This window comes from Stegostoma tigrinum, chromosome 16 (assembly GCF_030684315.1).
Source record: "Stegostoma tigrinum isolate sSteTig4 chromosome 16, sSteTig4.hap1, whole genome shotgun sequence".
Classification (NCBI taxonomy): domain Eukaryota; kingdom Metazoa; phylum Chordata; class Chondrichthyes; order Orectolobiformes; family Stegostomatidae; genus Stegostoma; species Stegostoma tigrinum.
In genome coordinates this window covers 1,134,876-1,206,964 of record NC_081369.1, presented here as the reverse complement: position 1 = coordinate 1,206,964, position 72,089 = coordinate 1,134,876, and positions in this window count along the sequence as shown.

The following is a 72,089-nucleotide window of genomic DNA, read 5'->3' as shown; positions in this document are numbered from 1 at the left end:
TTGGAACGGTTAGGCAGAATTTTTTGAAGATTTTCTAAGCCAAAAAACCCTAGTAGATCCTGTAAAATATTATCCCTGAACCAATAGTTGCTATCACTGTGACATACATGCTGCTTTACCTCTTTGATGAGAACAAGACATTGGTTTGAAGCAGAAGTCCCTTCTGAATCAACTTTAATGTCTTACTGTCATCCCGGCTGAAGTGAATATCATTCTCAAAATCAGAATTATGTGGAGTTGCTGAAAAGATCAGCACAAATTTCTTTCACCAGCAGTCGATACCTCTGCTGCTGATTTCATAACTTCCTGCTCATTAACTGCTTCCATGAGATCTTTCAGACTGAGTGTATTTTGCTCCAGATTGTTCCTGTAGATGGTTTCTGGACACATGGTTTGTTTAAGTTATTGCAGACAAATTGACCTTTGAAATTATTTGCAGGAAAATATATTGAATTAAGAGATTGTGAATTTGTCAATGTCTCTGCCATGGATTAAATGTTCATTTGACCAATATTTATTTGGAGGCCCTGACGTTTTGAGCATTAATGGTTTGGATACGTTAAATGAATGGACAAAATGGTGCGAGTACTTTATATGTTGATCCTGGAAACTTATCCAAGCTATCAACCCACTCCTTTGTTCAGGATAAAACAATGGAATAAAATGAATTGAAATCAGAAAAGTGTCTGATGCTGCCTGACCTGCTGTGCACTTCCAGCTCCACATTTTATCGACTCTGACTTCGGACATCTGCAGCCCGTATTATCACCTGGACTGAACTTGCTCTGTGCAGTGACGATCGCCCATATTCTTCTCCCTGTAAAGTCACCTGGGTCTTCCTTTAGTGAGAGGATGATCAGGTTAATTCCACTATCATAAGGTTTATACAATCATTCAACTTCAAATTGTCACCTCAGCACAGTATCCAGGACCTAAACTGAGATGCAGTTAGTGATTTAAATTGTTTCTTATGCAGGATCCCAGTATTTAAATTTTTAGATAAACAGCATATGATTTCTAAGTAGATTTGTAGCTCAGGTTTTGGATGTTGTAGTTGGTCAACTCACCGAGCTGGTTGGTTGTTTCACAGGCGTTTCATGACCCTGCTTGGTAACATTATCAGTGCAGCCTCTGAATTCTCCAAAAGGTACACAGGAAAGCCACACACACTGACCCAGTACTGAATTTCAACAGAAACCACCCTAACACATACAAATGAAGTTGTGTGAGAACGTTACTTAAACAGGCAACAACACACTGTAGCAGTACAGAGCTACACCAAAATGAAGAAGAGTACAAGTATTCAAAGACAATGGATACTCAAAAAACTGGGTCAGAAGATGCTGATTACATGAACGATACCAGGAAGATACTATACGCCCCGACACACTCGTCTCGCAATCTTTATTCAGGAACAAACCTGAACTGACCACAAGACTCTGTCGACCACTACGCATCAGAGTAGCACACAAACCCACATGACCACTGCAACAACTGATCACTCGAATCAAAGACCCACTCCGTCCGATGGAAGGACCAATTTCATCAACAAGATTTCTTGCAGAAACTGTTACAAAGACTACTTTGGACAAAAGTAAGGAAATTAACAACAAGGGCACATAAACATCAAATGGCTACAAAAAAAAGCACGATCAATACTCACACATCTCTATCTACATGGATTAGGAGAACCACCAATTCAACTGGGATAACACCAAGATCCGAGGACAACCAAAGGAGAAACAAGCACAGGAATTCCTAGAAACCTGGTACTCCACGAAGAAAGCCATCAACAAACACATTGAGCTCGACTCCTGACACACTCCACTGCGAAGTAAAACCGGAAGTGAGATAATCCAGCTCAATGGACTCCAGAATTTAAATAACTAGCAGGAAAACACAACAGCGCTTCATGGGAGGCTGCACTGAAACATCTGCGGAAAAACAACAAACCAGCTCAGCGAGCCAATCAACTACAAGTATATGGGTTTTTTTTTCAAACGTGCCTAAACTTCCATCAGGTCACCTCTCAGCCTCCAATGTTCAACTGAAAACAAATCAAGTTTTTGTCAAATCTCTCCTCATAGCTAATATCCTCAAAACTACACAAAATCCTGGTAAATGTTTTCTGTCATGTCTCCAAAGATGGGTTGGGGCTTTTCCAGCTAAGGAGGTTGTGGTGTGTCCTGAAACACATGTTTAAAACCATGAGTTGCAGAGGTAGGATGAACAGCAAAGTTCTTTTCTTTGTGGTCGGGGGATTCAAAGGTAGAGGTCATATTTTTCGATGTGAGAGAAGAAAGATATAAGAGGTACTTCAGAGGCAACTACATTTTTCACAAATGTGGTGCTTCATATGCGGAATGAACTACCAGATGAGGTTGTCGATGCAGGCACAGTTACAACTTTTAAAAACAATTGAACAGGTCCATGAATGAGAAAAGTTGTTTGGCATAGGAAAGTTGGACCAAAGGGTCTGTTTCCGTGACCTATGATCTATCCTTCTGCTCGTGTCGTGACCAAAACTGTCTCAAATGTTCCACCTGTGGCCAAATGAAGGTTTCCTACAGCTCCAACATGGCTTGTCAATTTTTATATTCCATGCTCTGACCGATGAAAGCAAGCAAGCTATCTGTCTTCTCAACGACCTTATCCACTTCTGTTGCCGATTTCAGGGAAGTGTGCATTTGTATGTCTTAATCCCTCTGTATGTTAATGCTTCTCAGTAATGTTCCATTTACTGTAGACTTTCTTCATGCATTAAAGTTTCCAAAATACATTATCTTGCTTTTGTCCAATTAAATTCATTTCTCTTCTCCAGTCTCCAGCAGATCTGTATCTGTTGCATCTTCTGGCAATCTTCCTCACTATCTGCAGTATTTTCCTCACTATCTTTGCGTCAGCCACAAAATTACGATCAGAACATTTATAATTGCCTCGCCTACTGATCATCTTATCAGCTCATGGATCCTATGTGCCTTTTGTTTCAGCCTGCCATGGGAGACCTTGAAAAATGCCTTCCTAAAGTCTATGTAAACAAAATCTATTGCCCTGACCTTAGCAATCGTCTTTGTCACTTCCACAAAAAATTAAAGCAAATTTGTGAAATATGCCCTCCCACCCACTAAAAGTCATGCTGCCTCTCACTAACAAGTCCATAATGACAGGATCATAGAATCCCTACAGTGTGGAAACAGGCCCTTCAGCTCAACAAGTCCACATCGAACCTCAGAGCATCCCATGCAGGCCCATACCTCTGTTAACCACCTAATCTACACATCCCTGAACACGATGGCAATTTAGCACAGCCAATTCACATAACCTTCACATCTTTGGACTGTGGGCGGAAACCCATGCAGACATGGGGAGAATGTGTAATCCCCACACAGACAGACGCCTGAGGGTGGAATCAAACCCAGGTCCCTAAGGCTGTGAGGTAGCAGTGCTAACCACTGAGCCACCATGCCTTCCCATTCTTCCAAATTGGAAAGAATCTTTCAATCTGTTCTGAAAGTATAATCGCTGATTTGAAAATATTAAATTTGAAATTGACATACTATTTTTATCCACAATTATTTACTCATATGGCACAAATGCTCATGTATGCTCATTCAAGATCCTTAAAGGGGAGGGTGAGCAACCAGTAGTCATGGTACACATCGGTACCAATGACATTGGTAGAAGGAGGGCTGAGAATGTGAAAAACAAGTACAGGGAGTTAGGTTGGAAGCTGAAGTCAAGGACAAACAGGGTAGTTATCTCTGAATAACTACCAGTGCCACATGATTACGAGATAAGAAACAGGGAGAGAGTGCAGCCAAACACTTGGCTACAGGGCTGGTGTAGGAGGGAGGGCTCCCATTATGTGGATAAGTGGAGCACATTCTGGGGAAAGTGGGACCTGTACAGTAAGTAGGGGTTGGACCTGAACCAGAAGGCCACAGATATCCTGGGAGGGAGGTTTGCACGAGCTGGGCCTGATAGTTTAAACTAGATTGGCAGGGGGTGGAGAACTGGATGTGTAATTCAGAGGATGATGTATTCAGCCTTCCAATGGACACAACAAAGAGTGAAGTTGTTAATAAAGAAATGCAGTCGATGGAGAGTGATTGTGCACAAAGGGGTGGTGTGAGGTGTGTATACTTCAATGCTAGAAGTATCAGAAATAAGGCAGATTAACTTGGAGCATGGGTCAGTACTTAGAACTACAATGTTGTGGCCGTTACAAAAACTTTGGTGATTCAGGAACAGGAATGGTTGTTGGAAATTCCGGGATTTAGATGCTTTAAAAGAAATAGGGAGAGTGGTAAAAGAGGTGGGGGGGTGGCATTGCTTGTCAGGGCTCGTACTGCAGCAACTGAAAGGCAGTTTGAGAATGATATGTCTACAGAGTCAGTTTGGGTTGAGGTCAGGAACAAGAAAGGAGCAGTCACTTTGTTGGGGTTTTTTGACAGGCCCCCTGATAGTTGCAGAGAAGTGGAGGAGAGGAGTAGGAGGCAGATACTGGAAAGGTGCAGAAGTCACAGGGCTGTCATCATGGGTGACTTCAACTTTCCAAGTATTGATTGGAAACCTTTTAGTTGTAATAGTTTAGGTGGAGCAGATTTTGTCCAGTGTGTTCAGGAAGGGTTCCTTATACAGTACATAGCTAGAAAAACATGAAGAGAGGCCACTTTGGATTTGGTGCTTAGCAAAGAACCAGGCCAAGTGTTAGACCTGTTGGTAGGAGAGCATTTTGCCAGTAGTGATCATAATTGCTACTTTTACAATTGTCATGGAAAAGGATAGGTACATGCAGCAGGGTAAGGTTTCTAATTGGAGGAAGGGTAGTTACAATTCTGTTAGGCAAGAACTGGGTAACATAAAATGGGAACAGATGCTGTCAGGGAAGAGCACACTAGAAATGTGGAGATTGTTTAAGGAATGCATACTATGTGTGCTCGACATGTTTGTCCCTACAGGCAGGGAAGATGCGGAAGGTGAGGGAGCTATGGTTCTGAAGAGGTTGAACGGCTGGTTGAGAAGAAGAAGGATGCTTCTGTCAGGTTTAGGAAACAATGAATGGAAAAGGCTCTAGAGGAATACAAGTTATCCGGTGAAGAGCTGAAGAAAGAGCTCAGGAGAGCTTGAAGGGGGTATGAGAAAGCCTGGGCAGATTGGAGAAAGGAAAACTCCAAGGCTTTTTACACGGCGTGAGGAATAAGAGAATGGCCTGAGAAAGGGTAGGACCAATCAAGGATTGCAAAGGGAACTTGTGCACGGAGGCTGAAGAGATAGGAGAGTTCCTTAATGAATACTTTTCTTCGGTATTCACAACATTGTGGAGAAGGACAGTGTGAAACAGGCTGGAAGGCGAGAGGAGGCCAATGTTAGTAAGGAAGATGTACAAGGAATTTTCAGGAACTTAGAGATACATAAGTCCCCCGGGCCTGATGGGATTTATCCAAGGATTCTATGGGAAGTGAGTGAAGAGATCGCAGGACATCTGGCACTGATCATTTACGGGTCCACGGGTACGGTGCCAGAAAATTGGAAAGAGGCAGATATCATTCCATTGTTCAAAAAAGGGAATACAGATAATCCGGAAATTACAGAACAGTTAGCCTTACATCAGTGGATGAAGGTAAAGCAGTGTATGTGGTCTGTATGGATTTAAGTAAGGTGTTTGATAAGGTACCCACAGTAGGCTCATGCAGTTGGTAAGGGAGCATGGGATAGGGGGAAATGTGGCAGATTGGTTTCAGAATTGGCTAACCCTGAGAAGACAAAGGGTGGTAGTGGACAGAAAATATTCAACATGGTACTCAGTTGTGAGTGGCGTATCACAAGGATCTATTCTAGGTCCTCCTCTGTTTGTGATTTTTGTAAATGATTTGGATAAAGGAGTAGAAGGGTGGATTAGTAAGTTTGTGGACAATACAAAGGTGGGTCGAGTTGTGGACAGTTTGGAGGGCTGCTCTAGCTTACAAAGGGACATTGGTAGGATGCAGAGCTGGGCTGAGAAGTGGCAGATAGAGTTTAAACCTGAAAAGTGAGGTGATTCATTTTGGAAGGACAAACTTGAAAGCAGAATACAGGATGAATGGAAAGATTCTTGGCAGTATGGAGGACCAGAGCGATCTTGGGGTTCATGTCCACTGTTCCCTGAAAGCTGCCACCCAGGTGGATAGAGTTGTTATGAAGGCATATGGTGTGTTAGCTTTCATTAATAGAGGGATTGAGTTCAAGAGCCATGAAGTTATGCTCCAGCTATACTGAACCCGGGTTCATCTGTTTCTGGAGGATCGTGTCCAGTTCTTGTCATGTCATTGCAGGAAAGATGTGGAAGCGTTGGAAAAGGTGCAGAGGAGATTTCCCAGAACGTTCCCTGGAACGGAGGGAAGGACATACGAGGACAGGTTGAAAGAGCTAGGGTTTTTCTCTTTAGAATGACAAAGGATAAGAGTTGACTTGATAGAAGTGTCCTAAATGATCAGAGGTATAGATAGAGAGGACAGCCACAGGCTTTACCCTTGGGTGGAGTAGCTATTACGAGGGGGCATAGTTTTGAAGTGTGTCGAAGTAGACAGAGGGGAAATATCAGAGGTACGTTCTTTACTCAGAGAGTGGTCGGGGCGTGGAATGCATTGCCGGAGAGGGTAGTGGAGTTGACCTCATTAGGAGTGTTTAAGTGGCTATTAGAAAGGCATACGGATGATAGTATAAGATAGGGCTGGAGGTTAGATAGGCCTTCGGATTGGGGTAAAAGTTCAGCACAAGATAGTGGGCCAAAGGGCCTGTACTGTGCTGTACTGTTCCATTTTCTATGTTCTATCTGCACCTGGTCAGAGTTCACACATGACGGCAGACGACTTAAATAATAACGAATTGTGAGAAATTGGACTTTCAGGAATAAATAGGAAGAACCATGAAAATGGATGGTAAAAATAGCTACAGGTTTATACAAGTGAAAATAGCAGCTAAACAGAACATCAGTCCACAGATTGTGTGACAGTGGAATCAATAATATCTCTATAATTGATGGTACAAATGATATCCGAAGAATAGCAGAAAGAAGGATGTAATATGGGGCTGAGATCACAATGTGTCGAGCTGGATGAACACAGCAGGCCAAGAAGCATCAGAGGAGCAGGAAAGCTGACGTTTCAGGCCTAGACCCTTCTTCGGAAATATGGGGCTGAATAATCCTGATGTTTGAAAAGTTCGAAAGGACTGGAAAAGTACAAGCCGAACAATTTTGCACAAGACAGAAGAGGGAATGTCGGGAACTATCGGCTAGTTAGTCTAACATCACAAAATACTTCAATCCATTATTTAGGAGGCAGTAGCAGGACATTTAGAAAAATCATAATTGTCAACTCTACCATTTACATCTTCATTGAATTCCAGCAGATTTGTCAAGCATGATTTCCCCTTCATTAATCCATGCTGACTCTGTCTGATCCTGCCACCGGTTTCAACCTTGATGGTGGATTCAAAAATTTTCCCCACTTCCGATATTAGGTTCACTGGTCTATAATTCCCTGTTTTCTCTCTACCTTCCATTTTGAATACTGGATTGTCTTTAGCTACCCTCCAATCTGCAGGAACTGTTCCAGAATCTATAGAATCCTGGAAGATGACTATCAATGCATTCTTTATTTCTAATACCACTTCCTTCGGTACTCTGGGATGTCAATGACCAGGGCCTGGCAAGTCATCTATCTTCAATCCCATCAATTTTCCTAGCACAGCTTCTCTCATAATATTGACTGCCCTCAATTCTTCCCTCTTTCTAAATCATGCGTTCTCCAACCATTTCTGGCATCTGATTGGGTCCTCTTTTGTAAAGACTGAAGCAAAGTGTGTTTTCTGTTGCTTAGCCATTTTTTTGTCTCCTATTATATATTCCCCTGTTTCTGTCTGTAGGGGGCGTCAATTTGTCTTCGCTAATCTCCTTCTCTTCACATACTGATAGAAAATCATTGTGTCAGTCTTTATGTTCCCTGCGAGCTTACTTCTGTACTGTATTTTCCCCTCTTAATTAATCCCTTGGTCCTTCTTTTCTGAATGCTAAACTGCTCCCAATTCTTACACATGTGTTATTTTTCTTGCAAACAATCTGTTTGCATCTTCCTTGGATCAGATGCTGTCTTTAATTTCCTTTGTAAGTCATGGTTGGCCCTCTTACTCATTTTGCTTTTGTGACAGATAGGAATAAACAGATATTGCGGTTCCCCCATGTGTTCCTTGAATGTTTGCCATTGCCTATTCACTGTCATCCCTTTCAGTAATTCTCCCCAAACTATTAAGGCCAATTGATGCTTCACATCTTCATAGATTCCTCAATTAAGATTCAGTATCCGAGTCTCTGAATCACACCTTGAATCTTTCTGCAGATTTGGACTCCTTTTCCGAGGAAGGATGTTGTTGCTGCCATGGGAGTGCAGCGAAGGTTTACCAGGCTGATTCTGGAGATAGTGGGACTGACGCTGGAGGAGAAATTGATGAGGTTGGGATTATTTTTGCCAGGGTTCACATGAATGAGGGGGTGATCGCATAGGGACTGATGAGAAAAGGACTTGTATGGGTAAATGCATGGGAGGATGTTACAGATGGTGGGTATGTCCGATACTCGGGGTCACAGACTGGGGACTTGGGGTAGGCCATTTAGGATGGAGATAAGACATTTCTTCAACTAAACAGCGGTGAGCCTGTGGAATTTATTACCACAGGAAGTAGTTGATGCCAAAACATTGAACGTATTCTAAAGGCAGCTAGATATAGCACTTGCGGCGAACGAGATCAAAGGTTATGGGAAGAAAGTAGGTTTGGGGTATTGAGTTGGATGATTGGCCACGAACAAGATGAACGGTGGAACAAATTCAAGAATTTTCCCCACGACCGATGTTAGGTTCACTGGCCTATAATTCCCTGTTTTGTCTCTACCTTCCATTTTGAATACTGGAGTGAATGGCCTCCTCCTCTCCTATCTTCTATGTTTATCTGTTAACAAGCCAGATTGATAAAAGGATATCGGTAATTGTAGAATATGTGGATTTCACAAAGACTTTTTTTTTAAATTCAGTTGCAGGAAAAGAACATCACTGATTGGCCAGCATTTATTGCCTCTTCCTCTTTACCCTTGAGAAATGGTTGTGAGAATTCTTTTTGAGCCATTGCAGTCCATGTGCTATAGGTTGCCACATCATGACCTTACGGAGGAAATTCCACAATTTTGACTCAGAAACAATCGAAACACATTTCCAAGTTAGAATGGTGATGGGCTCAGAGAAGAACTTGCAAGTTGTGGTTTTCCCATGTATATGCTTCCCTTGTCCTTCTAGATGGAAGTGGTCATGGGTTTCAAAGATGTAGTCTCAGGTTGTTTGGTGAATTTCTGCTGTACATCTGACACATAGTACACCCTGTGGCTACTGAGCATTGTTGGTGGAGGGAGTTAATGCTTGTCAATTAATCTGTTTACTATGTCCTGTCAAGCCTCTCTTGTAATGTTGGAGCTGCACTCTTCGAGGTTAGTGGAGAACATTCTATTAGATTCATGACTTGTACCTGTAGGTACTAGACAGGGTTTGGAGAGTCAGGATGTGAATTATTTAGCACAGTATTCCTAGCCTCTCGTCTGTTTCTGCAGCCACTGTAATTTATGCAGTGATTTGCTTTTGGTTTCTCGTCAGTGATAACCCTCGGATGTTAATAGTGGGGAATACAGTCATGGTAACATCATTGAATGTCAAGGTTTTGATGGCTACATTGTCTCTTATTGCAAATGAATATTGTTTGGCAATTGTGTAGCATGATTCTTCTTTTGCACTTGTCAACCTAAGCCTGGCGATTGGCCAGATCTTGTTGCATTTCGTAATCAACTGCTTCAGTATCGGAGGTGTGGCAACTGTGCTGCACTGTATACATTCATTGGCAATCAACTGAACTTCTGAAAGAGAAAAGGTCCTTGTGAAAGATGACTACAGAACATACAAATTTGTGAGTGATAGTTCGCATGGAGAGAGGATGCCGAATGAACAGTCAGTACACTTGCGACAAATGAATCATTTTCAAGTTGACAAGGCTGGAACAATGTCAGGGTCTGATGATTTGAAACCGAGTTCAATAATTTAAGGTCTATATTATTGACTGAGATGCAGTGACCAAGTGCTTTGTTGCCAAGTTTGCTGAAGATAAAAGTTGGTCAGAAAACATGTTCTGAAGATACAAAGATACCTCAGTGAAGATTCAGAATTTCTGAAGGTTCCTGGCCTGAATTGTCAGCTTTCCAGCATTTGCAATCATTTCTATCTCTACAGTCAAAGTTTTCTTTTCAAGTCACCTTCAATTTCTAAGTAAAGATGTTTTCTAAGCACTTTTCCAATCCTCCACAACTTTTCACACATCTAAGGATTCTTGGAAGATTAATACCAACACATCTACTATCACCGTGGTTACATCTCTAAATATCATAGGATGCAGCATTCACTTCTAATCTGGGTATCAGTTAAAGGATGTTTTGAATTTGCACAGGGGATGCGCTGCTAGGGATGAGGAACTTTAATTAAAGTGGTCTGTTTGTCATTTTTATAAATGACCTGGATGAGGGCGTAGAAGGATGGGTTAGTAAATTTGCAGACGACACTAAGGTCGGTGGAGTTGTGGATAGTGACGAAGGATGCTGTAGGTTGCAGAGAGACTTAGATAAGCTGCAGAGTTAGGCTGAGAGGTGGCAAATGGAGTTTAATGCAGACAAGTGTGAGGTGATACACTTTGGTAGGAGTAACCAGAAGGCAAAGTACAGGGCTAATGGTAAGATTCTTAGTAGTGTAGATGAGCAGAGAGATCTCGGTGTCCGTGTACACAGATCCTGGAAAGTTGCCACCTAGGTTGACAGGGCTGTTAAGAAGGCATACAGTGTTTTAGCTTAGATTAATAGAGGGATCGAGTTCCGGAAGCAAGAGGTTATGGTGAAGCTGTACAAAACTCTGGTGCAGCCGCACTTGGAGTATTGAGTACAGTTCTGGTCACCGCATTATAAGAAGGATGTGGAAGCTTTGGAAAGGGTGCAGAGAAGACGTACTGGGATGTTGCCTGGTATGGAGGGAAGGTCTTACGAGGAAAGGCTGAGGGACTTGAGGCTGTTTTCATTAGAGAGAAGAAGGTTGAGAGGTGACTTAATTGAAACATATAAAATAATCAGAGGGTTAGATAGGGTGGATAGAGAGAGCCTTTTTCCAAGGATGGTGACGGCAAGCACGAGGGGTCATAGCTTTAAATTGAGGGGTGAAAGATATAGGACAGATGTCAGAGGTAGTTTCTTTACTCAGAGAGTAGTAAGGGAATGGAACGTTTTGCCTGCAACGGTAGTAGATTCGCCAACTTAAGGTACATTTAAGTTGTCATTGGATAAGCATATGGACGTACATGGAATAGTGTAGGTAAGATGGGCTTGAGATCGGTATGACAGGTCAGTGCAACATCGAGGGCCAAAGGCCCTGTACTGTGCTGTAATGTTCTATGTTATCTATGTCTACGTTATGGTGAGAGTGCACAAAATAGGGTCTGTTCTTCACAGAATCATTCAAAAGGAATTCCAAAGAAGTAGCCAAGACTGTGACATAATCAATGAGAAGAAAACGTTCATACTGACATAATTGGAGTAGCCAGAAAACAAAACAGGAGAAAGAAACTGAAGTAAAGGGAAAATAAAAATCAAAAAAGTTTACTCAGTGAGTTTGTTACAATGTAGACTGACAGGATTCTGGAAGTTGATACAAGGGTACATTCCACAGGGGACATGAAAATGAACTGAGATTTTCTCTGATCTCTGTGCTGTGGGGAAAACTGTCTCTCACTGTGTTGTGGGCTCAGAAATGCTCAGGACAGATATAAGATTATTTATGAGAGGGAATTGAATTTTAATACATGCAAATAGTTACATTTACTGTTTGATTGATCTGAGAATCAGAGTGAAAGGCAGTTTCACAAGTGCTTTCAGCTGCTCTCGGAATTGACTCTGGGTCACAGTGTATATATAAGTGTTTGTACATGTACTGAGGAGCTGGAGCATGTATCCAATGGTACCTGCAGTTGGTGAAAGTGGAGAATAATCATGCATCAATGAAATTCTTCGATATAGGTAGCACACTACATAAGGTGTCCACAAAATAATGAAGCTGCCTGAGACAGCAAAGAGTAAAATGATGGATTTCCTGCGTTTGTCCATCTCAAGGTCACTGGGCCTCTGCCTGTCACTGTCCATCTGGAGTCTCCTGCGCGCTTTGCTTGCTACCAAAATATGTCTGACAGTGAGAGTGTTCAAACCAAAAATAATAACGAATGGCAGTAAAGGGGCGAGAAGGCGATGGAGTATTTCATAAACTGCCCAGAAAATTGAAGTGTAATAATCTGGGTTTGTAATGCAAAACCATTGCAGGTTATTGAAAATGTATTTGGATTTGAATTTGAAAAACCAGGGAATGCATTCCAAATAACTCAGCACACTCACTATTCCAATAATCACAGATGCAGTTTTTTCAGTGCAGTATTTGAATTTCAGTTTTGGACAGCAAATAGCCACAAATCGATCAATGGTGAAAGCAACAGTCATCCAGACAGAATGTATTGTGGTTGCAGGAATGAGCACCATAACAAAACTACAGACGTGAGTAATATCCAGGAAAGATACTGGGAAATACATAATAAGCCACCTCAACATCACATCAGCGATGACAACGAGGAAATCTGCTGTCGCCATTGCTACCAGGTACAGCGTAATACACTTCGTGAGACCGCATTCTCTCCAAGAAAGGATCACAATCGCCAGTCCATTAACTGCAATGAATAAATAAAACTAGGTGGATAGGGTTAATACATGAGTTTGACTAGACCTTCTGTTGAATTTGTTGTATCAAATATTTGATAATTCCATCTGATTCACAGATATTTTTCACAGGAAATGTTTTGTGAAAAGACCTTTCCTTTTACCTGATTTCAACAAGTTGAAGTAATATCAATTTTAAAGGCATGTATGAATAATCCCCAAATAGTTCATTGTAGAGAATGTTGCAGACACAACTATCACTGTCCCTGGATATGTCCTGTCGTATGGCAGGAGAGACCCAGCAGAGGTGGTGACACACTGGTATATAGGCAGGAGGGAGTTTCCCTGGAATTCCTCAACATTTACATTGGATCTCATGAAATCTCACGAAATCAGATTTAAAACAGGTAAGCAAATCTCCTGTTGTTTAACATATATTGTTCTGACTCTGCTGATGAATTACTCTTCTTGAATAACACTGAGAGTAGCAAGTGCACAAATTCTACTCTGGCTGGGAAGTTAAATGTTCACCACCAGGAGTGGCTCAGCACCTGTGATTGAGCTGTTCGCGTCCTGAAGGTTACTGCTGCTCGACGGTATCGGTGCTGGGTAGAGAATGAATCAATTGGAGTGAAAAACATACTTGATCGCATCCTGACCAATCTGCTGGCGGCAGGTACATCGGTGCATGACCTTATCTGTGAGAATGCCCTCTGCATGGTCGTTGTGGAGACAAAGACCCACCTTGACATTGAGAATACCTTCCATTGTTTTGCATAGCACTATCACTGTGGTAAATGGGTCAGATTTTGAAAAGATCCAGCAACTCAAGATGGGTATCCATTAGCTGTTTTTGGCAATTAGCAGCATCAGAATCATATACAAATCTGCAACCTCATGGCTGAGAAAGTCCACTTTTCAACTATTACCATCAAGCCAGAGTTTCAACCCAAGTCCAGTCGAGGGGGCAGGAGCAGCACAAGGCTCATCAAAAAATGAGTTGTCAACCTGGCAAAGCTACCAAGCAGGATTCATTGCATGCCAAACAACATAAGCAGCAAGTGATAAAAAGACCTAAGTGATCCCACAATTGCTCAATTCTAACAAATCCAGTAATGCATTGTGATGGGCAATTTTAAAAAAAAACTGACTTGAGAAGTTGAAGCCACAGCAATATCTCTATGTACAGTTGTGGAATATCGCAGCTCATCATTGCAAAAGAAAAGTCTGAAGCATTCGCAACAATCTTTGCCCAAATATTCCAAGTGGATGATCAATCTTGGCCTGCTCCAGTGGCCCCAGCATCACAGACCACAGTCTTCAGCCAATTTGCTTCACTCCACATGATATTAAAAAAAACAGTGGGAGACAGTGGATACTGCAAAAGATATGGGTCTAGACAATATTCCAGCAGTAGTACTAAAGCCAAGCCGTTCTCGTTTGGTTTCAACACTGGCATCACCCTGACAATGTGGAAAATTAGTCAAGTGTGTCCTGTACATAAAAAGCAGGGCAAATCATCCTGGCCAATCACAGGCCCAGCAGTCTACTCTTGATCATCAGTAGAATGATAGAAGCTATCATCAACAGTGCCACTAAGCATCACATGCTCAGCATCTTCAGTTTCTTCATCAATGAACTTCCCTCCACCACAAGGCCAAATGTGTGGTTGTACACTACTGCAAAATGGTCGTCACCATTCATGGCACCTCAGATACTGAAGCAGTTTACGTTCCAAAGCAACAAGACAATATCTAGGCTTGTGCTGAGAAGTGAAAATTATTCTTTGTACCACACCGTATCCATCTCTAATCAGAGACAAATTAACCACTGACCCTTAACATTCAATCACTGAATTCTCTATTATCAATTTGCTTGGAGTTACTGTTGACCAGAAACTCAACTGGACTCACCATATAACTACAATGGCTATAGGAGCAAATAAGAGGCTTGGAATACTGCTGCAAGTATATCACTCCCTGACTTCTGAAGCCAGGCCCAATGTACACTCAACAAATTCAGGAAGGTGATGGAATGCCCTCCACATGCCTTGAAGCTCCAACAACACTCAAGAAGATTGACACCATCCACGACAAAGCAGTCTCCCTGTTTGGCACCAAATCCGTAAGCATTCACTCCTCCCACTGCCGATGCTCAGTAGCTATAATGTATACTATCCACAAGATGCGCTGCAAAATTTGTCCAAGATTCTTAGACAGTACAGAAAAAAATCAGACCTACTTACATCCAGAACCATGAGGGCAACAGATACATAGGAAAGCCAACACCTGCAATTTCCACACCAAGCCACGAACCATCTTGACTTGGGAATATATCATCATTCCTTCACTGTTAATCCGTCAAAATCTTGGATTTCACAATTGTGGGTTTACCTACAGTACAGGGACTGCAGTGGTTCAAGAATGCAATTCGCCAGCACCTTCTCAAGGGCAGCAAGGGATAGGCAACAAATGCTGTCCAGCCAGCAACACCTATATCCCATGTACTATGTCTCAGAGCAAAGCACAAAGGCAAATGAGTGGTCCAGTCAGCACTCGAGTCTGGAGATCATGGCTGAGTAGGTTGTGGTATTATTTTCACCGTGTGATCCAAAAGCAGGAATTTTCTAATTAGTGGAAGTGGTTTTCCAGCAAACATTGAAACAGCTGGCAATGATCATTGAATTATAAGCTTAAGTTATGTTCCTTTATCATTCAAGTTCATTAATCTTTTGTCTTCAATCAGTAAAGAAATACATTATATGTTGGCTTTGTTCTCAAAGTCTGATGTCTCCATGTCTCATCAATCACCATTAAGTGTTTACATGATTTGAACATTTTAGTAAATTATCTAAAATAGGATTACACATTGCAAGCACATGAAGTAATTTGACATTAACAGGTTTGGTTTTGTTAAACTAATCAATGTGCAAGCAATTACCACTCCCAAAGATGTGAAAGAAAATCATCAAGTTATTTTATTTAAAGTACCATTCCATTTGACAGTGTTCCCAATTGGTTCATTAACTGATTTTGAAAAGATAGTGAAGTAACGTTGAATGAACAGTTTAGGAAGAGAAACACTTGTCATAAGTGGCTTCATTTTGAGTGCCATTCTGATCTAGATTATGCACCATGTTCAAAGCAAAAACAATTAATCAATTACACAGATGTGGTCAGATCTTACTTACCAGACACTCCAATAACTATAAGCACAGGGCAGTAAATGAACTCAACATCAGCAAGTGTTGGTATCGGATTGAAAGCATACTTCATTTTCTGTGCCAAATGATCTAGCCTTTACTTGAAACTGTCACTGACTCAAGGGATATATACATCGCAACCAAATCCTCCGAAGATGTAATTAGGTTGCTGTTACTTCCAGTCCTTTGAACAAACAGATCTGAAATGAAAATTATTAGAGTACAGAAATACCTAATGTGGACTGGGATCACAGAAATAAGAACATACATAAGAATTGGAGCAGGAATAGGCCATCTGGACCCTCGAACCTGCCCCACCATTTAATAAGATCATGGCTGATCTTTTTGAGACTCAGCTCCACTTAGCCACCTGCTCCCCATAACCCTTAATTCCCTTACTGTTCAAAAATTTGTCGAGCCTTGCCTTAAAAACATTCAGCGAGGTAGCTTCAACTGCTTCACTGGGCAGGGAATTACACAGATTCACAACCCTTTGGGTGAAGAAGTTCCTCCTGACCTCAGTCCGACATCTGCTTCCCCTTATTTTGAGGCTATGCCCCTTGTCCTGGTTTCACCTGCTCGCGGAAACAACCTCCCTGCCTCCACCTTATCTATTCCCTTCATAATCTTACATGTTTCGAGAAGATCTCCCCTCATACTTCTCAATTCCAATGAGTATAATCTCAGTCTACTCAGTATCTCCTCATAATCCAACCCTCTCAACTCCGGAATCAACCGACTGAATCTCCTCTGCGCCCCCTCCAGTGCAAGTATATCCCTTCTCAAGTAAGGAGACCAAAACTGCACACAGTACTCCAGGTGTGGCCTCACCAGGACCCTATACAGCTGCAGCATAGCCTCCCTGTTTCCAGACTCCATCCTCGAGCAATGGCAGATAAAATTCTATTTGCCTTTTTAACTACCTGCTGCACCTACAATCCTACTTTTAGTGATTCATGCACAAGGACACTCAAGTACGTCTGCACAGCCATGAGCTGCAATTTTTTTACCATTTAAAACATTGTGCATTTTTCTGTTATTCCTACCAAAATGGATGATCTCACACTTTTCAACATTGTACTCCATCTGCCAGACCTTTGCTCACTCACTTAGACGAACTATATCCCTCTGCAGACTTTCAGTGTCTTCTGCACACTTTGCTTTACCACTCATCTCAATGTTACATGGAAATTTTGAGACACCACACTTCGCCCCAACTCCAAATCATCTATGTAAATTATAAACAATTGCGGTCCCAACACCGATCCCTGAGGCACACCAATTACCCGACACATTACCCGTAATACCATGCAACTTTATCTTATGTAGCAGCCATTCGTGTGACACCTTGTCAAATGCCTTCTGGAAATCCAGATGCACCGCATCCACAGGTTCCCCATTGTCCACCATGCAAGTAATGTCCTCAAAGAATTCCACCAAACTAGTTAAGCATGACCTACTCCTCATGAACCCATGCTGGGAGTTCCCATTTGCACAATTTATATCCAGATGTCTTGCTATTTCTTCCTTAATGATAGATTCAAGCGTTTTCTCCACTCCCCAATTTAAGCTAACTGGCCTACAGTTACCTGCTTTTTGTCTGCTTCCCTATCAGAGGCAGACAGTAAAATGTTCTGCCCAGCGTGTGTGCAAACGCCTGGAGAACATTCCAGAATGATGCTGGGCTGATTTCTCAAGTAGCCATAGTATATTTGTTTCACTCTTTCCTGTGATTTGGGCACCCATGGCAAAGCCAGGATTTGCTGCCCACTCCACGTATCCTTGTCAGGTGGTGGTGTGTGGTCATCTTGTACCACTGCCATCCAGATGGAAAGTGGGATATTGATTCTGAGAGTAGGGTCCTGAATCTTATTAAGGGAAACTACAACGGAATGAGGCAAAAGGTAAATACAATGAATTGGGAAAGGATACTGAAAGAAATGACAGTCAATAGGCAATGGTAAACCTTCAAAGAGCGAATGGGTGAACTACAAATATTGTTTATTCCTGTTTGACACAAAAATGCAAAGAGAACAGTGGCAAAACTCTGGCTTTTGTGGTAAGTTAGAGTCTGAAATGCAAAAGAGAAGCATCCCAATTGACAAGAGAACTGAGGATTTGGAACAGCTTAGAAGTAATCCAAGGCTGATCAGGGGTTTGTGGGGAATATGAGAACTGGCTGTAAAAGTTTATTTGGATACTTAAAGGGAAAAAGATTGATGAATACTTTTGCCAATACCTTACAGTCACAAACAGGGGTGAATTTCTAATTTGGAACAATGACATGACTGATGAAGTAAAGTCAGACTTTGATTCTATCATCGGAAAGGAGGACACAAATAATGCGCCAGAGATGAGAGGGAAGGCAGGGTTTGGTGAAAGGAAGGACCTGAAACAAATATGTATTCACAGAGAAATTGTGAGAGAAATTGATGGGACTCAAGGCTGAGAAGAGGCAGGTCTGATAATCTACATCCCGAGGATTTGAGGAAGTAACCTGAAAAATATGAGGTGCATTGATGGTCATTTTCCACGATTTCTTTTGAATCAGGAACAGTTTTTACACTTTGGACTTTAATCCCATTTACGTGCATTATCAGCCTGGTAGCTCAGCGGTTAGCACTGCTGCCTTCACAGTGCTGGGCACCTGGGTTCGATTTCACCTTTGGGTGGCTGTCTGTGTGGAGTTTGCACATTCTCCCTGTATCTGCATGGAGTTCCTCCAGGTGTTCTGGTTTCCGCCCACAGTCCAAATGGCCATGCTATATTGCCCATAGTGTTCAGGGATATGTAGATCAGATGAGTTAGAGCGGGATGGGTCTAGGTGGGCTGCTCTGAGGGTCGATGTGGACTTGTTGGGCTGAAGGGCCTGTTTCCACACTGTAGGGGTTCTATGAAATTCTATGAAATCTATAAATACCACATTCATGTATGTGGAATTTCCGCTGTCCAAATAATTAATTCTGAAGTCTAGATGTGTTTTGCAGATTTGGACCTTGTGAAGTCCCAGTATAGCAGACACAGAAATTGAAGATTCCGGTGGAAATTTCCATGTGCCATGAACCTTCTAAATGTGCTAGTTTTATTTGACAAATATAAGGGGTTCTGCTGCAGTTAAGTAAATTGTAATTATGGAAATATTTGACTATTAAATACATAATCCAACTCTGAGCAAACAAGTCACCACATTCACAAGTTAGAACTAACAGAACGGTTCCATCTTCATGCACCCCCACACTGTTCACCTGCACGTGCACACATACACACAGAGAAACCCAAGAACCTGTGTCTACACCTATCATCTTATCTCTACAATCTAGCACTCGAAACACATCAAGACACAGCCCCTACATCCCTTGAGATCCAACACCCTCCTCAGCTGCCCTTTTTGACATCTCCCTTACTTTTCCTTGACCTGACCCGCATTGCCACCCTGTTGCCAACATACTTGAGGCTTAAAAAACTCCTACCACTCGAGTCAACAAGCCCTTGCTCCACACCTGACACCATCTCACCACTCTCGCAGCACTTGACACCTCCTTCCTATTCATTTGAAACAACCATTCCCAGCTATCAGTCATTGGCCTCTCCACCTAAGCTCAAGCCACCTGATATGCCTCGCACATTATCTACCTGGCACCCTGCTCTGTACACATCTTGTGCTCTACTCATTTGGCACTTTATCCCTGTACCTAACTCACAATTACCTACCTGCACGCGAACTCATACTCACACGACCCCTCTTTTCCTGGCCACCCAAATCTGTGCTCCAGGCTCTTTACCTATCAGGCACCCTGCCTTGTGCGTAAATCACCCCCTAATTACTTGACACCCTAGCCCCATGACATAGAACATAGAACAGTACAGTATAGTACAAGCCCTTCAGCCCACAAAGTTGTACTGACCTACTCTCCCACTAAAAACAACCTACTCTGCATATCTGACATTTTACTATCCTCCATGTGCCTATCCAAGAATTGTTTAAAAGTCTCTAAATTATCTGACTCCACTATAACTGCCGGCAGCGCATTCCACATGCTCACCACTCTCTGTGTGAAGAAACTACCTCTGACATCTCCCTGATACCTTCCACCAATCACCTTAAATTACTGACCGAAATCTTTGACCGACCTGGAAACCACCTGACATATGTCGTTTTCCAGTCCACATTTGTGATTTTTTTGTAATCCAGTTTGGTTTGGTTGGAAGCAGTATCGAGTACGTACATTGTTATTTTATGTTACAATATTATATACATGGTTAAAAGAAAATCATGCACCAGTGATTTTTCATTTCCCCCACTCAAAGCTGTCAAACACTAGTTGCTGTTTCCAGTTTTCCTGCAGAATATCAGGCAATACTCTGGAGGAGTTTCTATGAGGACTACGCTGAACACTGAGTTTGATAGCTATGACCTGTCATTTTGATTTGGCGATACACGCTTCAGTATTTCAATATGTTGTGATGTGCACTGCAGAACAGTAATGGATTTCTAACTACTGTGTTCTTTATATATATGCAAGTATTCATGACAATTTCACCACCATTTTTGATTGCCTGATAAACTAACCGCATGGGTCGTAATTTCTTGGATTAAAATCACAATCTATTGAATGAGGATGGAACATATCCAACTCTTAGGTGGACAGTCAGGGAGCTGAGTTGGTTTGAGCGCTGGTTTTCAATCCATTGGAACACCAATGGCAATGGATCAATTCCCAGACCTATCCACCCTCTGGTGCTAACAGAATGTTTAAGGAAGATTGTGAATGTTTGACCATTTACTCAGCAGTTACCATCCTCATTTCTCTGACATTTCCTAATCCATTTGAACTGATCATGGCGACTAATAAACTGTAGGTAAACTGTCACATCTGAATTCATTCGTTATCACTGCTTTTCATTTGGAGTTGTTAATTAGTAAACCTTCCTCACTTATTCACTCTATTCTGCTATCACCAAGCCAAGGAAACCAAGTGCCTTCTTCACATTTGTTTTAATTTGTTTCCCATCTTCAAAGTATAATTTTGATTTATGTTCAGTTCTAACTTCCAGGGGTGATTCTAACATTCTACAATTTGCTTCCAATTAGCCAATCCTACATTTTCCACCTCAGACCATTTAAATTGAATTTATTCATTGAGAACATTAATCTCAATGCTGATCACAAGCAGTTCTACACCATTTCAGAAGAAGGGTCTAGGCCTGAAACGTCAGCCTTCCTGCTCCTCTGATGCTGCTTGACCTGCTGTGTTCATCCAGCTCTGCACCTTGTTATCTCGGTTCGATACCTAGCCCGGTCTTGAACTGAACCAATCAGAAATCAAAACATTCCGTTTCCTTTGTGTTCACACAGTCACTGATGCACTGCTCTGAAGAGCTTGAAAAGTGAATTTCAGCTGAACTGGTAGATTGTTTTTTAATACCATTTTAAATCATATTCAATGTTGAAACAAAACATTCTGATCTTCTAGCCTTAAATATCACAAGATGGTCAACCATTAAAATACAAGGGGCAGTACATTCTGAAAATGAACAGAATACTGGCACATGACAGATTTTGTGTTCAAGAGAGAAACAAGACATTTTTCATGAAAGCACAGTTTTATCTGCAATCACAGGTTTGAACACAATTTGTAGCTGAGTTGTGCATTGTTCTGAAAGCAGAAACATTTGGCAATTGCACAATGCTTAAGAGCTATTTGTAACCTACCGGGGTCTCCAATTAACTCTCTAACTCCAAGTAAATGATAATAAATGAATTCAACATCAATGAGTACGGGAAGCAGATTGAATGGTACTTCATACTCAGAGGAAAGTGATTAGTCCAAGCCGATCTAGAAACGTGATCACCATTTACACAAATGAAGAACATCCTGCAGGGGTGTAAATTCGTGAGACAATCATTGACATTAAAGAACAAAGAACAAAGAAAATTACAGTGCAGGAACAAGCCCTTCAGCACTCCAAGCCTGCGCCAATCGAGATCCTCTGTGTGTCATCTATTTTCTAAGGGTCTGTATCCCTTTGCTCCCTGCCCATCCATGTACCTGTTCAGATATATCTTAAAAGACGTTAACGTGTCTGCGTCTAACACTTCCGCTGGCAACGCGTTCCAGGCACCCACCACCCTCTGCGTAAAGAACTTTCCACACATATCTCCCTTAAACTTTCCTCCTCTCACTTTGAACTCATGACCCCTAGTAATTGAGTCCCCCTCTATGGAAAAAAGCTTCTTGCTATCCACCTTGTCGTTACTCCTCATGATTTTGTCGACCTCAATCAGGTCCTCCCTCAAGCTCCGTATTTCTAATGAACATAATCCGAATCTACTCAACCTTTCTTCATACCTAGTGCCCTTCGTACCAGGCAACATCCTGGTGAACCTCCTCTGCACCCTCTCCAAAGCATCCACATCCTTTTGGTAATGTGACAACCAGAACTGTACGCAGTACAACAAATGTGGCCAAACCAAAGTCTGATACAACAGTAACATGACCTGCCAACTCTTGTATTCAATACTCCAACCAATGAAGGAAAGCATGGCGTATGCTTTCTTGACCACTCTATTGACCTGCGTTGCTACCTTCAGGGAACAATGGACCTGAACCCCAGATCTCTCCGTAAATCAATTTTCCCCAGGACTTTTTCATTTACTGTATACTTCGCTCTTGAATTAGATCTTCCAAAATGCATCACCTTGCATTTTCCCAGATTGAACTCCATCTGCCATTTATCTGCCCAACTCTCCAATCTATTGATATTCTACTCTTATCTCTGACAGTTCCCTTCACTATCTGCTATTCTACCAATCTTCGTGTCATTAGGAACACTTCTTTTTGAAAACATATCTGAAAGACACAGAGCATCAGAATACACATTAATGTTGAAATGAAAGGACTGAATATTGGAGAGAAACAAACAAAGATACTCGAGGATTGCGCACACTGAGGTCATGAGTAACAGCATGGTGGTATGAAAGATTTTTTTTTGTTTAACCACTACAACCCTAACAGCATCTCATATCAAGTGATTCATTTGTTTCATCTTGTCATTATCATAGCCACCAAAGTGAACAATTTAACCATTAAAGAATAAGTGAACAATTCAACTCATTCAAAGGAGAGACAGTGACAGAACAAAGTGGCGTTATTCCATAAAGCAGAATACAAGTTAACTGGAAGATGGAGTTCTTGGCATGAACAGACATTTCGAGATTATTATGAAAAAGATGGCATTCACATGAAAGAAATTCAAATCTAAATATGTTACAGAACCAAGTCTAACAAAGGATGTATAAAAGAAACATTAAACTGAGAACAAAAGAAACGAGTATCAATCAAGAGAAATGATGGTAAGAACACTTTAATTTTACATGCTTGATTTAAGAGTTCAGGAGTAATGGAGTAACTGGTAGTTTACAAGTTTAGATACCTTGTTATTGATAGGGCATTCACGCCATAGTGTGTTTTCATGAAATTTTTTTAACACACCTTGTTTCATTAATCTGCTTATCAGCTGTAACTTAGCAGTTTAGACGAACACTGGGAATGGCTTTAATTCCAGAACTTCGTTCATCCAATTAATTCTTGGATATTTGGTCAAAATCCCAAAGCAAAAACCTCTGAGCCTACCACAAAAGTAGAATACAGGAGATGCTGGAAATCTGAAGCTAAAGAACAGACACTACTCAAAATCACTCCTGAGGAAAGTTATATCTGTGGAGGGCGAAGCAGTTTAGATTTCAGCTTAATGGCTTTTCAAAGCTTTTCCAGTATTTTCTACTCTTTCGGCCCTGACCCAAATTATTTGCAAAGCTAAGACATAATTTTTGACAATTTTCGAAGACAACGGAGCCTTGGTAGATACTGTAAAATATTATCCTTCAACCAATAGCTGTTATCACTGTGGCATAAATGCAAAATTCACTTTTTGATGAGAACTAGACATTGGTTTGAAGCAGAAGGCCCTTCTGAATCAACTTTACTGTCTTAGTGTCATCCCGGCAGAAGTGAATATCATTCTCAGAATCAGAATTATGTTGAGTTGCTGAAAAGATCAGCACAAATTTCTTTTAACAGCAGTCGATACCTCTGCTGCTGATTTCACAGCTTCCTGCTCGTTATCTGCTTCCACTACATCTTTCAGATTGAATGTATTTTTCCCAGATTATTCCTGTAAATGGTTGATGGATACATTGTTTCAGTTATTGTACTTGAATAGACCCTTGAATTTCTGTGCAGGAAAACATATTGAATTGTGAGTGTGAACATGTGAATGCCCTTGCTCTGGTTTAATTATTCATTTTACTGCTACTTTTTTGGAGGGCCTGCTGTGCTGAACATGTGTGATTTTGATACATTACATTAACGGTAGAAACTGTGTGAGGAGGTTATATATTGATACGAGAAACTTATCTGAGTTGTCAATCCACTCCTTTATTCAGGACAGAGATGATGATGGTAGAAATATCATTTGAAGCAAGATGTAAATATTATAATCATTACATTTTAAAATCACAAAATCTGGATTGACAAAAAAGTGTTCACTGAAATTTCTGCATTTCCTTCCAATTCCTTATTACATTAAGAATTTTACCCAGGTACGGTCTGTCATGGTGGGCAGTCTTCTTTCTGGTTTTGTACCGTAGTGGTCAGTAGATGGGGTCTATTTCAACATGTTTGTTAATTGCATTGGTGGTTTAAAACCGTGCCTCTACGAATTCTCATACTTTCTTTGTCTTGCTTGTCCTCGTACGAGAACATGGTCCCAGTCAAATTGATACCACTCGAAGTCGCAGTGTATTGAAACGAGGGAGATTTGGTTGTGCCGTTTTGCTGCGAGTTCGTGTTCATGTATCCTGGCGGCAAGTTTCTGCCTGTCTGTCCTATGGAGTGTTTCTCACCCTCTCTACTTTCCTAATGATGTGGCTCAAGGCAGCACTAGTCCCACCATTTTTCAGTTGTAGATCATCCCTGTGGCTTGGCCCCTTTTATCCCCAATACCGGTTCCAGTGCTCCATGAAACATATTACACAGGAGTTGGGCCCTGCATTCACTTTGTCAATCCTATTTGCCTTGTTCCAATTTTTATGTGACTGAAGTAACATTCCAGAAATTTTACTTGGTGCCCAGCTTCTCGTTATTACAACGCAGAACCTTTTTCTTTCTTCTATCTTCTTGTTCTCTGCACAGACCACTGTTGTGAAGTTGGGTGGAGTACTTGTGTATTAGGAGGCAGTAAGTTTGAATTTGATGTTTGCAAAATGCGAGCTGTGGGGGAGTGGGAAGCATTGTGGGCAGACAGTGCCCAAATGGAAACATTTGTATTGAAAGGCTGTAAAGTTAGCAGGCCATGCAGCAGCTTTTTTTTTTAACCAAGACAACAGGATTTTCAATTTAGTCAATCAATTTGAACCAGGTACTCAGCTACCAAAGAGCTCCTATATTTAAGACTGACAGGATTAAGTCTCATGTTGTCAAAACTATTATAAGAAATATCGATATGTCCTCAAGGGTGTAAAAAGATGGCAGTTGGATACTGAGAACAGAGCCACCTGTCATTGGCCAGAGGGAATGACCCTCAGCTCTCAAGAGAGAATCACTGGCTCTCTCAGCCTCCATTATATATATCACTTCTACCTGTGATCCAGTCATATCGATTCCATGAATAAACTATATTTCTGGAATAGCCAATTTTTCCATTTCTCCCACTATCACTTCCCCAGTCTTGAATGGACTTTCTAGCCTTATCTTGCACAGGGCAAGACTAGTCCTCTCTCCATTTGTTGCACAGATTACCACTCTGTCCAGTAATATTTCAGAAGGAGCACAAGTATTTTCATCTGTTACTATTAGCAACAGACCAGCTCCCCATATTCCATAATATTTTCATTTTTTCCTATTCCCCCTATTCGACCAATATAAATCTTACCCACACAGGTGAAGCCATTGAAAGGATCAGGTGCTATTTTAGATTCCGAACAGTGTGGAAACAGGCTCTTCAGACCACCAAGTCCACACTGATCCACAGAGCATCCTATCCCGCTATAACCCACACACCCCTGAGCACTATGGGCAATTTAACATGGCCAATCCACTTAACCTGCAAATCTTTGGACTGTGGGACGAAACCGGACCAGCCGGAGGAAACGCACACAGACATGGGGAGAACGTGCAAACACCACACGGAGAGTTACCCGAGGCTGGGATCGAAACTGGGTCCCTGGCACTGTGAGGCTGCAGTGCTAACCACTGAGCCACTGTGCCACCCAGATCAGTGGCAGCTTTGTCGTCCAACTCAGTTTGTTTGGAAGCAGTGTCCAGTATTTACATTGTTATTTTGTGTTAGAATATTATAAACGTGGTGATGAGCTTTTGGCATCAGTGGTTTTTTTTTCATTTATATCACTCAAAGCTGTTAAACACAAGTTACTTGTTCAAGTTTTTCTTCAGAATACCAGACCATACTCTGAAAGAATTCCTGTGCAAACTATAACAAATACTCAGCTTGATGTCTGTGGCCTCTCTTTTTGATTTGGCCATACATGCTTCAGCATTTCAGTTTGTTGAAGTTTGCTTTGCTCATTCGCGATGGACAACTAACTATTGGGTCTTTTCAATATATGCAATTATTCATGACAGTTTCACGACCATTTCTGATTACACTATAAACTAACAGCACAGATTGTAGTTTCTTGGATTAATATCAACAGCTATTCATTGGAGAAAAGGAGGAGGAGAGGGGACCTAATTGAGGTATACAAGATAATGAGAGGCATAGATAGAGTTGATAGCCAGAGACTATTTCCCAGGGCAGAAATGGCTAGCACGAGGGGTCATAGTTTTAAGCTGGTTGGTGGAAAGTATAGAAGGGATGTCAGAGGCAGGTTCTTTACGCAGAGAGTTGTGAGAGCATGGAATGCGTTGCCAGCAGCAGTTGTGGAAGCAAGGTCATTGGGGTCATTTAAGAGACTGCTGGACATGTATATGGTCACAGGAATTTGAGGGTGCATACATGAGGATAAATGGTCGGCACAACATTGTGGGCTGAAGGGCCTGTTCTGTGCTGTACTGTTCTATGTTCTATGTTCTGTGTTCTATTGAACGAGGGTTGAGCGGACTTAACCCATCTCCTAGGTTCAGAGTCAGTTAGCCACAGGAGCTGGAGGGCTGGTTTTCAATGCAGTGTGATGCAAACTGTACCCATCAGCCCTCTGGTGCTAAATGTATATTTAAGGAAGATTGGAAACATTTGGCCATTTACTCAACAGTCACAATCCTTATTTCTCTGACATACCTGGATGTGTTTGAAATGATCCCAGTGATTCATAAACTTTAAGTAAAGCAGCTTGTCTGACAGCAGTTCTTGATCAGTGTTTTTCTCTTATTTTTGTAAATCATAAATCTTTCTCAATTCTTCACTTTAATCTGCTATAACCAAGCCAAGAAAACCAAATGCCTTACGAACAGAGATAATGGGAACTGCAGATGCTGGAGAATCCGGGATAACAACGTGTGGAGCTGGATGAACACAGCAGGCCAAGCAGCATCTTCGGAGCACAAAAAGCTGATGTTTCGGGCCTTGACCCTTCATCAGAAAAGTGGGAGGAACAGGGGGTTCTGAAATAAATAGGGAAGGAGGGGGAGGCGGATCGAAGATGGATCGACGAGAAGATAGGTGGAGAGGAGACAGAGAAGTTAAAGAGGCAGGGATGGAGCCAGTAAAGGTGAGTGTAGGTGGGGAGGTAGGGAGGGCAGATGTCAGACGGGGAGGACGGACAGGTCAAGGGGCAGAATGAGGTTAGTAGGTAGGAAATGGAGGCGCAGCTTGAGGTGGGAGGTGGGGTAGATGAGAGGAAGAACAGGTTAGGGAGGAAGGGATGAGATGGGCTGGTTTTGGGATGCAGTAGGGGAGGGGAGATTTTGAAGCTTGTGGAATCCACATTGATACCATTGGGCTGCAGGGTTCCCAAGCAGAATATGAGTTGCTGTTGCTGCACCCTTCAGGTGGCATCACTATGGCACTGCAGGAGGCCCAGGACGGACGTGTCATCTGTGGAATTTGAGGGGGAGTTGAAATGGATTGCGACTGGGAGGTGCAGTTGTTTATTGTGAACTGAGCACAGGTGTTCTGCAAAGCGGTCCCCAAGCCTCCACTTGGTCATGTCCCACCTTGGCCTGTCTGTCCTCCCTGTCTAACCTATCCCCTCCCTACCTCCCCACCTACACTCACCTTTCCTGGCTCCATCCCCGCCTCTTGAACTTGTCTGTCTCCTCTCCACCTATCTTCTCATCTATCCATCTTCGGTCCGCCTCCCCCTCTCTCCCTATTTATTTCAGAACCCCCTACCCTTTCCCCTTTTCTGATGAAGGGTCAAGGACCAAAACATCAGCTTTTGTGCTCCTGAGAAGTTCCTTGGCCTGCTGTGTTCATGCAGCTCCACACTTGGCTATCTCTGCCTTATTACCAGTCTGCTCAATTTGTTTCCTAACTTCAAAATATGCTTGAGATTTATGTTGCGATTTCACTTCCAGGGGTGGTTCTAACATTCTACAATTTGCTTCCATTTAGCTGATCCCATATTGTCTGTCTTTGACCATTTGAATTATATTTATTCAGGGGGTGCATTAGTCACAACACTAACCGCAAGCAGTTTTGTATGCACCCTAGTCTGAAATGCAAATAATCAAACTTCAGTGCATTCATCAGTCTTTGGCAATAAATTAGCCAAGTAGCTTTCCAATAACTACACATTGTGATAAACGCAACGTTAACTTAATTAAAAATATGCAATCTTGATGTTTATTCGAACAATCTCAAGATGGTCAACAATTAATTTAGCAAGGGCAGTACTTTCTTAAAATCAACACACTGCTGGCTCATGACAGATTTTATGCCAAGAGAGCTGCAAACAAGCATAATGAAACACAGGTTTATATTCGAAGAAAGCTTTGAGTACAACAGCAGCTGAGTTATGCATTTCAGTTAAAGAAACAATTGGCTAATTGCACAATGCCGAACAGGTACTCGTAACTTACTGGGCACTCCAATGGCCTAGGGTATGGGCTAATAAATGAATTCAACATCAGTTGGAAACAGATTGAACGGATATTTCATACTCAGAGAAAAGCAATTAGTTCAAGTTTATATGGGACTGCGATCATCATTTATATACAATCTTCCAGGGGTTCAATTTGGCTGGGCGAGCACTGATATTAGTTACAGTTCTTTCCACAAACACGAAAGAAATAGAGCATCAGAATAAACATGAATTCTGAAATAGAAAGGTTGAATGATGAAGGCAAAGAAGGATAACTTGAGGATTGGGTACACTGAGGTCATGTGGTAACACAATGTGGTGGTGTGAAAAATACTAGTCCCATTTTGCTTTTGGTTCAACCTCTGCAACCCCAACACCAGCTCAAATATCAAATGGTTCATTTATTTCTTATTGTCATTACCAAAATGAACAAGTGAGCCAGTTAAGAAAACGAGAATAATTAAAAACTCTTTCAAAGTGCCAGTTGCAGAACAAGCAGGTAATATTCAACGAAGCAGAAAACAGGGACACGAAAAGGTGGAGCTCTTCGAAAAACATTTAGAGATTATCATGAAAAAGTTCAGATTCATGTGAAAAAAAACCAGTCTGAATATGCTCCAGAACTAAGTTTAACACAGGAAGTACAAAAAAAAGTTAAACTGAGAGCCAATGACACAAATATAGATCAAGAGAAATGATCAGAAGAACACTTTTGATTTGTAGATTCGATTTAAGTTTTCAGGAGTCACGCAGAAGCTGCTGGTTTGCAATTTTATTTGCCTCATTGTGGACAAGGTTTTCAAGCCTTAGTAAGAATTCATCACAACTTCCAAACAAACTTTGTTTAGTTCATGGCCTTACAGCCTTCACTTGCCAGTTTACACAAACATTAGGAATGGCAGAACTTTATCCATCCAGTTAACTCTCAGGCATTTTCTTGACCTCCCAAAGCAACAAGCCTTGCAAGAGCTGAAAAGCTGAAGTACGAACAAAAGCTCCTCAAAATCACTTTTGAAGCTAGTTCTGATCTGTGGAAGGAGAAACAGTTAAGATTTCAGCTTAGTGACTTTACAAAATGTTTCCAACATCCTCTGTTTACTCCATTAGCCCTGACCCGAATCAATTGGACAGAATTTTTGAAGGTTTTCTAAACAAATGGAGCCCGAGTAGAAGCTGGAACATATTATCCTTTAACCAATAATTATCACTGTGGCATAACTGATCCTTTCCCTTTTTGATGAGAACAAGACACTGGGTTGAAGCAGAATGCCCTGAACCAACTTTACTGTTTCATTGTCACCCCGCCCAGAGTGAAGAGCATTATCAAAATCAGAATCACATTGGCTTGCTGGAAAGATCAGTACAATTTTTTTACACCATCAATCTGTACCTCTGCTGCTGAATTCTCAGCTTCTGGACCATTAAGTGCTTCCATTAGATCTTTCAGATTGGCTGTATTTTGCTCCAGATTGTTGCTGGAAATAGTTTATGTGCATACTATTTATTTCAATTACTGCACTCTGATGAACCTTTGAACTTAGTTGCAGGGAAGTGTCTTGAGTTATGTCAATGTGAATGCCCCTGGCATGTTAAGCATGTATTTTGCCACAATAGTGAATGAGCCCCCAATCTGTTATGAAGGGGAGTTGAACCCCCTTCTGAGAACTGAGACTGAAACACCCAAAGGGGAGCACTTTGCTCTATAGACTGTAAAAGGAATGTGAAAAGTGGTGCAGAGATAGTGGGAAATGTTGGAAAATCTGTGATAACGAGGTGTAGAGCAGGATAAACACAGCAGGCCAAGCAGCTTCGGAGGAGCATGAAAGCTGACGTTTTGGGCCTGGTCCAACTTTTAAAGAGCAACACGATGGTTCCCTCTCCCTCACCCCTAGCATTTTGCAAACATCAAATTCGAACTTACTGCCTCCTCATACACAAGTACTCCACCCAACCTCACAACAGCGGCCTGTGCAGTTAACAAGAATATTAGCAGAAGAAAGATAAATGTTCTGCATTGTAAGAACAAGAAACTAGGCACCAAATTAAAAAATATTATAGTTGATAAATTCTGGAATGTTACTTCAGTCACATACAAATTGGAACAAGGCAAAGAGGATTAAAGAAGTGAATGCAGGGCCCAACTGCTGTGTAATATGGTTCATGGAGCAGTGGAACCAGTATTGGGAAAGAAGGGGCTAAACCACAGGGATGGTCTACAGCTGAACAATGGTGGGACCTGTGCTGCCTTGAGCCACATCATGAGGGAAGTAGAGAGGGTGAGAAACACTCCAGAGGACAGACAAGCAGAAACTGGCCACCAGGATACATGAACATCAACTCACAGAAAAACAGCACGACCAACTCTCCCTTGTTTCAATACTCTCCAACACAGAGTGGTATCAATTTGACTGGGACAAAGTTATAGTCTGAGGACAAGCAAGACAAAGACAAGTTTGAGAATTCATAGAGACATGGCTTTAAACCACTGATTCAATTAACAAACATGCTGAAATCGACCCCATCTACCGACCACTGCGGTACAAAACCAGAAAGAAGACTGCCCACATGACAGACCGTACCATATAAATTCAGAGCGGGACAGAACAACAGCGCTTCGACGGAGGTTACACAGCACAGACGATGTCACCGAGAAGAGAGACAAAAGATTTGCATGAAAACCAGTCACATCAGTGAACCAACCAAGGACAACAACCCCAACCCGAGGTACAGATCTTCATGAACATATTAAAGAGCTTTAAACCAAACAGTGAGGCAAGGAAAGCAACTTGGAGAGATATTGCAAATCAAAGAACAGAGAGAAGACAGCAGAAAATAGCATTAAATGGGATATTATACGTTGACCATAACAGGATGAGATAAATGTATAAGTTTAAGAGTACATCGACAGCTTGACATTCTCAAACAATGGAAGGCAATCTACAGGCTCTGTATCTGAAAGCACATACCTTTCAAAAACAGATGAGCTGATATTACAAAACAAGGTATGATCAGATCATCATTATTATTATAACTGTTGTACTATCTCAAAAACATTCCAGCCACATTCAATACTCATCCTTCCATAATCCCATTAAAGTGACAATCTCATGACAGATGCATCAGACTATTTTAAATGATGAATCTCACCCTTACCTGGGGTAATTATACAAAAAGATACAGGAGTATTATGGTGCCATTTGGCACCCATCGAGTTTGCTCCATCATTTGATAAAGTATGATATGTTTCTCAACTCCACTACCTTGCCCACTACCTGTAACTTATAATTCTCTTCCCAATAAAAGAAGCCATCTCTCTCTTAAAGACACTCAATGGCTTGGAATCCATAGCCTTCTGTGGAAGTGAGTTTCACAAATTCACCACCCTCTGACTGAAGAAATTCCTCATCTCAGTTCTGAATGGCCATCCCTTCACTCAGCAATTTCCGTTTTTGTTTCAGATTTCATCACCGTTCTTGGTTTTTCTTTATTTTGAAGCTTACGGCTTTGGCAATGGCCATGAGTATAGTATATATGATGAGAGTCAGAAATTAAATTCACGGTTGAATGAGTCAAAGATACCATACTATGGGAGTTTAAGAGAGAGGTAGGTGAATTACAAGCACAAGCTGAGTTGAAATGGCCAACAATTAAGGAAAACGTATTGATAAATGGAGTAGCTGAGGACAGAAATGCACAAACTGAAGATAGAACGGGGTGAAGATATTTTGAGGAAGGATTTGAGGTACACAGTATTGAATAAATGAGATGTGTGTGTACCTATAGAAGGGGCTAAAGGAATAAGATTTACTCAGATGTGAGACCGTGTGATACAGGCCACCCAGGTATGGCGGTACTCTGGGGAAGTACATAGCCTTTCATAAGCAGGATCAGGTGACCCATATCTTTGTTGTCCACCTCGTGCCAGGGTGAGGGACATATCAGACCAATTAGAAAGAACATCAAAGAGGGAAAGGGGAGATCAGGTTTTTGCAATCTGCATGGGGGCCAATAAATATAGGGAAGAAAATGCAAGATATTCTGTTTAGAAACCAATAGAAATGCAGGAACAAGAGCAGGCCATTCAGCTCTTCGAGCATGAGCTATCATTCTGGACTAAAGCTGATCAATGGCATTTTCTCACACTATCTCCATTTCAATGCGTGCCATTCATCTCCTGAAATTCATTGATTTCTGACTTGCGCACGCTTACTGACTGAGCTTCCATAATCCTCTGGGATAGAGAATTCCAAAGATTCACCAGCCTTTGTGTGAAGAAATTCCTCCGAGCAATTTTAAATAGTCTGCCACTTTAGGCAGAATCCAGGGGAAACATCCTATCCCCATTCACCGAATATACCCAAACAATAATTTTGTACAAGAGTTCGAGGGGTAGGATTATTAGCAGTGGCATGCGTAAATTGTTGGCAAAACAGATTTCAGAGGTAACATTTTTTAAATTCATACATTCACAGGATATAGGCATTGCTGACTTCCGAGGGATATTTTGTCCTTTGGTAAGAGTACAGCAATAGATTTACTGGAATGGCCACAATCTCATTGAAGGACAGTTGGAATTGAAAGACTAAACAGTCTACATTTTATTTGTTCTTTGATTGTGGAAATGTTAGCAATTGTCCATTACAAAAGTGTCCTTCAGAAAATCATTATGAACCGTTTTGTTGAACTGTTGCAGTCCATGTGGTGCATCTGCAGGTATAGCCACTGTACTATTGGGGAGTGAAGACCAGGATGTTTAACAAAGTTTAGTTCAGTGCAGTTTTAGTTGCTGACATTTAAAATAAAAAAGGGCATTTTTCTGGCTGGTCCAACGATATTCATATTCAGTCTTGATCCTGAGTTGGATATCGATAACGGGATTCAGCTGGATTCTTAATTCTGGGAGATGGTCCTTTAGTCCTGAAAGAGGTCAGGAGAATGGTAAGAAAGTTGAGTGAAAGGAATTCAGAACTCGGTTCGGGACTGGGCACAAGGGATGTTCTTGGGCAAGGGGTGGGGAGTGTGCTGGCAGGAAAATGATATTCAAGCCACAGCTAATTCGGCTACAAGTTATTTGAATGGTGTAGCAAACATGCAGCTTCGGCTAAATGGCCTCCTTCCAAATGCTGTGTACATTGTCCTCACCAGCAGCCAGCACTTCACACCATTCCCAGCACCTTTTCTCTCCCTGCAGCCAAAGTCATTCCCCTGTTCTCCCACTCAGATGCTGTTTCTCTCTTTCTCCCACTTTTGTCTCGCCACCCCCTGACCACTCCCAACAATGCTACACTTGTCCCCACACCTCCTCCCTCACCCCCATCCCAGGCCCCAAGATGACATTCCACATTAAGCAGAGGTTCACCTGCACATCTGCCAATGTGGTATACTGCATCCACTGTACCCGGTGCGGCTTCCTCTACATTGGGGAAACCAAGCGGAGGCTTGGGGACCGCTTTGCAGAACACCTCCGCTCAGTTCGCAACAAACAACTGCACCTCCCAGTCGCAAACCATTTCCACTCCCCCTCCCATTCTCTTGATGACATGTCCATCATGGGCCTCCTGCACTGCCACAATGATGCCACCCGAAGGTTGCAGGAACAGCAACTCATATTCCGCCTGGGAACCCTGCAGCCATATGGTATCAATGTGGACTTCACCAGTTTCAAAATCTCCCCTTCCCCTACTGCATCCCTAAACCAGCCCAGTTCGTCCCCTCCCCCCACTGCACCACACAACCAGCCCAGCTCTTCCCCACCACCCACTGCATCCCAAAACCAGTCCAACCTGTCTCTGCCTCCCTAACCGGTTCTTCCTCTCACCCATCCCTTCCTCCCACCCCAAGCCGCACCCCCAGCTACCTACTAACCTCATCCCACCTCCTTGACCTGTTCGTCTTCCCTGGACTGACCTATCCCCTCCCTACCTCCCCACCTATCTTCTTTACTCTCCATCTTCGGTCCGCCTCCCCCTCTCTCCCTGTTTATTCCAGTTCCCTCCGCCCATCCCCCTCTCTGATGAAGAGTCTAGGCCCGAAACGTCAGCTTTTGTGCTCCTGAGATGCTGCCTGGCCTGCTGTGTTCATCCAGCCTCACATTTTATTACCCTCCCTTCCAACCAGTTTTCCATCCCTGTCTGGCTCACTTTCTCTCTCCTCAAACGTCTTCTCTACCCTCTGCCAGCCCCTTTCCTCCACCCTCATCCACATGGACTTCTCTCCCCATCCGCCCCACTTCCACCCTGTCTCCTCCATATTCCTTGTTGTCTCTAACTCTCTCCACCTTCTTCCCCAATCCTCTCCACTCATCACCCCACATCCTCCTCTCCCCTCGAACCAAACCACACGTTCCTCCATCTCCCATCCATCCCCAGTCCCCTCCCTCCTCTCTCCTCATTCCCACTACCGGTCCCACTCCTCCCTGATTCTCTCCTCCTGTCATCATCCTCTCCATTCCCCCACTTCTTTCCCTCTCACTCTACCTGTCTGGAACACTCTTCCCGCTTTTATTGTTGCTTTACCCATCCTTTCCCAGCCCTTATTCTCTCACTAGTAGCCCCTTTATCCTTGCCCTTTCTGTTTCATTTTCCCCACCATTTCAGTCTCCGTTCTCTCAATCTCCCCACCTCCATTTTGTCATTCACCAACTTCATTCTCCCATGCTCCTGCCAATCCTCTTTCCTTCCTCCCCTGCCCCCTGTTCTACCTGCACTCCAGAGGTCACTTACTCTTCATGCCCTCCTGCCTCCCAAGTGTCTTCCTCTGGACTGTGCCCGCTTTGTTTCAAACCTTGCACCCTCAGTCACTCGCTATCCCTCCCCAGCTCATTTTCTCTTCCTGCTTCCTTTACCACAGCCCTGTTTCTCTTCCATCATCTTCCTTCTCTCTCCCTGACCCCCTATCTCCCCCTCCTCACACTGCTTCTCACCTTTCTCCCCTTCAATCTTCTCTTTCTTCACATCTTCCTCTCCTCCCGAGCTTTTCACTCCCTGCTTGGGTCCTGCAAACCATGCCATGTTTCCTGCTCCCTCTCATTGAAGCACTGAGTCCACCCCGAAATGTTCGAGGTGGTGGACAGCTACTGGAAAGCACAGAGAGCTCATGAGGATAGCGCCTCCCCTTGTGCCCCTTCCAGTACAGTTGAGGCTCAAGAGAACAGTAACCCTCCCCACACCACAGGTGTTATGGGAGCATGGACACACCCACAGCCAAGCCGTGTGGTGATGGGGGAAACCATGGAGACTGTGGCAAGGGTACGGGAGAAAAGTCCCATCTCTGCTGCTCTAATTTCCTTGAAATACAGAGTAGTCACTGATTCTGAATACTGATCAGTCTTATCAAGATGAGATTAGATTAGATTTGATTTATTCATTTGTCACATGCAATAAGTATAGGAATACATAAGTACAGCGAAAAGTGCACAAAGTTGCCATTCATTGGTTTGCAAAAACCAGATCTAAGAAATATAACAGAGCCAAAAGTTAAGCACGAAAAAAAAGAAGAGTCCAGATTTCAGAGTCCCACGTCCCATCTCCACAAGGATGCAGGCACTACTCCAGGCGCTAGAACACCCAGGGGGCTGCCGTTGCCACTGCCATGACATCGGCCTGCTCTCATTGCACTGCCTCACCGGCCCGCTCTTGACGCTGACTGCCACTGCCTCACCAGCCCGCTCTTGCTGCCAAACCGGCCCACTCTTGATCCATGGCTGTCAATCTCGCCCACACTCGATCCGCCATTGCTGCAGGACACAGCGCCCACGTTCAGCTCCCGCCAGGCAGTTCCCAGCAACAGCTCATTAGACTCAACCTCACACTATCCAATTATACTGTATCTGCCACGTGTTGGCCCACTCCATCAGCCTGTCTGAATCACACTGCAACATCACTGCATCCTCCTCACAGCTTGCCTTTCTACCCAGGTTTGTATCATCTGCAAATTTTGAGATGTTACATTTAGTTCCCTCATCTAAATCATTAACACATATTGCAAGTAGCTGGGGTCAGAGTAATGATCCCTGCAGTATCCCACTAATCACTGCCTGCCATTCAGAAAAAGACTCATTTATCCTTCTCTTTGCTTCCTGTCTGCGAATCAATTTTCTATCCAACTCAAACACACTAACCCAATCCCATGAACTTCAATTTTAACATTTTTAATCTATGCTTTGAGCTGCTATAATTTTTTCAATCAGGTTTTCAAGGTTTAAAGGGATAAGGCTGGAAATTGTAGTATTGTCAGGTCAGCCATGGTTTCTTTGAATAGTGGAGCAGTACTGATGGGCCAAAACAATTCTGTTCCTACATCTTATAATTCTGTGCCCTTCATTTTGTTGCATTTTTCCTGTGAAGTTCAAGTCAACTTGAGGTACGACACCTGATCTAGCTAAACAGCACTCAGTTCAGTATTTAATTCAACAACGTCAGAGCATCAACTCTTCACATTTTGATTATTTACTTTTCTGGAAAGCTCTGGCCTGAATTCATAAATTCACGTATTTTCATTCAGACAGATCAGATTTTTTTTTCTGCCATTCCCACTGCTTGCATTTTGTTGAATGAGAATTTTGTATTTTAACCTCTCCTGGCTCCCACCCGATTCCAAATTCTCTTCTGGTTTGTTCTCCACCGTTTCAATGGCATTAAACGTTCACAATTCTAAATATATTCCTTCGGTTGTAAAGAATAGTCAGATTTGACTTGAAACATTAACTCCGTTTTTCTCTCCACAAATATCCGCTGCATAATTCTTATTCCAGTTCACTCTTGGCTGGTCTCCAAACCTGTGCTCTCCTTAAAACAGGACTACTCCAAAAGATCGTTGCACATGCCTCAATCATCACAATGCCACTAAGTCAACATAGAAAATAGGAGTAGGCCATTCAGCTCTTCGAGCCTGCTCTGCCATTCAATATGATCACAGACAATCATTACTCAATACCCTGTTCCCACATTCTTACCATTAGCTTTGATTCCTTTATCACTAGGAACTACCAGCAACTCCTTAAAAACATACAATGCTTTGGCCTCATTTGTTTAATAAGATAGAGAATTCCACAGGTTCACCACTCGCTGGGTGAGGAAATTTCTCCTCATCACAGTCCTAAATAGTTTGTTCCATATACCTAGATTGTGAACTCTGGTTCTGGGCTTCCCAGTCATCGGGAACATCCTTTCTGTATTCAGTCGTGTTCCAATTTTATGTGTTTCTATAAGATCCCACTTTATTCTTCTAATCCCAAGTGAATACTGTCGTCACCAATCCAGTTCCTATCATATATCAGTCCTATCATCTCACGAATCATCCTGGTAAACCTTTATTGCACTCCCTCCATTGTCAAAACAGAAGAAAGTACAGAATTAAATAGATGTTTTGAGGTTTTAGTTTCAACAGTGTGGGATTCAGGTGGCCAGGATCACCACTGGTGTGCACTGCATAGCAAGGGCACACAAGTGGTTAGATCTGGAGGAATAAACATATCAAAGGGATTTGTGAAGCTTGGAGGTCGTAACAAAGATAAAGGTGAGTTGAGACCTGAAATTATTTCAACGGAATGATAAGAATTTTGATTTGAGGGTAATGGTGAAGTCAGAACTAATGTAGTGGACTAGGTGTATGATAAGAAAGGGGAAGCAAACTGGTGGATGTGATGAATACGTAGCAGTTCAGGGAATAGGAGACACGGCAGGAAAACTATGGAAACATGGATGAAACATGCTGTTAAAATGTCTGCAAACCAACCTACCCGCTTGGCATGCGAATCAACATCCCCAGAGATGAAAATTGCAGCAGAAGAGAGGGAGTGACAAGTAAAAGATGATTTTGTTTTGGAGGAAAATGTGAACGGTTTTTGCCATTGCCCATGTCTGGGATAAGATACTCAATTCCAGATCAAAGGAAGGGACTGAAGTTATGGATATTAAACACATGCACAAGGAAGTGGGAAGGTCCTCAGTGGAGAATCAAAGGAGTGAGAACATTGAAGAGACTGTAGCAGGGTCTTGGGGTGACAACTTCAGCCATCTCAGCAGAATTAATTTTGTTTCGCTTTAAAAATTAACAATATAATTTAAAAACACAATGCATGCAATCTATATATTAGAAGACAAAGAACAAAGAAAATTACAGCACAGGAACAGGCCCTTGAGCCCTTCAAGCTGGCGCCAATCCAGATCGTCGATCTAAGCCTGTTGCCTATTTTCCAAGGATCTGTATCCCTCTGCCTCCTGCCCATTCACATATCTGTCTAGGTACATCTCAAATGACACTATCATGCCTGCCTCTCCTATCTCTGCTGGCAACGCATTTCAGGCACCCACCACCCTCTGCGTCAAGAACTTTCTGTGCATACCTCCCTTAAACATTTCCCCTCTCACCTTGAGATCGTGGCCGCTAGTAATTGAGACCCCCACTCTGTCTGTACCTCTCATGATTTTGTAGACCTCAATCAGGTCCACCCTCAACCTCTGTTTTTCTAACGTAAATAACGCTAATCTACTCAACCTCTCTTCATAGCTAGCGCCCTCCATACCGGGCAATATCCTGGTGAACCTCTTCTGCACCCTTTCCAAAGCATCCACATCCTTTTGGTAATGTGGTGACCAGAACTGTATGCAGTATTCCAAATGTGGTTGAACCAAAGTCCTAATAACTGTAACATGACCTGCCAACTCTTGTACTCAACACCCTGTCCGATGAGTGAAAGCATGTCATATACCTTCTTGACCACTCCGTCCATCTTCAGGGTACAATGGACCTGAACACATAGATCTCTTTGTATCAATTGTATCAATCTCTTTGCATCAATTTTCCACAGGGCTTTTCCATTTACCATATAGTTCACTCTTGAATTGGATCTTCCAAAATGCATTACCTCGCATTTGCCTGGATTGAACTCCATCTGCCATTTTTCCACCCGACACTACAATCTATCTATATTCTGCTGCATTCCCCAACAGTCCCCTCCACAATTTACTACTCCATCAATGTTAGTGTCATCTGTAAAATTGCTAATCAGACCATATATACCTTCCTCCAGATCATTTATGTACATCACAAACAACAGTAGTCCCAACACAGATCCCTATGGAACAGTACTGGTCACAGGTCTCCATTTTGAGAAACTCCATTCCACTTCAGCTCTCCTGTTGCCCAGCCAGTTCTTTATCCATCCAGCTAGTACACCCTGGATCCCATGCAACTTCACTTTCTCCATCAGCCTATCATGGGGAAGCTTATCAAACACCTTACAGAAGTCCATGTATGTGAGACCTAAAGCCCTTCCTTCATCTATCAACCTTGTCACTTCCTCAAAAAATTATATCAAGTTGGTAAACATGACCTTCCCTGCACAAAACCATGTTGCCTGTCAGTAATAAGCCTGTTTTCTTCCAAAGGAAAATCTATTTGGTTATATTTGCCTGATGTTGACTGGAACTGCAGATACTCTATTTACTGGTCTAAATGTTTGTTTCAATTGTGGATATTTATCCACAGTGTTTCTTTTTTCAAATACAAATAAAATATGAGGTGATTAAGAGCAATCAGTGCCTCGAACCAAATCCCATGTACAACCAGCATGTTGATGGATGAATGGAATGAATGAGATTAGGTAACTGACCTCTTCCACAGTAACATTCAACACTGGAGCCCCCCACAAGGATTTGTCCTCAGCCCCAGACTGTATTCGTTGTACACCTGCGACTGTTGCTAAATTCCAAATGAATGCCATCTAAAAATTCACTGACGACAGCACCATAGTGAGACAGAGGTCTAACAACGATGAGCCGAAGTACAGAAGGAAGATCGAGGGCATGGTGATGTGGTGCAATGAAAACAATCTGTCTCTCAGCATCGGCAAAACTAAAGAAGTGATCATTAACTTCATAAATAAAGGAGAAGAATGTGCCCCCCTCCCCTAATCTACATCAATGGAACTGAGGTTGAGAGAGTGAAGAGCATCTGGTTCCTCAGAGTCGACATCCTGTGCTGAACTTTACATGTAAATGCCACAGTTAAGAAGGCACAACAACACCTCTTCTTCCTCAGGTGGATCAGGAAACTTGACATGTCCAGAAGGCCCCTCACCAACTTCTGCAGACGCACCATTGGAAGCATACAGTCCAGATGCATAACAACCTGGCAACGCAACTGCTGTGCCCAGGAGCGTAAGAAACTGCAAAGGATGGTGTACACAGCCCATACCATCGCGGAAGCCAGCCTTCCATCCACGGACTCCATTTACACAGCTCACTGCCATGAAAAGGCTGCCAACATCATCATACACCCATCACACGCTGCTAATGACCTCCTACAACCTCTCCTGTCAGGCAGAAGATACAGAAGCTTAAATATATGCACAAGCAGGTTCAGGAACAGTTTCTTTCCAGCTGTTCCTAGACTCTTGAATGGATGATGGCGTCAAATAATCTATCATGCAATGTGTCCTGTATGCCTTTAAATTTCTTTGATCTGAACATCCTTTGCTTGCTGTGATCTGCCTGTACCATTCGTAAACAAAGCTTTTCACTATATTACAGTGCACGCGACAATAAAAAAATCAATCAATCGTTATGGTATAACTAAATTATGTGCTTTCCTGGCATGTCACAATAACCAGTCAATATCATGTTTGGAACTGTTTACATCTGACCTACCATCAAGGTTTTGCGTGAAATGTCCAGTCTGTCCATGATTGCAATGATTTTTACATCAGGAAGTGTATATATATTGTTTTTATATATATATATATATATATATATATATATATCTTTCACTCATTCTTTAAAATAGCCTGAGTTTTTCCCCTTGTCCTTCACAATTTGTGTCTGTTGTGCAGCTATTCTCTAAATTCCTTCCTTTTGCATCTGGACAAGATCTAGAGTTATTTCTCAGCTTAAGGATTGCTCCGTCCCATTTTGATTCTCAAACATGCTCAATCATTTAAACTATTTTTGAAAATGTTGCTTTGCAGTGTCTCCACAACTGCCCTCTGGGTTCACAAAACTGATTTAACAATTCCAAAACCAACAAGTTTTCATAGCATCAGAGAATGTACAGCACAGAAGCAAACCATTCGATGCGTCATGTCAATGTCTGATTCATGAAACAATGATCACATTTTGCTCAGACTATGTTCTTTCCCTGCAATCATCCAAAGTGCTGTCAAATATTCATCCAATTCCCCTGCATTCTTCAATGCTTCCATTACCCTTTTTCATGCAGCTCCTTCCATATGCAGCAACTAGCTGTGTACAAAATGCATTCATGCTGCCTCTAACTCTTTTGCCAATCCCTTTTAACCTGTTTCCTCTGGTTACCAAAACCTCTTCCAATGGTAAGTAAAAATCAAAAGAACTGGGGATGCTGTAAATCAGGAACAAAAACAAAATTGCTGGAAAAGCTGACCAGGACTGGCAGCATCTGTGAAGGAAAAAACAGAGTTAACGTTTTGGGTCCGGTGACCCTTCCTCAGAATTGATAGTTGGAGACAGTTTCTCTTTTATTTAATTTATCAAAATCCTATTAACACTCCACTCAAACTTATCTGCTGTAATGGATCCAACTTCACTGCTGTTCCAGTCTCCCGAAGTTATTGGTACTGTCCCAATAACTCTCCCTTACACTATTTCCAAAGTTTTTAAATGATTTGTCAAATCTGGTGCACAGAATACTTTTCAGGTCGGACATTACGTGTGTTTTGTTTGTATTTGCTCACAGAATGTCAGCATCAATGGCTCGGCCAGCATGTACTGCTCATACCCAATTGTCCCAAAAGCCCATTAGCAGTCAACCATGTTGCATTTTGTCTGGATTCACATGTAGACAAGAGCAGCCAAGGGCAGTAGATTTGTCAGATTATATTAGATTTTACAACAATCGACAATAATTATATAATCACTAGCACTTTTTGATGCATATTTTTTCCATTTTTTTTCCTGACTCCTTCCTGATTGAATTGAAATTTCACCATTTGCTATTGTGGGATTTGAAGCCACATCCTCAGAACATCAGCCTTGGGTTCTGGGTTAGTAGTTAAGTGATATTACCACTAAAGCTCCAGCTCCCCTACAGTTAGCAAAATATTCTAGCATGTACACTCACCCTCTATTGAAAGGGTTACTTGACTTTATTACAAACTTCTCAACTTGCCCGATCATCTGCAAACACTCATTCACATACGTTTTCAAGTCTCTTCTCATATGCCAGCTTTAATAGTATTTTAATGTCTTATATTGTATACAGCCATTCTTTCTGCCAAAACTAATCACATTACACTTCACTGCGTTATTTCACTGACGATGTGTTTGCCCATTTCTGCACACCCTCTATGAAGCACTGAAATCTAACATTAATCTCAAATTCTTGCACTTCCAACCTTCGTGATGCCTGCAAACCATGAAATTAAGATAACAAGGTGTAGAGCTGGATGAACACAGCAGGCCAAGCAGCATCTTAGGAGCAGGAAGGCTGACGTTTCAGGCCTAGACACTTCATCAGAAATAGGGGAAGGGGAGGGGTTCTGAAATAAATAGGGAGAGAGGGGGAGGCGGATCGAAGATGGATAAAGGAGAAGATAGGTGGAGAGGAGACAGACAAGTCAAAGAGGTGGGGATGGATTCAGTAAAGGTGAGTGTCAGTGGGGAGGCAGGGAGGAGAGAGGTCAGTCTCGGGAGGACGAACAGGTCAAGGGGGCTGGATGAGGTTAGTTGGTTGGAAATGGAGGTGCGGCTTGAAGTGGGGTGAGGGGATAGGTGAGTGCAAGAACAAGTTAGGGAGGAGGGGATGAGGTGGCTGGTTGTAGGATGGGAGATTTTGAAGCTTGTGAAATCCACATTGATACCATTAGGCTCCAGGGTTCCCAAGTGGAATATGAGGTGCTGGCAGCTGCAACCTTCGGGTGGCATCGTTGTGGCACTGCAGGAGGCCCAGAATGGACATGTCATCTGAGGAATGGGATGGGGCCGTTCAAATGGTTCGCAACTGGGAGGTGCAATTGTTTATTGTGAATTGAGCGTCAGTGTTCTGCAAAGTGATCCACAAGCCTCCAAGATCATGGAGAGAATAATTGGAAAATGAAGATATCAGATTTATTGACATATTAAAAGGGCATTTCAAGGTCAGCAGCATTGGCAAGTTTTCTGTTCAGCAACACAATCTTTTTCAGTGCAGTTCACCAAAATGGTCAAAATATTGCAAAGCACAAATTATGTTCAGTGAAAAGATAACTTCTGCCAAACAAAACTGGACATTTTCCCAGATTCATTTAATCACGAACAAACTTCTCAGCCTGGTCAAGTAACATTTAATTATTTGAAATAGTCTTACACATGGCTTTTACCACCACATCAGAAACTGTTTGTTGTCTTACGAAAACTATACAACATTACAACTTACAACGACATCAAGGAATACCATAAATATACACATGTGTACATTTTGAGAATATCATATTAGAATATCACATTGTGACAGGTGACAGCAGAGTTTGTTTTCAGAGATATTGAACTGATTTGAACAAACGCTTGATGCACTGTTCACAATCAGCACAGCTTCAAAAATTATTTGCACCTAGATGATGGAGAAGATCAACTGAAATTCGTAGCTTACTGGAAAATGCGAAAGCCCCAAACACAGGATAGTAAATGACCTCAATATCGGCAAGGGTGGGTAGTGCAGTGACAGGATATTTCATGTTCTGCATAAAGCAAAGCCTGCAACAGATATCTTGAGCTGGGACCATCTCAGGGAGTATTTATGCTTGCAAAGCACATCCTCCAGGGACACAATTTGGTTGAATGATTCTTGATGTTACATATATAATTTGATGAAACAGCTCTGAGAGGCAAAGGGGTTTTTAAAAAATTGTGTAGAAATTGTAGCGGTAACACAGGGAAGGGGTCCCAGACTAAAATGCATGCATAAATTGTGTCAGAACAAAAATTAGGATCTGGAGAAGCCCATTCCCCACCCCTCAGGCCAGCTCCATTTTTTGGTAAGATCACAGCTGATCTGAACATGGTCGCAAAAATCTGTACACTGACACCCAATAGCTAGCTGTTTTCAATGCCAATCCACCTGACCTAGAATGAACTGCACTCAAAGGGCCCACTTCCACTGATTTCTGGGGAAGGTAATTCCACACATTAATGACCTTGTGAGAGAGAGGGAGGGAGAAAGATCTCCTGAGCTTCATCTTAAACATAAGACCTCTTCTTCCTAATCTATGATAATACAGTGCGGAGCTGGAGGAACACAGCAGGCCAGGCAGCTCAGAGGAGCAAGAAAGTTGTTGTTTCAGGTCAGACCCTTCTTCAGAAGGGCCCCAACCAGAAAAAGTCAACTTTCCTGCTCCTCTGATGCTGCGTGACCTGAAATGTTCCTCCAGCTCCACACTGTGTTGTCTCTAGCTCTAGTATCAGCAGTTCTTACTATCTTTTCTTCCTAATCTGTCTTTTCCAGCTTTAGTCTCTCCCATAATGTGAAATATTCTCTCAGGATATTTCAATAAGATCACCTTTCGGTCACCTGCTCAGAGGTGGTCCCAGCAATGCAATGCACAACTGATCAAAATTTCATACTTTTGTCTTACATACAACTAGCAATAAACAACAATGTACTACTGGCTTTCATAATAATTAAGTAATCATGTTAATCTTCATCAAGATGGAGATTTCTGCTGACTAATTCTCTGGGTGCCTCAAACTTATCAGAGGAAATAGCAATAGTGTGAGGTGAGCTGTCTACGCGAAATTGTGGAGTGTTACTGAAAGGGATGACAGTGCATAGGCAATGGCAAGCATTTAAAGATCACATTGAGGAGCTGGAATAATCATTCAGCACTGTCTGGCACAAAAATAAAATGAGAAAGGTAGTCTGACCATGGCTAACAAGGGAAATTAGGAATGAAGCATCATCGAGTCTCGATCAGAAGTCACACAACACCAGGGTTTATTTGAAAACACAAGCTTTCGGAGTCTGACTACTTCCTCATGTGTGAGTGAGAGAGGCAGTATCAGACACAGAATTTATAAGTAAATGATCAAAGGGCCACACCACTGATGAGGATAAACTAAACAAACCGAAGATTCTATTAAATCTTTAATCAGTTAGAAGGTTTAATTGATTACTACGGATATGTCAATCCCCAAATATCTTTCAAGTCACTGCCCTGAGATTATGAAAGATTTTAATAGTGTGAAGAAGAGGTGATATTTTAGGTTGGACAATGCATGTTCGGTGTGAGGCTTTGTTCAGAATCTGTTTGTGTTTTGGTTTGGAGTCAGATTGGTTTTATTTCTACAGGAGAAATTTATAAAACACCACATAGTCTGTAAATTGTGTGCTTTTTGTACAAAATAGAATGTATCTGCATGTACAAACTCACCCCAGAGACACGCACGCGCGTGTGTGTGTGTGTCTCTGTCTGTCTGTGCGTGTGGCTGTGTGTGAGGGAGAGAGAGTGTGTAGGAGAGAGAGAGAAAGTGTGTGTGGGGGAAAGAGAGATTGTACTTGATGTTTGCTGTGAACAATGGTCTTGATAACGTTTGGCAGTTGTTTGAAAACACACACACACAAACACACACACGTGAACGTGAATGTCTGGGGTAAATGAGTATGTGCAGATACAGTCTATTTTGTTCAAAAAACACATACCTTAAAACCAGTCAATGTGATGTTTTCTAAGTTCCTACTTCCGAAATAAAACCAGTCTGACTACAAACTATGACAGGAACAGATTCTAAAAGAGGCCTCACGCCTGACATGGGATAGCAAGGTGTAGACGGGGATGAACACGGCAGGCCAAGCAGCATCAGATGTGTGAGGGGGCTGACATTTTGGGCCTAGACCCGTCTTCATTTTAATGTATCTGTTCAAATTTTGCCCAGTCTCTGAATCCATCTGTATTTCTTTGTTGACTCCTGATATCTTCATAACAGTATAATGATTTACTGACCTTTGTGTCATCAAAACACTGAACAACAATAAATTTAATGTCTTCATCCTAGACTTTGCAGAGGTTGTAAGTCATTGAGGTCCTTTTTATATACCTGTGGCGCTCCAGTAATTGTCTGCTGACCATAAAACGGTTTACTTTCCCTACTGTTTGCTCCCTGTCTACAACTTAAGCCTCAAGTCTGTTAATATTTTATTCCATATGCCATTAACTTGAATTTTGTGCAGTGAGATATGATGTGACATCTTATGACGCACATTTGAAAATAAATAGGCCTGCAGTGCATTTTTTTCTAATTTAAAAAGAGCATGTTTAACAAGAATGCAGGACAGCAAGGCCATAAATCAATCCCTGCACATTAATTCCAAATTTCATATCACGCACAGACATTGCGACCAATCTATCTGCACTGAACCGTCCTCAGTGTTTGAATAAAGTCACAATGCAAAAACTCTTCCAATGAGTTTTGGGAACTTGTTTTTAGAAAAGTATAGCAGTCACTTGCACAGTCCTTAATTGGAAACAGCCCTTCTGCCATTGTAATCCACAAATAAAATACAGGAAAATGAAAAGATGCAGTCCTGACATGAGCCTACTCTTATAAGATGAAACACCATTTCAAACATACTTTACTTTACAAGAAATGTGACACAAAACATCAAATCACAGGACTGACACCCTCTTCTCCGTTGTTCCCCTGTTAAAAATCATGGGATGTGCATGATAATTTATTGCCCTACCCTGGTTGCCCTTGGGAAGCTGTTGTGGTGAGCTGCCTTCGAGAAGTGCTGCAGTCCATTTGCTGCAGGGAGACGCCTTTAAGGAGAGAATTCTGGATTTGGATCTGCAACACTGAAGGAATGGCAATGTAGGAGTGGCATGAAAGTGAACTTGCAGTTTGTGCTGGTTCCCACACAGCAGCTGTCCTTGTGCTTCTAGATGGTAGTGGTCGTAGGTTTGGAAGCTGCTATCGAAGGAGTCTTAGTAATTTTCTGCAGTGCATCTTATAGATGGTACACATTGTTGTTACTGTGCACCTGTGCTGGAGGGAGTGGATATTTGAGGATGTGGTGTCAACCAAGTGAGCTGCTTTGTCCTAGTGTCAGACTTCATCAGTGTAGTTTTCACTGCAACCATCCAAGCAAATGGGGAACATTCTATCACATTACTGGTTTATACTTTGTAGATCATGGAGAGACTTTGAAGAGTCACTTTAGTGACTTTGGGGAGTGACTTGCAGGGAAGTTGCAGGTCGAAGACTTCTTAAGAGGAAGAATGAGTAGCCAAAAATTATTGTGAATGTTGGTACAGATGACATGGGTAGAAATAGGGATGAGATCCTGTGGAATGATTATATAGAGCTATGAACAACGTTAAAAGCCAGGACCTCAAAGGAGGTAATCTCCGGATTACTTCCAATGACACGTGCTCATGAGGTTAAGAACAGGAAGATATGGCAGATGAATGTGTGCTGAAAGTATTGATGCAGGGGCACGGATTCAGATTCCTGGATCATTGGGATCTTTTCTGGTGCAGAGGTGACCTGTTCATGAGGGATGGGTTACACCGGAACTGGAGGGAAGCCAACATCCTGGCGGGCAATTTTGCCAGTGCTGCAGAGAGAGTTCAAACTAGATTGGCAGGGGTTGGGACCATAAACAGCAGGGAGGCAAGTGTGAGGGTGGAAGGGGACACAGTAATCAGAAATAGCAAATTGAAGAGACAGGACAGGATGCAACAGGACAGGGAGTGAAGATTGCCTGTTGGATTAAATTGCATCTGTTTCAATGTAAGAGGACTGACAAGTAATGCTGATGAACTCAGGATGTGGATAGGTGCATGGGGCTAGGATATTGCAGCCATTACAGAAACATGGCGATGGGTGGGACAGGACTGGCAGCTCAATGTGCCAGGGCACAGATGTTTACAGCAGGACAGATGTGGAAGAAAGGGGGAGGAAAGAGGGGGAGGGGAGTTGCATTTTTGATTGAGGGGAGAATCATTGCAGTCGTCAGATGAAGTACCTGAGGGATCATCCAGTGAGGCTTTGTGGGTGAAGCTAAGAAATAGGGTGATGGTGACATTACAAGGGTTGTTCTACAGGTCAGCAAATAGTCAACGGGGATGAGAGAAACAAATATGAAGGGAGACTGGGCAGACTTGCAGGAGCAAAAAGGTTGTCACAGTTGGGGGCATTGAATTTTCCTAACGTAGACTGGTACTGCCATTGAGTTAAGGGCTTAGATGGGGTGAAATTTGTTAAATATGTTCAGGAACATTTCCTTAAGCAGTATATAGAGGGGTTTTACTTGGAAAAGTGCAAAACTCGACCGACTCTTGATAAATAGGGCAAAACAGGTGACTGAGCTGACAGTGGGGGAGCTCTTTGGGACCAGTGACCGTAGTTCTATTAATTTTAAAATAGTTGTGGGAAAAGATAAAGCTGGTCCACAAGTTCAAGTTCTAAATTGGGGCAAGGTGAATTTTGATGGAATTAGCCAGGAGCTGGCAGGATTTGATTAGAGTAGTTTGCAGGCACAAGGACTTCAGACAAGTGGGAGGCCTTTAACAGTGTGATAGGCAGAGTTCAAGACCTATATAATCCTGTGAGGGTGAAGGAAAAGGTTGGCAGGGGTAGGGAACAATGGATAACAAAAGATTTTGAGGTTTTGACTAGGTAAAAATGGAGGCATGGCTCAGGAACAGACAGCTGGGGTCAAGGGATTCCATGGAGGTAGATAGGGATTGCAAGAGTTTACTGAAGAAGGAAATCAGGAGGGTGAAAAGGGGGCATGAGATAGCTTTGGCTGAGAATATCAGGATAAATTCAAAGAGACTCTTTAAGTCTGTTCAAGGCAAAAAGAATAAGTACAGAATGAATAGGGCCCCTCACAGACCAAAGTGTACATGTATGCATGGAATCATACTAGGTCCTCAATATATACTTCTCCTCTCTATTTACCATGGAGAAAGTCATGAAGACTTGGGCACCTGGGGACAGTCCATATCACTGTGCAGGAGGTGTTGGAAATATTACAATGTACAAAGGTGGATAAATCACCTGGTCCTGATTAGATATATCCAAGAACCCCGCAAGACGCTCGGAAAGAAACTGTGGGGCCCCTCACTGAGAAATTTGCAACATTGTTAGCCCCAGGTGAAGTCCTGGAAGACCGGCGGATTGCAATATTGTGCCTTATTCAAGAAGGGTTGAAAAGAAAAACCCGGGAGTTATAGACCAGTAAGCAGAGGATTATGATGGGTAAGATATACATGCATTTGGAAAGGAAGAGTTTGATTAGGAGTAATGAGCATGGTTTTGTGCGTGGCAAATCATGTGTCACAAATTTGTTGGAGTTCTTTGAAAAAGTGACCAGAAAGGTTGATGCGAGCAGGGCAGCAGATTAGTCTATATGGATTTCAGAAAGGCCTTTGATAAGGTTCCACATGGTAGGCTGGTCTGGAAGGTTAGATCACATGGAATCGAGGGAGAGCTGACAAATTGGATACATAATTGGCTTGATGGTAGGAGCCAGAGGGTAATACTGAAAGGATGCTTGCTAGACTGGAGGCCTGTAACTAGTCGTGTGCCTCAGGGATCAGTGCTAGGCCCAATGCTGTTTTTCTATATAATGATTTGGTTGAGAATGTACTAGGCATGATCAATACACTTGCAGATGAGACAAAAATAGGCAGTACTATGCACAGTGAGAAAGGTTATCAGAAATTGCAGCAGGATCTTGATCAGCTGGGAAAGTGGGCTGAGAAATGGCAATTGGAGTTGAAGAAAGATAAGTGTGAAGTGTTGCATTTTGGAAAATCAAATCCAGGTAGCAGTTTGATGGTGAATGGCAGGGCCTAAATGAGTGTAGTGGAACAGAGGGACCTTGGAATTCAGGTGCAAAGTTCTCTGAAAGTGGTGTCATAGGTAGACAGGGCAGTTAAGATACCCTTGATCAGTCAGGGTATTGAGTAAAGAAGTTGGGAAGTTATGATACAGTTGTATATGACGTTGGCGAGGCCGCACTGGGAGTATTGTGTCCAGTTCTGGTCACCTTGCTATAGGAAGGATGTTGTTAAACTAGAAAGACTGCAGAAGAAATTTACAAGGACGTTGACAGGGCACAAGGGAGTGAGTTATAGGGAGGGGTTGGACAAGCTGGGACATCTTTATCTTGAGTGTACGAGACTGAGGAAGGATCTTACAGAAGTGTATAAGATCTTGAGAGGCATGGATACAGTGAATGGACTCAGTCTTTATCCCAGGGTTGGAGAAATAAGGACGAAAGGACATTAGTTTAAGATAAGAGGGTAATGAATACATGGGAACCGAAGGGGCAATGTTTTTACACAGAGGGTGGTACGCATATGGAATGAGCTGCCAGTGAAAGTGGTTGAGGCGGGTACATTAACAGCATTTAAAAGGCATTTGGACAAGTACATGAATAGGGAAGATTTGGAAGGGTATGGGCCAAGTGCAGGGAAATGAGGTTAGCACAGATGGACATTTTGGTCGGCTCGGACTAGTTTGGGCCAAAAAATCTGTCTCTGTGCTGTAGGACTCCATGACTCTTTGACAGGGTTAGGACTTATTCCTGGTAAACAGTTGCTCTGTTAGTTGTCACATCAGCAGACATTTAGATTAGATTGTTAAAATAGATAGGTCAAGTATTATTGAAATAAAATTACTTCAAAACCACACAGTCCCCTGAAAATGTAGTATTATTAAAATCTGACAATTCTCTCAGGGATAAAACTGCACTGAGATAGCAGGAACTGCAGATGCTGGAGAATCTGACATAACAGGGTGTAGAGCTGGATGAACTTTTCCGAAGAAGGGTCGAGCCCCAAAACGTTGGTCTTCCTGCTCCTGGAATGCTGCTTGGCCTGCTGTGTTCATCCAGCTCTGCATCATGTTATCTAAAAGTGTACTGACATCAATTCATCATTTTCTCACATTTAAACAGACCTACTTTCTTAAATTTCTGATAAAGGGCAAGAATTACCTTAAAACCATGTTAAAAAATATCAGGTTGAAGTTTTTGATCTTTTATCAGACTGAAGTATCAGTAGCCATCGTCTCCAAATTAGTACAGCACCGAAGGAACCCTTCTGTAACTCAGTTAAAATGAACAAGACTTCAGCTGTGGAAGCTAATGATATCTGTCTCCAAAGAGTGCAACCCCATTAGAAACGACAATATTTTTTGTGCATAATTTAACAACTTTACAATTGCTTCACGACTGCATCCTTGTTTTCCTGTGTGTATCTGTTTTCGACTCCCATTTAAAGTTATGCTCTACTCATTGTCTATTACTCTTGAAGGGAACTTGCCTTGTATAATTTTTCACGAGCTCTCTTTTATCTGCCACAAAGCCTAATTGCAATTCTTAATGCTTCAGCTCTTTCATGGTTTGCTTTCACCTTGTAGATATTCCTGCTTTTTCTGAATTGTTTGATTACCCAAAACAGGTATCTTTAACCTCATTCTGTTCCCTACAGCTATTGATATATTATTTATTTTTCCTAATTGTGAAATCAGTTTCTCTAGAAAGTATGTAATAATGCTTTGATAATTCAAAAAAGGTCTACTTTGTATACTAGCCAGACCAATCGTGTTATGTTCTTATCTAGTTCTTGAACATGTTTGTGGCACGGTGGCTCAGTGGATAGCACTGCTGCCTCACAGCGCCAGGGGCCCTGGTTCGATTCCAGCCTCAGGTGACTGTCTGTGTGGAGATGGTACATTCTCCATGTGCCTGCATGGGTTTTCTCCGGGTGCTCTGGTTTCCTCCCACAGTTCAAAGATGTGCAGGTGGTGTGGATTGGCTGTGCTAAATTGCCCATACAGTTCAGGGATGAGTAGATTCAGCAGATTATAGGGGTATAGGTCTGGGTAGGGTACTCTGAGGGTCAGTGTTGGCTTGTTGGGCCAAAGGGCCTGTTTCCACACTGTAGGGATTCCATGTTCTGTGTCATGTTTGCAACCTATTCATCACTTTGTTCCACTATGTAAAGACAAGCCTTTCCTCCCTGGGATGAAATGGAAGCTTATCCACTTTGGTGGGAGATACGAAGTTGCAAAACATTCTTAAATGGCATGAGGTTGAAAAATGGTGAAAATCCAAAGAGACTGAGATATTCCGGTTCAAAAGTCACTGACAGCTAATATGGAGGTACAGCAATAAGAGATAACACAGTGTGGAGCTGGAGGAGCGAGGCAGTATCAGTGGAGCAGGAAAGCTGATGTTTTGGGTTGGGACCTTTCTTCAGAAATGGGAGAGGGGGAAGGCAGCTCTGAAATAAATAGAGAGGAGGAGTGGGGCGAGGGAAAGTAGGTGGGATGTTGATGGGTGAGTTCAAGTAGACAGTGGGAGGGATTGGTCAGTGAGATGGGAGGAGCAGATTGGTGAGATTGAAGTCAGACAGGTTGTATCAGGTCAAGCAAGTGTAGTAAGAGATGTAGCAAGTAAAGTAAATGGCATGTTGGCCTGTACCACAAGAGTATTTCAGAACAGGAGCATTGAAGGTTTTCCATGTGTATCTGTGTTAAACTCCTTTTTATACTTAAACTTTGCTTCAATTGCACACAACACTGGTAAGACCGCTCCTGGAATATGGTGTGCAGTTGTGGTTCTGCAGAAGGACGCACTTGCCACAGAAGTACTGCAATAGAAGTTCATGAGGCTGAGTCCTGGGAAAGTGGGTCTTTTTGAGAAAGACACATTGTGGAGATGGGACCTGTATTCTTAGTTTATAAGATCAAGTAACCTCCAAATTAAGTTAATGGATACAGAGTAAGTACAGAAAGGAAGTTTGCCCAAGTGGCGGGCTCTAAAGCCACAATGTACAGTCCCAAATTAAAAGGAATAAATGCCAGATTGAGAGGAACATCTTCACTCAGAGGACAATGCATCTGTGGAATTCTTTATCCCAGAAACTGGGTGGTGTGCTGGCTCGTGCCTCCTTCTGCTCCTATTTTTCTATGTTATTATGTTCATAAAAGTCACCTGGATGTAACTACATCAGCACTTCTCCTTGCTTTATCATAATGGAGCTTTCTGTGATCTTTGGATTTTAAATAATTTAAAGGAAAACGTCATTTCGTTGATAAGAACTGCGTCACCAATAAATTCTCAACTATTTGCATTAATATGCATTCAAGTGAGTACTGTGAGTCGTGATCATCAGTCAGCATTGATCAATGCAAAGCATTTCCCTTATTTTAAAATTACACTGTGCTCTCAACCAAGCTAACTACATTCACTCAAAAACATATTTAAAACAAAATTTGGAAAAATCATAATTTTGGGAATTTGCTTTTTGGGAAACTGGAATGTCAGTGGCAAATTTGTAGTTTAGATGGAAATGAGAAGGGATCATTTCTTTCAAGGTTTCAATATTCTGCATACATTTTTCCAAAGGGAGATTGGATGCTGGGACATTAAATATATTCAAGACTGAGTTGGACAGACTTTCATTTTAGAAGCAAATCAACAGATATTGAGTCATACAGGTATGCAGAGTTAAAGTCACTGCCAGACAGCAATAATCTTTGAAATATCAGAAAACAAGGAGGGATTGGAAGATCTGTTCCTACTCTTCTTTATCCTCGTTTTATGGTCGTTTACTTTGAAATCCATTACTTAAAATTAACTGAGCATTGGTCATATCCCAATGGCATTTATACCCCCATCAAAAGGATATTGTCAAGAAATATGCTGATGCTCTTGACTGGGAAACATTTGTCAATAGCCATCCACAATGAAACATGGATAACACAATGTGGAGCTGGAGAAACACAACAGGCCAGGCACATCAGAGGAACAGGAAAATTGATGTTTCCGGTCAGGACCCTTCTTCAGAAAACCAACTGGAAACATCAACCTTCCAGTTCCCCTGATGCTGTCTGGCCCACTGTGTTCCTCCAGCTTCATACTGTGTTATCTCTGACTCCAGCATCAGCAGTTCTTACTATCTCACATTGAAATATGATTGTTTTGAGGGGCATTGGAAGGTGCAATCAGAAAAGGAAATTTGAGCTGGTTGATAAGGCAAAAAAAAACTTGAATCTTGTTTGTCTACTCCATTTCTCTGTTGAAAATATTGTGGATTCTGCCGTGCCAGTGTGGGGCTCTGGAATAATGTCAGGCAACCTTTAATAGAGTAAATAAAAAGCAAAAGAACCGTGGGTGTTGTGAATCAGCAGCAAAAACAAAGTTTCTGGAAAAGCTCAGCCAGTTGGCAGTATCTGTGAAGAAAAAAACAAGAGTTAATAGTTCGGGTCTGAGTTCTGAGGAAGGGTAACCGGACCCAAAACATTAACTCTGCTTTTTTCAACCTTTAATGGAATGTCAACCACCACACTGAAAACTCTCATCTCATAAAATGGATTGCTGCCACCTAGGAATGGTCTTACTGCAATATGGTGTTTGGGATCATTGCTGTTTCTCTTGATTTTTCTTACATTTGGTTTGGAACTGTGAGCAGAATTGAGTGTTGAACCTTGGATTTAGAGCTGTTACTTGTTTTTTTTAAAAAAGGAAATGATATACAAACAAACATTTGTTCATAGAAACTGGCCAGGAAAGTTAATTGCAGGTTGATAACGGTTCTAACAATGCTGCAGGCATTTTGGCAACTGAGTTATATTATGCTGAAGGTGTCGCAGCTGTTTGGATGTGAAAAGGGTCTCAAAGGGAGGCTGGTATTGACCAGTCAAACAAAATGTTGATAAAAACAGAAAAAAAAAACACAGGTTGAACTACTTTGGGCTGAGTTTTGGGCGAAGAAGTTGTGGCTGCATGCTTGGAAGCTATTAGACTTGTTGCTGAGTTTGTGGACATATTGAAAATTACATGATAAGAGCTCCAGTCTGTAAGTCAAAAGTAAGTTCCCAGTGGTCTGTGGAAGCAGGCAAATACTAACAGTTACTTCATTACTCCTGAACTCTTAAATTCAACACATTAAATCAGAAGAGTTGTTACAATCATTTCTCTTGATCTATACTTGTCACTTTTGTTTTCAGTTTTAATGTTTCTTTCATTCTTCCTGTGTTAGACTTGGTTCTTAACATATTTAAAGCGAATTTTTTTTCACATGAATCCTATCCATGATAATCTCCAAACGTTTATTCATTCAAAGAACTCCATTTTTCAGTTAAAGAGGGGAAAAAAAAACTGCAGATGCTGGAATCCAAGGTAGACAAACCGGAGGCTGGAAGAACACAGCAGGTCAGGCAGTATCTGGAGGAAAGAAGCCGTCAACATTTCATGTATGACCCTTCCTCGGGACTGAAGGCCCCGACCAAAACATTGATGCCTACTTTCTTCCAGATGCTGCCTGGCTTACTATGATCTTCCAGCCTCTGTTTCATCCATCTTTTAGGTATCCTGTATTCTGCTATATGGAATATCTCCTTTTCGTTCTGCTACCGTCTCTACTTTGAATGGGTTTAATTGTTCCTGACTCTTCACTGGCTCACTTGTTCATTTTGGTAGTGGTGATAATGACAAGAGGAAATAAATGAATAGTTTGGTATTTGAGATGCTGTTGAAGCGATAGAGGTTGAACCAAAATCAAGCCACCACTCCACCACTCATGACCTCAGTGTGCCCAATCCTCAAGTTCTCCTTATTTCTCTCCATCATTCAACACTTGTATTTCAGCATTAATGTTTATTCTGCTGCTGTACCTTTCTCTCAGATTGGTTTGTTTGAAGAACTGTGACTGATATGAATGATCATCTCGCTAAATTATACCCCTGCAGGATGTACTTTGTATGTACAAATAACAATCACAGTTCTAGATAGGCTTGGGCTAATCACTTTCCTCTGAGAATGAAGTATCCATTCAATCTGCCTCCAGTACTTAGTGATGTTGAATTCATTTATTACCCTGTTCTTGGGGCTGTTGGAGGAAGTTACTAATACCTGTGCAGCATTGTGAAATTAGCCAAACATTTTGGCTATGGCATAATGCACAATCCAGCTACAAACTGCTCAATACTGTGATCGCAGATGAAACTGTCTTGTCATTTTTCATGTAAATTATTTTGTTTCACTCTTGAGCACAAAATCTGTCATGTGCCAGAATTATGTCCTTTTTCAGAATGTACTGCCCTTTGTAAATTAATGGTTGACCATCCTGTGATATTTAACAGTCGAAAATTGTAATGTCTTGTTTCAACTACAGTTAACATTGTGCTCACCACAAAATATAGCTATTGTAATGTTAATTGATTCATTTTCTGCCTGTGAGCAACCTTATTTAAAATATTGAAAATGCCTTGAAATTTTATTACAAAACGATTTACCAGTTAAGCTGACATTCATGGAGCCGTGTAACAGTGTCTGTGTGAGCTCTCAGAAAAATAAATGTACTGATGTATGATTGGTTTAGTTCAAGACTCGGGAAGGTATCGAATGGCTTGTGATTAGAATTGAGATCACTGTCCTCACTGAATGAATTCAATTGAAATGGTCTGAGGTAGAAAATATAAGATCAGCTAATTAGAAACCAATTGTAGAATGTCAGAATCAACCCTGGAAGTTAGAACTGAACAGAAATCAAAACTATACTTTGAGGATGGGAAACAAATTGAAATGACTGTGAAGAAGGCACTTGGTTTTCTTGGCTTGGTTTCAGCAGAATAGAGTGAATAAGTGAGAAAGGTTAACACCTACAAGTGAAAAACAGTGACAACGAACTGAATTCAGATATGCTGGTTTACCTAAAGTTTATTAGTCACCAGGATCAGTTCAAATGGGTTCAGAAATATCACTGAAATGAGAATGCTGACTGCTGAGTAAATGGCAAAAAATGCACAATCTTCCTTCAACATTCTGTTAGCACCAGAGGGCAGATGGGTCTGGGAATTGAACCATTTCCATTGAGATTACAATGGAATGAAAACCAGAACTCAAGCCAACACAGCTCACTGACTCTCAACCTCAGAGTTGGGTATGTTCCATCCTCATTCAATAGATTGTGATTTTAATCCAAGAAATTACAATCTGTGCTGTTTGTTTATCATGCAATCAAAAATGGGGGTGAAATTTTCATGAATACTTGCATATATATAAAGAACACAGTAGTTAGAAATCCACTGTTGCTCTGCAGTACACATCACAACAAACTCAAATGCATGTATTGCCGAATCAAAAAAAGACATGATAGCTCCCAAACTGAGTATTCGGCATAGCCGGCATAGATACTCCTTCAGAGTATGGTCTGATGTTCTGTCGCAAAACTGGAAAAAGCAACATGTGTTTGACAGCTTTGAGTGGGGCAAATGAAAAATTGTTGATGCGAGAACTTTTTTTCACCATGTATATAATATTATAACACAAAATAATGTAGATACTGGAGACCACTTCCAACCAAACCAAAACTGGAGAACAATACATGTAAGGCGGTTTCCAGGTCGGTCAAAGTTTTAGGTCAGTAATTTAAGGCGATTAGTAGAAGGTATAAGGGAGATGTCAGAGGTAGGCTCTTCATATTGAGAGTGGTGAGCACGTGGAATGCGCTGCCGGCAGTGCTAGTGAAGTCAGATACTTTAGAGACTTTTAAACGACTCTTGGATCGGCACATGGAGGATAGTAAAATGTAGGATGTGAAGGATAGCTTGATCTTTGTAGGATAATCGGTCGACAAAATATTGTGGGCTGAAGGGCGTGTACTATGGTGTACTCTTCTATGTTCTATGGTGTGGAGTTCGGGTGTCAAGTAATAAGGGGACAAGTTATGTACAGGGCAGGGTGGCTGGAAGGTAAAAAGCCTGGAGCACAGAGTTGGGTGGCTAGGAAAGGAAGGATCGGGTGAGTGTGAGTTAGTTTTAACATAGGTAAGTGTGAGTTAGGTATAGGGATAAGTGCCAAATGAGGAGAGCACAAGATGTGTATAGAGCAGGGTGCCAGGTAGGTAATGTGCGAGGCATATCAGGTGGCTTGAGCTTCGGTGGAGAGGCCAATGACAAATAGCTGGGAATGGTTGTTTCAGATGAATAGGAAGGAGGTGTCCAGTGTTGCGAGAGTGGTGAGATGGTGTCTGGTCTGGACCAATGGCTTGTTGGCTCTTGTGGTAGGAGTTTTTTTAAGTCTCAAGTATGTTGGCAACAGGGTAACAATGCGGGTCAGGTCCAGGGAAGGTACGGACGATATCAGAGAAGGTGGCAAGGAAAGAACGTTGGATATCGAGGGGTGTAGGAGCTGTGTCTTGATGTGTTACGAGTGCTCAATTACAGAAATAAAGTGATAGGTGTCGACTCAGGCTCTCAGATTTCTCATTTGTGTGCACGTGTGTACAAGTGCAGGTGAACTGTATGGGGACGCGTGAAGATGGAGCAGTTCTGTTTGTTCTAATTTGTGAATATGGGTGATTAATTTGCTCAGAGTTGGTTTAGGTATTTAATAGTCTAATTTTTCCTGAGGTAGTATTTACTAAACTGCAGCAGAACCCCTTAAATTTACCAATAAAACTGACACATTTCGAGGGTTCAAGGCATATGGGAATTTCCACTGGAATCTGAAACCTCTATGTTGCTATCCTGGGGATTCTACAAAGTCCAAATTTGCAAATCCCACCTGTACTTTGGAAACAATCATCTGGCTGGCAGAAAATCAGGAAAATTGAATGTGATGCTTATCGATAATGGAGGTAAATTGGATCAAATGGACATTCTTATCTTCATCTGTTCTGTTTCTGAAGCACGACAGAATATGCACCTATTTCTAAAGATTTGCTTTATTCTATTTTTCTAATTAATTATAAGTTTTTTTTCAACCAAGAACACAAGGACAATAAAATTGCATTTTCAGATATCATGTGGACAATATTAACAGAAAAATGGTACGGGATTAGCGCATTATATCTGTGCAGTAATTTTAACTTTTTCGTTAACTTATTGGTCACTGATGTTAAAATTTCTTGTAACATGTTAATAAAAATAGAACAAAGTAGGGTTTAATACCAATAATCATGACCATTGATAATCATGTTTGTTCATGATAAATGATAAATTGTATGTTTGTCTGATTCGAAAGGAACAAATGTGATTGGTTTCTAGGATTTAAGTCGTAATGTCAATAGTACTGATGAGATATTAATGAATAAATTATTTAATTTTGATGCAACAAAGTTTGCAAGGCATGAGGTGTGTTGTTAATGTGGCATGTGGGATCTCCCGGATACCAGTGAGACACAGGATAATCAGGACTGCAATAAACGTTTAAAACTGGAATAGTTTCAGAACAGGCTTTATGGCTTGGTGGCCAATTATAATTGCTGGGACAGAGAGAGGTGGAAAGTTACCTGGGCACCTTTTGCCATGAGGTGGATCACTCCTTCAGACAGTGTCTTGTGCTTTGGTTTATCAGGGAAACGACAGTGTGACTGCAACTGAGGCAGTTGAGTGTATTTGGAACAGGAATGTAAGAGACTCACCGTCAGCAATAATGCAACAGCTTTAAGTTACTTTCAGACTGATTTGATGCAAGTGCGAGGGGCTGTGTGGACGAATGAAACATGATTGCACCGTCATTCAAGCATTCAAGTTGGGGTAGCAGATGCTAATGATGTGGTGGTCACAGACAACGTAGTCAAGGTGGGTAACAAAGTGTGAAGCTGAATGAACACAGCAGGCCAAGCAGCATCTTAGGAGCACAAAAGTTGACATTTCGGGCCCAGACCCTTCATCAGAAAAGGGGGATAGTCGTGGTGGGGACAGGCTGTTGGTGCAATAACCTGCATGCAAAGAGACTGTACTAAAAGCTGTCTTGCCTTTCCTGCCTCAGCAGTCAGGGCATCTGCTCAGAGTTCAAGTCAGATATCCAGTGGGAGGATGTAGATTCAGTCATTGAGGTCCCTGCAGATAATAAGCATATACACAGAATAAAGAACAAGGTTCTGTGTTGGAAAAACAAGTGAGGCACAAATTATCAGAACTTTTCAATTAATAATTTCTGGAATATTAATCTGACACCTATACAAATTGGAGCAAAGAAACTCAGATGAATGAAACAAATGCAGGGACCAAATTATGTGCAATATCAGTTCGTTCTGGATCTTGGAGCAACAGCACCAGTATTGGGGAAAGAAGGGGCTATACCACGGGGATGGGCTACAACTGGACAATGGTGGGACCAGTGCTGCAGAGGGTCACCAAACAGTGAAGCAAGGAAAGCCATTTGGACAGATTTTGCAAATTAAATAGCAGGGACAAGACAGCAGAGAATGGCATTAAATGAGAAATTATAAACAGACTATGACAGGAGGAGATAAAATTACATATCCATGAGGACATTAACAGACAAGCTTGGATGTTCCAAAACAGTGAAAGAAAATCTGAAGGCTTTGTATCTAAAAGCACATGGAATACAAAATAGATGAGTTAATATATCAACACAAATAAAGTATGATCAGATAATCATTGTTCTTACAACTTATAATATATTATACTATCCCAAATGTCATACTATACAAACTATCTTGCCACATTCAACACACAACGAACTGTCCCCAAATCCAATTGAATTTGCAATCCAATGACAAAATGCTCAATTCCATGTTGATGCATCACACTATCTTAAATGATGAATATTACCTTTCTCCAGGGCAATGAGACCATAAGATACAGCAGCAGAATGAAGCCATTTGGCCCAATGAAACTGCTCCATCATTCAATAATGGATAATATATTTCTCAACCCTCATCTCCCACCTACCAGTTGTCACCTTTAACCTTCTTACTAACAAAAAGAAAATGAGCCTTCTGTGGAAATGAGTACCATACATTCACCACCCACCTCATAACGGCTCTGAATCATTATCCCTTCACTCTGAGGCTGTTCCTTCAGGTCCTAGTCTCACTTAGGGTGAAAATGCCTTCTGAACATCCACTCTATTTAGGCTGACTGTGCTTGAGCACTGTCGCTATGAAGCTGCTGTTTACTCATATATTAATCATTGTTACAACATTAAACGTCGAAGACAACACAAACTATGATCTGAGCGAATGGTCATGAGATCAGTGACAGGCAATATCAGTGAAAACTGGTAAAAGGAATGATTTATTTATGACTGACATGTGCCTCTGTCTTTTCAGACATACTTGTTTCTGAGGGTTGGGCCATGAATTTCTACTCGAATGGTTCCCATTTATTGGCAAATCATTGTAATGGTGCGCAACTTTGTTCTGTGGGATGGCTCACCAAGAGATTCAGCCACACTTCCCATGTGCTCTCAGGGGCATGAGGATTTGCAGAATGACAATCAACTCATCTGAACACATTGCAAACATGCCTTCCATGGCTAATAAGTCCAATAAATCACACGATATAAGAGTATAATTCAGCCATTTAGCTCATCCAATCTGTTCCATCATTTGATTGTGGCTGATATGTTTCTCAACCCTATTTCCTGCCTCATCCCTGTCAACTTTGATTACCTGAATTATCTGCAAGAGCTAGGTTGAACTATTTATTTAAAACACAAAATGCTTTGTCCACAACCACTTTCTGTGGTACTGAATTCTACAGATTTACTTTCTGGAAGGTGAAGAACTTTCTCTTCATCTCAGTCCTAAAACATTTATGTCTTATCCATAATATCCCTGCCCCACCATTGGCATCATCCTTCCTCACCTAAATTGTCTAGTCCTGTTAGAATTTTGTGGGTTTTGATGAGATCATCCTCATTCTTCGAGACTCCACTGAATACAATCCTAACTAACTCAATCTCTCTTCATACACCAGACCTGCCATTCCAGGATTAATTTTCAAAAGCCTTTGCTGCAGTCCTTCAAAAGCAAGAACATCCTTTCTCAGATAAAGAGACCAAAACTGGAAACAGTATCCCAGATGTTGTTTCACCGATGTCCAATATAATTGCAGTGAGACATCTTATTCCTTTATTCAAATCCTCTCACTCTGAAGGCCAACATAGAGTTTGCCTTCTTTACTGCCTGTTGTACCGATGTGCTTCATTTCAGTGATTGGCACACGAGGAGTCATTGAGTTATACAACATGGAAACAGACCCTTCGGTCCAACTTGTCCATGCCGACCAGATATCCAAAATTAATCAAATTTAATTTTCCAGCTTATGGCCCACATCCCTCTAAGACCTTCCTGTTCAGTTATACACATCCAAATGCCAACTAAATGTTATAATTGTGCCAGTCTCCAACACTTCAGCTGGCAGCTCATTCCATACATGCACCACCCTCTGCATGAAAAACTTGCCCCTCAGGTCCCTTTTAAATCTTTCCCCTCTCACCTTAAACCTGTACCCTCCAGTTTTGGACTCTCCTACCACGGGGAAAATACCAAAGCGAGTCATCCTGTCCAAGCCCCTCATAAGTTTATAAACCTCTATAAGGTCACTCCTCTGCCTCCAACACTGCAGGGAAAATAGCCACAGACTATACAGCCTCGCCCTTCAACTCTGGCAACACCCTTGTAAATCTTTTCTAAAGCCTTTCAAGTTTCACATCTATCCTATAGCAGGGAGACCAGAATTGAATGCAGTATTCCAAAAGTGGCCTGGGACAATGTCCTGTACAACCCCAACATGACCTCCCAGCTCCCATACTCGGTGCACTGACCAATAAAGGAAAGTATTTTTGGGAGTGACTGCAGTCCTCGTGGAGATGAAATCCCCGCAGTGGATATCTTCGACTGTGTTTTATGGCATTACCATCATGCTAAACAGGACAGAGTTAGAATCCAGAAGCACAATTCTGGATATCAATCAGAAGTGATGGGTCACCAGCAGCTGCTGCTGCAGCAGAATTGCACTTCACCACAATCTGTAACCTCATATCCCTTACTCTACCACTACCATCAACACAAGCATGTCAGGCAACAACTGGGGAAAGAGAACAAGGGTTAGAGTTTCAGGTTCATTACTTTTCACCAGAACTGAAGGCATTCCTTTGGAAATATATTTACCATCAAGTAAGGAGATCAACCCGGGGTTCAATGCAAGGCGCAGGGGTTATGCCAGGAGCAGCATCAGGTATACAGAAAAATGAAATCTCAACCTGATGAGATAAAAAGAGGGCTAATTGCATGCTCATAGGCAATAGTAAGTTTCTGCAGACAGAATTAAACACTTTAGGAATACTGCATTCAATTCTGGTCTCCCTGCTATAGGATAGATCTGAAACGTGAAAGGGTTTAGAAAAGATTTACAAGGGTGTTGCCAGAGTTGAAGGGCGAGGCTGAATAGTCTGTGGCTATTTTCCCTGCAGTGTTGGAGGCGGAGGGGTGACCTTATAGAGGTTTATAAACTAACGAAGGGCTTGGACAGGATGGCTTTTCCCTGTGGTACGAGAGTCCAAAACTGGAGGGTATAGGTTTAAGGTGAGAGGAGAAAGATTTAAAAGGGACCTGAGGGGCAAGTTTTTCATGCAGAGGGTGGTGCATGTATGGAATAAGCTGCCAGCTGAAGTGTTGGAGCCTGGTACAATTACAACATTTATGGGATCAGACCAAAGTTTTGCAGTTCTGCCACATTCAGACATGAACCGTGCTGGACAATTCAATCTCCAGCCTGAGGAGAAATGTCCACGAACAGCCCCATCCTCAATGCACGGTGAGCCCAGCTTCAGCACAAAATACAAGGCTGAAGCATTTTCATTTATTTTCAGCCAGAAATGCTAAATGGAAGATCCATCTCAGCTTCTTGCTGAGGTCCCAAACATGATAGATGCCAGTCTGCAGCCAACTGATTCATACCTTTTGGGAGTCCCTGACAACATGTCCATCCTGGCATTCTCCACTGTCAGAGTGAGGCCAAAGGAAAGTGGAGGAATAACATCTGATATTTTGCCTAAGGAGCTTACAGCCCAATGGCCTCAACATTGGCTTTACCTGCTTCAAAGTCCCTCCATCCCCAGCCCTATCCCATGTCCAGGCCTTCCCCCTCCTCACCTCCCTGATCTGATGTTACCTGTCCATCTTCCTAATTGCCTGTTTGCTGCACCATTCCCACTGACCAATTACAATAACCCCCTACTTGCATCCACTATCACCGCCTCTCCGACCCTTCACCCCCACCTCAGTCCCCAGACCCTACCTGTATTTATTTCAGGGCTCCTCTCACCCTCCTAGTCCTGAGAAAGGATTTCATTCTGAAACATTGACTTTCCTCCTTCTCCAGTGCCGTCTGATTACACCCACAAACGAAGCTGCATTGGAACATTATTCCAACGAGCCACCACACACTGCAGCACAAAGGAACTACGCAGAGCTGAGGAAAATCACCTGTACTGCGTATTCAAAAAGAATGGGTACCCTATGAACACAGTCCGACGATTTCTCAGCAACAAACCCAAACAGACAAAATGGGCTCAGAAACCATAACCACTCTCCCCTACATCAAAGAGATTTCCGAAATGACTGCCAGACTACTCGGACCCCTTGGCATCAGGGTAGCCCACACACCCACCAACACACTAAAACAGCAGCTAATGAACTTAAAAGACCTATACAGACAACAAATAAAACGAACATCATCTACGAAATACCTTGCAAGAACTGTGACAAACACTACATTGGACAAACTGGCAGGAAGCTAGCCACCAGGATGCATGAACATCAACTAGCCACAAAACAACATGACCCACTGTCACTCGTATCCTTACATACAGATAAGGAAGGACACCACTTTGATTGGGACAACACATCCATCCTAGGACAAGCCAAACAGAGACACGCACGAGAATTCCTAGAAGCATGGCATTCCAACCGGAACTCCATCAACAAACACATTGATTTGGAGCCAATCTACCATCCCCCGAGAAAAAGAACAGGAAATGACATCACCAACCCAAGGAAACCTAACCAGATAAATAGAAAGCGGGACATAACACCAGCGCTTCGTCGGAGGCTCACTGATGATGTTACCTAGAATGGTGACGAAACGTCTAAAAACTAACCTTCCAGCTCAGCAAGCAAACTCACATCCAGAACCTCAACCTGAGCTACAAATCTTCTCAAAACTCGCTACCGTCTGATTAGATTAGATTCCCTACAGGGTGGAAACAGGCCCTTCGGCCCAACAATTCCACACTGCCCCTTGGAGCATCCCACCCAGACCCATCCCCCCACAACCCCCACACCCCTGAGCACTACAGGCAATTTAGCATGGCCAGTCCACCCAGCCTGCACATCTTTGGACTGTGGGAGGAAACCGAGCACCCAGACGAAACCCACGCAGACGTGGGGAGAATGTGCAAACTCCACACAGACAGTTACCCGAGGCTGGAATCAAACCCGGGTCTCTGGCGCCATGAGGCTGCAGTGCGAACCACTGTGCCACCAAACTGTCTGACCTGCTCTGCTTTTCCAGTCTCACACTTCTAGACTTTACCCCTAGTTAATCTGTTCCATGATAGCCACAACACTGGTACCTCACCCATAAAATAGATATTTACCTCATTCCATTTTGCCCAAAATCAAATCACCCAAAACATTTCTCAATTATCTGCAACATGTTGGAAAGTGTGACATAGCCAGGATTAAATTTCTATCTACACGAACTCCACAAACTCCATCACAGCTCACTTGTCCCCCAAATGTCCAATTAAGAGGTCACCTAATTATCCTTTAGTAAACATAAAACCATCACTTATTCCCCAGTTTGATTTGATCTCCTGCATTCTTGCCAAACTTTACCAGATAATAACAGAAGGTACTGTCACCAGTGCTATTAAGTGGCATTTACTTACCAATAACCTGTTCGACGCTGCCAGAATTGCTCAGCTTGTGACTCCATTAGAACGATGTTACAGACTTGGCAAAGCAACCAAAATGTGAGCTGGAAGTGGCTGGTCTTGACATCAGGTAGCATTTGATTGAAAGTGGCATCATGGGACCCAAACAGAACTGAATTCAATGAGAATGAAGTAGAAGATTCTCTGCTGGTGTGGGGTCATACCTGGCACAAAGGAAGTTGTTTGTCAGTAGGGCTTAATTATTTCAGCTCCGTTACATTGATAGAGGAGTTCCTCAGTTTCTTCCAATTATTTTTACTTGTTTCCTCAATAAACTTCCATCCAAAATATGGTTAGAAGTGGAAATGTTCACTGATGATTACAGGGTTTTGTCTCCCTCACAACACCTTAATTAGATATGCACAAAGTCGGTGTGAAAGAGATACACAGCAAGAGTTCAACAATGTTCAGGCTTGGGCTAATGCTGGTGATGACAGAGTAGTTTATCCTGTCAGGAAATCTGCTGCCATGTCATGCCACACTCATCCTTCTTGTGTTATCCTCACATAGACACTGTATCTCATCAATCTGTATCAATTTCTCTGCGACACTGGTCATCCAATGCCACAGTTGATTCCTGTTTCTGCTGCCCCATCCCAACTTTGCTCTCCAGAAAAGATCTCGCTTCTTAGATCAAGTGGTCAGACTTTCCATTTCTTTTAACTTTTATTTCCATTCTTCTTGCCCTTACAATGAATAACATCTTCTGATGATCTGTTCATGTAATTTTAAGCATACATCTTTGAATTCACATTTGAAAGTCCTCTATTTTCTTACACACATCTTCATTCACGGGCCAGGTTTCTAAGTTGTACAGGAAAGTGGTTAGAACTCTTTTTCTCTTTCTTTATTCATTCATGAGATGAGGGCGTTGCTGGCTGGGCAGCATTTGTAGACCATCCTTAACTGCCCACAGGGCAGTTCAGAATCAACCACATTGCTGTAGGTATGGAGGCATATGTAGGCCAGACCCGGTAAGGATGGCAGTTTCCTTCCCTAAAGTTAGTGAATCAGATAGGTTTTTCCTGAAAATCAACAATGGATTCATGGTCATCATTAGACTCTTAATTCCGGATATTTATTGAATTCAAATTCCACCATCTGCCATGGCGGGATTTGAATCCAGGTCCTCGCAACATTTTCTGGGTCTCTGGATTAACAGCACAGCATTATAACCACGAGGCCATCGCCTTCCCTACATGTTGTGTTACAGGTTATGAGTATTTTCTTCATGAGCATCTCACATTTTCCTGTAGATAAATCCTTCATTGTAGAATTCCATTTGGCTACCTCTACGCTTCTTCAAAAATCTGGTTCACATCTGCCATCTTCAGTTCTCATTTAACTTAAATACACAAACTTATTAACTTATTCTGTGCACATTGCACAGGCTGCATCTTAACTGGATGGTAGTGGGATACAAGTGCAGTTGGCATGTGTTTAAACTTGGCACAGGTATGAGATAGAAATTAGAGATACAGTAATGGGTGATTCATAGACAAGTGTTGTTGAAGAACAACCAAATCAATCCAGAAACCAGCGCAAACATAGTGAAGTTAAAGGCATAACACAGCATGGAAAGGCTGGATGGCATTCATTTTAATGCAAGGAATCTTGCAAGTGAGGCAGCTAAGTTGAGGTTGTTGACAATCTCATAGAGACATGATATGATTTTGACAACAGAGATATTATTGGGTAGGAACAGGACTCAATCTTCTAGGGTATGGAATCTTCAGACAAGACAAGGGAGAGTTGGAAGAGATGATGTTATGGCAATATTGATCATGCAGTCAATTACTGCGGTGAAGAGGAACGATATCTTAAAAAATTCCTCAAAAGGGATCATATGGATTGAACTTTGATAAAAAACAGCACAAACACTTTGAGTTAACATGGTGTAGAGCTGGATAAACACAGCAGGCCAAGCAGCATGAGAGGAGCAGGAAGGCTGATGTATCAGGCCTAGACCTTTCATGTGTTCATCCACCTCTATACCTTGTTATCTCAGATTCTCCAGCATCCGCAGTTCCTGCTATCTCTAGCACAAACACTTTGCAGGACATGTACTATAGACTCCCAGACAGTGAGCATAGGCAAATCTCAGAGAACAGTAAAAATGATAAGGTTATAATAGTAAAAGATTTCAACTTCCCACATATTAATTGGGATAGACAATGTGACAAAGATTAAAAGAGGATTTATTTTTTGAGATGTGTCCTTTTTAATGAGCTTTTTTAAAGCCAGCAAGTAGAAAGTCCTACAAGGGACTGGCTGGTGCTCAATCTACTTTTAGGTAAAAAACCAGGGCAAGTGGCAGATAAGGCAGTGGGGGAGCATTTTGTCAATAGTGACCATTATTCATCAAAATGTAAGGCAATTATGGGTAAAGACAACAATGGACCAACAGTAAAGATTCTGAATTGAGGGAAGGCTGACTTTAATATGATAAGACAGGATCGAGCCAAAATGGACTGCAGGAAGCTGTTTGCAGGAAAATCCGTATCAGACCAGTGGGAGACACTCAAAAAGATATTAGTGTAAGAGCAGGGCCAACATGTTCCCATATAGATGAAGGTTGGGATCAACAAGTGCAGAGATTCCTGGATGTCAAGGATCAGATAAAGTAAAAAATGGCAGCTTTTGCCATCTACTGAACGCTCAAAAACCAGATGCATTAGAGAAGTACAGAAACTGCAGGGTTTACTTAAAAAATAAATTGGGAGGACACAGAGGCACCATGAAAATGTTGGCAGGTGACATTAAGCAAAACCCAAACGTGTTTTATAAGTAAACTGGAGTAAGAGAATAACCAAGGATAAAGTAAGGTAATTTCAGGACCAAAGTGGCAACCTGTACGTGGATCTTGAAGACATGGCTGAGGTTTTAAATGAGTACTTTTCACTTGTATTCACAATGGAGGAGGATGATGTAGTTTTAGAAATCGGGGATGGGGACTGCGGTATACTTGAACAAATTACCTTTAAGAAGAAGAAAGCATAAGCGGTTTTAGTGGATCAAAGATAGATAAACCCCCCCCAAGCCCAGATGAGGTGTAATAAAAACAGAAATTGTTTGGAGAACTCAAGAGGCCTGGCAGCATCTGTGGAGAGGAAGCAGAGTTAACTTTTTGAGTCCTTACTTCAGAATGATGGGAACTGAGCCCTGCAATCCCCTCCCTTCCCTCTCACTGCAGCCTGGGAGATACCACATCTCGCAAAAAAAAAACTGACAATGTCGGAAATCAAAAACAAAAACAGAAATCTGGAGATATGTCACAGGACTAGAAGACAGTTCATGTTGTACTGTTATTCAAGAAGAGTGGTATCGTTAAATCAGTAATTTATCGGCCAATCTGGATCACTCAAAGTCTGAGGGACAGAATTAATCTCCGCTTGGAGAGGCATTGATTAATTCAGTACAGTCAGCAGTGCTTTGTTAGGAGGATATCACGTCTCAAAAAAATTTGAATTTTTTTTCACAAGATAACCAGGTGAGTAGATGAGGAAATCGATGAAGCTGAAATGGACTTTGGTAAGGCTTTCGGTAACAGTCGCATGGCAGACCAGTCAAACTGGATTCAAAATTGGCATAGTGGCAGGAAGTTTGGAGGGGAGTCAAGGAACAAATTTCTTTTGGGTAAATTTCTGGAACTCACTGCCTCAAAGAGTAGCAGACGCACGAACACTTCAGAAATATTTAGACAAGCACATGTAATGCCACAGGCTATGGGTCAAGCACTGAAAAATGGGATCGAAACAGATAGATGCTTCAGGACCATTGCAGACACAATGGGCTGAATGGTTGTTTTACACACTGTCAAAAAAACTCTCAGACTCTGTGACACTGTCCAATTAATCTTCCCTCTAATGTGTCACTTCTAGTCACTGTTGTTCTTGCCTTTTTGTCATCTTTACTAAATCCAATTTCTAAACCTCTAGACGTTACTCGAGATACTCTATTTTGTGGGACCTCCTTTGATGCTGCAGAAGTAGCATGTATTTCAGCGAACCACAAGTGTGTTATGTTCTTGAGTCCAATTGGTTGTTTGTTCTGTGTTCAAAATCAATCATTTTGGTGACTGTAAATCACACTGTCATACTCTTCTCTTGAAGCATATCTCTGATATCCTTCAATCACATTGCTGCCTGGTATTTGGTTCCATTGTAGATTCTGAATAAATCTCACATGTTTACTGTCAATGTCACATTTCAGCAATGCATCTGTCAGGTTTTGCTGATTAACATGGTTGAATGCTTACATCAGGCTGCATTGAAAAGTTCTCTCTCTCAACTTGTAGTCATTCAAATAATAATCTGCCTGCATACTTTTGCTACCAAAATGTTGAACCTCTCATTATACACATTATACTCTATCTGCCATGCATTGGCTCACTCACTCAGTATGTCCAAATCACACAGCAATATCTCTCCATCCTCCTCACAGTTCACTTTTCCATTCAGGCTTATACCATCTATAAATTTTGAGATATTACATTTAGTTCCCTCATCAAAATCATTGACATACGTTGTGAATAGCTAGCAGTCTAGTTCTGACCCCTGTGGTACCCCACTAATCACAGTATGCTATTCAAGAAAAAGATACATTTACTCCTATCCTTTGTTTCCTATCTGCTAATCAATTTTTTGACTAACTCAGTACGTGACCTCCATGGGCCTTAATTTAACACAGTAATCATTTATTTGGTACCCTATCTGAAGCCTTTTGAAAATCCAAACAAACCAAATTGACTGACTGCTGGATTAACTTTATCAGTTACATTTCAAAAGAATTTCAGGAGATTTTTCAAGCATAACTTCCCCTTTGTCAATTTATGCTGATTGTTTTCTCAGTGCTCTGCGATAACATCCTTCATATATTGGACTCAAGCATTTTCTCGCTACTGATGTCAGATTCATTGGTCTATGATTCTTTGTTTTCTCTTTAGTTCCCTTTTTTAAACAGTCCATTTATAATAGCTACCCGCCAAACTGCAAAAACTGTTTCTATTTCTAAAGAATCTTGGAAAATGACCAATAATGCACCCAATGTTTCTTTAAACCCTCGGGATGTAGATTATCAGACCCACCTCTTCTCAGCCTTGAGTCACATCAATTTCTCTAACAATTTCTCTGTGAATACATATTTGTTTCAGGTCCTTCCTTTCATTAAACCCTGTCCTCCATCTCATTTCTGGTGCATTATTTGTGCCCTCCTTTCTGAAGATAGAAACATAGTCTGACTTTACTTCATCAGTCATTTCTCTGTTCACACCCTGTTTGTGACTGTAGGGGACTGACAAAAGTCAA